We start from the raw sequence: 72,089 nt of genomic DNA on the forward strand, positions 1-72,089 counted from the left end.
AAATTCACCAATGAGAGGAGTAGGCAAGCATGGTGGCAGGATGTTCCAGGGTTGGAAGGGCACTACAAGGACCACCCAAAAAACACTGACCTATAGCTATCTGCCCACATCAGTTGATCCCTAAAAGTAGCTCTCACCTAGTGAGAGTCAAGGTACACATGGCTATAATCAGGAAGAACCCCAAGTCAAGATCTGGGAATCTTCTCCTGGGCAAAATTAGGGGAAAACCCAGTTCTATTACCTACTAAGCTATATATGATCACCAGGTTTCCTCATGTACAAAATGGGAAGAATGCTTGCACCACCTGCCTCCTGGGGTTGTTCTGGAGGAAATACTTTGTAAATCTTAAAGCACTATGAAAACTTGAAGCTTTTGAGACTAAATCAAGAATTAGGAAGATCAATATGGTGCTTTAAAAAAACCCCAAATATAACATGATATATTCCAAAGCAAAACAAAGAAAATTTCTTGATTACATGATATTTTGAATAGTCAAGCCACCATTTCCATTCACCACTGTTACAGGTAGTCTAGGGTTTATTGTTAAAGGAAACATTCTCAGTCTCTTTCCATGGCAATGAGCTGTGCGTTGGGGAGGGCTCTGTTCCCAAGGCTACCCGTCCTAACACCAGGACTTTGGGGATGGGCTGCTGAAAGAGAAAAAGCTCTCCTCCTCCCTGCCCCAAAAGCAAAATTTGATTTATACTACAAAGGACAAGGCAGGACTCCCTTCTGAACACATGTAAAAGAGACCTTGAAAAGAGACCTTGACCACTTACAATAGGCTACCCTCCCCATGATTCATAGAATTGCTTTGAGTTTTCAAATTGTTTTCTTTTTTGAATTAAATTTTATTTTATTTTGTGCAATTATTAACCACTTGTTTTTTTGACTCCCCATCTCATTAGCTCCTATTAGAAAAAACAAAAACAAACAAAATGCTTAACAAATAAGCATAGTCAAAACAAACTCCTATATTGATCACATCTAAAAATGTGTCTCATTCTGATTAGTCCATCACCTGTGTAGGAATGCTGGGCTTTTCGATCCTCTACTGAGGAAGTTGGGACAAAGGTAGTGGGTGCAAGGGAAAGGAGTCAAGAGGCCTTGTTTTTAGTTCTCACCTTATCTGTGTGATGTTGTTCAAGTCACCTTGGTGGTCTGTGCCTCCACTAACCCATCTGTCAAGTGGGTTTAATATCACCTGGCCTCATTACCTCCCAGAGTGGAAGGGACAATCCACCCTGAGCATAGATCAACTGAACATAGACTGAAATCCGGAAGGCTTACATGTCATCCAGTCTAATCACCTCATTCTACAGAGAAGGAAACTGAGGGAGAATGACTTGCCCAAGGTCCCACACAATGGGTTTAAATCCCAGTTCTGCATGCTAATAAAGCTCTGGAGTCATATAAGTAGAACTGAACTCTTTGGATTCCAGCCTCACTACTTTGCTCAGGCTGTTTGATTGATTGTTCCCTCCACCTGGAGTGCCCTCCTTCCTCATTTTATTGGATGCCTAGTCTTCCTTCCAAGCCCAACTTAAAAGTCGCCTCCTCCAAGAAGTCCTTTCCTGACCTCCTGACTGGTAACAACCTTGCTTCTCATCGCTCACAATGCTTTGTGATGTTGGATAATAGTGTGCTACTCCTCATTTCCTAAACTTGTCCTCTGCTAACCGACCCTCTGAGTCTTTATTTACATTGTGTCCTCCTCCTAAAATCTTGCACCATCTTCCTCTGTAAAAATCCCACCAGTTAAATACCATCAAGCTCCCTGAATTATTTCCTGATCCTCCTTCCTCTCCCCCATCTAGGGCTAGTCTCAGAGCATCTTATCTCTCTCTGATGGCACTTGGAACAACATGTATTGTACCATAACTATTTGTACTTATGTCCAAGTGCTTGAAAGGCAGTGGGAAGTAGAGGAAATCAGCTTGCCACCGAAATGGTAAAAACAACAAAAAAAAACACAATCCCCCCAAAACAACCCTGGACCCCAAGAATTATACAATGGAAGAGCACAAGATTTGAATCACTACTCTGCCACTTTGTGTGACCTTGGGCTAGTTCCTTGCCCTCTCTGGGTTTCAGTTGCCTCCTCTATAAAATGAAGGGGTACTTCCTGGCACAATGGAAAGAGTTCTGGGCTTGGAGTTAGAGGATTCTCTACCTCTCTAACTGGGTTCAAATCCCAGCTCTCCTACTTGTGAGCTGTATGATCACAGGCAAGTCTCTCTGGGCCTCAGTTTCCTCATCTGTAAAATAAAAATGTTGGACTAGATAATCTCTAAATTCCCTTCCAGCTCCAAACCTAGGATCCCATGATCCCTCCCCTGACCCATACTGCCCAAATTCCTAGAGTCCAGAAAAAAAACCCACAGACTCCCTGCAGTACTCCAGCTGTGTATATATTGATAGAGGCATGCAGAGAGATAAGTCATTTATCAAACACTTAGTAAGCAGCTTCTCTGAAGACCTCATTGTGCCCAACATAGGACCTGCTCTCAAGGAATTTTCAGTCTAGTAGGGGGATAAGACACAAACACAGATAACTAACTCCAATGCACACTATTACCCAACAAATGCATTACGACATCTCAAAGCAATGTGAGTGATGGGGGGGGGGGTGGTTATTACCAGTCAGGAGGTCAGAGAAGGACTTCTTGGAGGGGGTGGCTAGGCATTCAATAAGATGAGGAAGGAAGGCGTTCCAGGTGGAGGGAGCAGTCAATCAATCAGCAGCCCAAGCAGTGTTGTTGTTCAATTGTTTCAGTGGGGTCCAACTCTTCATAACCCCATTTGGGGTTTTCTTGGCAAAGATACTGGAGTTGGTTCGCCATTTCCTTCTCCAACTCATTTTACAGATGAGGAACCTGAGGCAAACAGGGTTAAGTGACTTGCCTAGGGTCATACAGCTAGTAAGTGTCTGAGGCCAGATTTGAACTAATGAAGAAGAGTCTTCCTGATTCCAAATCCAGCTGAACAAAGTAGTAAGACCAGAATCCAAATCATTCAGAAGAAATGGGGTGTTTGGGGGTGTGAGGGGGGAGGTTAATTTTAAATGTTATTCCTAGGCTATGATTCAGTTGAATGAAATTACAGATTCCAAGTGCTGAGAAGCTCTTGGAGATCACCCCAATTCTCCTTTTACAGATGAGGGTACTGAACTCCCAAGAGGGAAGATGACATGCCCAAAGTCACACAGGAAGTTGGTGATAGGGCTGGGGCTAGAACTCAGTCCAGTGTTCTTTCCACTTTACCCAATCCATACCTGGCCTGGAGATTTTATATAGATTTTACATGCACACACACACACTATCCCTACACATGTGTGCCTCTGTGTGAATACACACATACACACAAGTATGAATGTTATGTAAATTATATGTGTGCCTACATGAGGCATATAAATATAGATTTACATGCAATGCACATGCATCCTTGATACAAACATGTGTATATATTATGAATATATGTGTATGTTACATCTCCAACAAAGATCATAGAATCATAGATTATTAGAGTTGGACTCTTACAGGTTGTCAAGTTTTACTAATTTTACAGATGAAAACAGATAAGCCTGTTGATATCTGTCTTGGACCAGCAGGTATCTGCAATTACTATGTGCCAGATGCCGTGCTAAGAGCCAAGAGTACAAAGAAAGTTCATTGTGAGACCCACACTGAAAAACCTTGTAAAAAGACAAGCACTGGCCTGGGAACCAGGGGGCCTGGATTCTTCTAGCCTTGGCCCTGCCACGAATTCACTGTGTGACTAGGAACAAATCAGTTCCGTTCCCTGGCTCTCATTTTCCTGGGTCGTAAAATGAAGAGTGGGAACAGGTGATTTCAAAGGCCTTTTCCCCTTCCGACATCACAGTTTTAAATTCAACAAACATGGCCCATGCTCCTACACTGCTTCCTGCTTAAATAGACACAAATCCTTGCTGAGCCATTTCAAAGGTACCCCTTTCCTCAGCCGGTAACTCCCACCCACCCCCATCTTCTCTTCTATATACACATGCACACACAATGCACCTCTCCACTCAGGATCTCTTCCCACTGATAAATGTGCTCGTTGGGGGTAATCAATAGGGACCCAGGTCCCAGTCACCAGAGACTGAGCATCTCCTAGCCATTTATCGTGGGGGGCGTCAGAGTAAATGGGACCTGGGGCTTCGGGCACAGCCGGCCTTAAGTTCCACGGAATAATGACGGCGGCCTGAGTTTTTCCTGCCGTAATTTATGCCCTGCGCTCCCGCTCCAGTCACTCAATACCAGTGAGTCTGCAGAGGTAGAGATAGTCCTTAATGAGAAGAGGTCTTGCCTTTATCTCTTTTATATTTCAACCATTATCTCCCCCCAGTCTATAGCCACGCGGTTACCTCTGACAATCATGCTCAGAGGCAACAAATGCTGATGAGTTTTCTATGCAGTCCTCACAATAAGTCTATCAAAACAACCTCGAAAAATTATGAACCCCGTGACAGACAAATACAACCGGCTTCGGCGTGAATTTAGAGCCCCCCGACGCTCGGCTCCTTTTAATTCTTCAGGCTGCCCTTATCTCTGCTGTTCCTCTTCTGGCGAGAAGATAACAGTAATTCTTCTCTATGCTAGGGTGTGTGTGTGTTTTTTTCACCCACTGAGTGAGATGTTTTCCGTGTCTTTCTGCTTGCTAAAGATAAAGGGTTAAAGACCAACTTGTGTTGGGTGCTTTGTCTGCTGGGGTGGGGGGGAGGAGGAAGGGGAGAAGAAAGGGGGGTGGTGGGGAAGAGAGGGGAAAAAAAGTAATCAGCATTCAAGAGATTGCTATCGGAGGAACAGCGCAGAGAACAGTAATTTTGCCGGCTTCGGCGAGGGCTCTCTCCACCCTCCCCCCCCCCTTTTTTTATGAATGCGCATAATGCCTAGAGTGTTGGGGCCAGATAAAAGAATTAGCGGCGGCACAGGGGGACCGAGGCACTGAGTACAGGGGAGAATTAGAATGTCTATCTTTGTCTCTCCCAGCTCATCCAGCCAGCCGGGGCTCCAGGCTCGTAAACAATTTAATCTTTTTGCTACAGTTAAAATACAAAGACAGCAAGCCTCCTTCTTCCAAATGGAAAAGGGAGGAGGAGAAGGATTGGGGAGGGGGGAGGGAGTTGGAAAGAGAGGGAGGAGGCGGAAAAGGGCTGACACCACAAACTTTTCCCAGGTTAACCCCTGGCTCGAAGCTGAAATCTTCATACAAACACTCTGTGCCCCTGCTCTGCCTGCCCTCCTTCTTCCCCTTGTTCCCTAGGCACCGTATCCAAATCCTTTCACTAGGATATATTAATCCATTTTCCTTTCTTCTGCCCTGCCTCACCTTTGCTCGAGTCACCCCACCCCCTCCCAGGATTGCTGGTGTTGGCAGCTCACCCCTTTCCCTCTTCTGCCCTGTGCCTCACTATAGAAGAGGGCCCCCTCGGAGCAGTCAACCCTTCTCCATTTCTTCTCTTCTTCACTGCCCTACATTTACTAATAGCTGGAGAGAGAAAAGTTGCCCCTGAGCGGTCCTGTTCCTTCCGGTCCTACAATTATCACAAGGAACCAGAGCTGAAGAGCAATCCAAAGTCTAGAAGGAGGGGTGAGCAGCAAGGGGCAGCCTCGGAGAGAGACAGACCCAAAGACGGAATGGTGGAATCGTGCTCTGGAATCATTCCACAGGTATACAACAGATCTCTGATTAGACTACAAACTCCTTGAGGGCAGGAGCCACTTTTCTTTCCTCTGTGTTTCCTCCTCAGTGCCAAGTATGGAAATCTGTAGAGTGGGGACCCACTCTGATCTGTCGACAAACTGCCAGAGACCCAATAAGGGAGATTCAGAAACAGACACAAGGAACCATCAACTCCCACATACATGTAACCCTTGGCCTAGATTGAAAGTTCTGGGTTTGTTTAGACCTGGTTCAATCATGGGAACTTCTAACCATATACATCACTTTCTTTGGCTCATGCCCCCAACCTAGGGTTTCCCTTCAGAATACCTTCCTTGAGAGTACTAGAAAATACTTTGTCCAAATCTTTAGAGAAAAGGTAAAAGGCTCCTTAGCTCCCATGCAAGCAGAAAGACTAATATTACACAGAATAACAGACCAGAAAATACCAAGGATTCACACTCAGGGCCAAAAATAGTTCAAGGAACTCTCCTTCCCTCTCCAGTGGGCTGCCATCTTCTCCAGAGGAGTGTCCTAGGATTGAGCTACCCCCATAAGGGGAAACCACTTAGGGGTTCCCCTTTGGTAAATCCCAGACTTATAGCACTACCCTGTGGCTAAGGGCCCTCCTAAAGGGAGAAAGCACTGCCCATTCTGAATAATGCATAGTTTTAGTGAAGGGTAAAGTCTGGTTTTCCTGGTCCCCATCGCTGCTCTGTTCTTAGCTGATCTTCAGATGTGATCCTTGCTTAGTTAGTCTTAAAATTTCTTATTGTCTAGGAACCCCTCTCTCCAGGAGGTCTAGCCCAGAAAACCTCCCTTCTGTACCCAGGAGGCTTAGTCTGAGCTACTCAACCACTTCTCTAGCCAACGCCAGTTCTGGGGCTCCCAGCTCCCTTCTCTCCAAGAGGTCATGTGACTTCCTGGAAGTGCCACCTAGATGCACAGGCATTTGCCTCCAGTGAGCTGAGCCTGAATCTCTCCTATCTGCATCTCTCTGCTCTCTGTCTGCTCTGTTTAAAGGCCAAATCCAAGGGTGTGTCTCAGGTGTAGGACTAGCCATAACTCCATCAATCATTCTCAAATGCCAGGACTCAATCAATCATCCTTAATGTGCTGTCAATGGGCCAATGAGTACCCAGGGCAAGGGTACTCATTCACACCCCATTAAGGAGACATCGTCAATGCCAGAACAAAGTCTCAAATGCTTGTCAATGGGGATGTTTATAACTAGTGTAGGGAGGCATCCTGGGTGCCAGAACAAAGGCTTCATCTTTTAACCTTGTTAACCTTAACCAGGCTCTTCCTGGTGGGGATCTCTAAGATAGGCAGAAGGCTGTCTTCCTGAGGATGAGAAAGAAAGCAGAAAAGCAGAGATATTTCCAAAAGACAGAGGGTAGGGGTAAGAGGAAGGAGAACTAAATAGGATAATAGGATTTTTTTAAATCCCGAAGGGCCTTAAGAGATCATCTACTTTAACTCCCCAAATTTAACAAATGAGGAAACTGGGGTTCAGAAAAGATAAGTGACTTGTTCAGGGTTGCCCAGGGTCCCGAATCTCAGTCCAATCTCCTTTCCACTGAAGATGGAGGGTGAATAAGAAGACCAGACTGGGATCAGTTCACAGCTAGTGCTTAGTTAGTCTTGACTAGGTGGGCATTCCACCCTTCTAGCAACTCTTGCATCACCACACACACCAATTTCCCCAAATGGCTTTACCATTTCCACTCAGGAGTTGTCCCAGTTGAACTGGTGTGTGATATTTGTAAAGCACTAAAAACAGCGTCTGGCCCAGAGTAGGCAGTATATATTAGCTATTATTTATTATTAGCTATTATTATTGTCAAGTGCTCCTGACCCCAAACCCTGTACAGCCACTGCTCTGAATCTCTCTTAAAGGTAGGGAGCTCAGGAGAGCAGAGAGGAATTGAGAAGGGGGTGGGGGAGAGCGTGAGCTGGGGAGTCAGAAGAATGGAACGGAGAGCATTGGGATGCTTACATCTATCTCCTCCACAGAGGGGGATGAGACTCTCAGTTAATGAAGGGAACCTGAAGCAAGGGGGCTTTGGAAAAAGAAAGCTCTGAATCTGAAAAGAGTGACTATCTCTCAGGACAGACAACAGTTATTGTGGCCCATGTTGATCATTCCTCTGTCTGGCTGACTATAGTACTTAGTATTTTAATTATACTGCAGATTTGGATAACTAAAAATATTTGGTCTCCTGTCTAACTACATACTGACATATGCTGAATTAAGAGCTAGCACTTACATAGCATTTAAAAGCTTGTAAAGCATTTTACAGATACTGCCTTGTATCAACCTCACAACAAACCTGGAAGGGAGGTGCTATTATCATTCCCATTTTACAGATGAGGGAACTGAGACAGGGTCACATAAATAGTAAGGGTCTGAGGCACAATTGTGAACTCAATTCTTTCTGATTCCAAGACCAGCACTTTACTGTACCATCTAGCTACCTAGTGGATTGGGTGCTGGATTGGATTCAAACCCTACCCGTGACATTTCCTAGCTGGGTCACCAGATGCAGGTTTTTTAACCTCTCTGACTTATCTACTAAGTTATACATGGATTGTGATCTGCACAACCCACCATAGGTCCCCAAATATTCCATATGTGTCTGTTTTGTCTTTTTCCCAGGTAAGATCATAGATTTAGAGCTGGAATCTGAACTCTTCATTTCACAGATGAGGAAACTCCGCAACAGAGAGGTTAAGTGATGTTGGGAGGTACAGTGGTAAGAAAATTAAATGTGGAATCAGAAGATCTGACTTCACTTCTTAGCTTTGCTGCTGTCCGAGTGACCTTGGGTAAGCCAATTCCCATTTCTGAGTTTATTTCTTCATTAATAAAATGAAGAGATTCAGCAAGATGGTTGCTGAAGTTCTTCCAGCTCATAATCCTACAGGACTGTAAGCTCCTTGAGAAAAGAAATGAAACGTTATACTTTCTTTGTATTCTTAAAAAGAGTTGATCTCAGCTGGGTCGTCACTGCCATTCAGGACTACCCTTATTCATTTCTTTTTGACTTCCTGTATTTCATTGCCAAAACAGCTGGTCCAAACTTTTCCTGCTTTCCTCAAGCTCCAATCTACTACCCCCTTAAACAGATGACCTGACCTCCTAATTTACAGAAATCAAATTCATCCAACGTGAACTCTCAACTCCCTTCCTTTGTAGCTAAAAAGTTTTCTGGGTGTTCATTAGCTCTCTTTTCCTCCCCTTCTATCTTTGAGGAAGATGTATCCCTTCTTCATCCTAAGGCTGCCTTTTCTATTTGTGTTCTTAATTTTATCCTTTCCCACTTCCTTCAGGATTTTACTGCATCAGTTATCCATCCCACCCCCCTTGAATCTTCAGTCTTTCCCTTCCCACTGCCTCCTTCCCATTTCCCTAAAAATATTCTCAAATCTCCTGTCCTAAAGCATCCTTCTCTCAACGGGCATCTATACAGTGCAGTGAATATATTGCTGGGCTTGGAGTCAGGAAGATCTCAGGTCAAATCTGGACTTGGAAATTTACTCATTTTTGGGACCCTGGCAAGCCACTTTAATCTTTCTGCCTCAGTTTCCTCATCTGCAAAATGGAGATAAATAGCACCTACCACCTTCTGGGGTTATTGTGAGGACCCAATGAGATAACATATGTAAAGTATTTTGTAAACTCCAAAGCCCTATATAAATGCTAGCTATTACTATGATTATTATATCTTCAAACTATTACAACTCTTTCTTTTCTTCCTTTTACCATCAGACTTCTGGAAAGAGTAGGCTGACTTTACTTTCCCATCAACTCACTCCTTAATCTTTTATAGCCTGACTTCTACTTCCATTAGTCTATTGAAATTGTATTTTCAAAGGTCACCAGTGACCTCTTAATTCTCAAATCCAGTGGCCTTTTCTCAGTCAAGGGAAGGGTCACGGCATTGTGTCAATGGATCCACAGGGTAAAGGGGGAGTCATTAGGATGGAGATTCTACCCACCTATGCCCCATTCCCCACCCCAAAGAGGACTTAGCTTCTGGTTACCATAGTCTCTGAAAGATGGCTTTGATAAATGACCCACATCATGTTGGAAGAAGTCAGACTCAGAAGATAGATTCCTCTTTCCACCCCACCCATCTTCCAACCCAAGTTTCCTCCTCGTTGCTAGACAGCCATGAAACCAGCAACACGTATCTTAGAAAGGCAAGTTGGTAGAGCAAACAGGGCTCTGAACTTATAGCCAGAGAATTGGGTTGAAGCCTTGGGCCAACATTTGTTGGCTATATGTTCCTAGGAAAGTCATTCACCTCTCTGAACCTCAATTTCTCCATCTCTGAAATAGAATCAAGAATAATAAAACCATACCTATGGCAAAACTTACTGTGAGGAGAATACTTTGTAAACTTTAAAGTGCTACAGAAATGTGAGTTATTATCTCTTGTCTGAGTGAGATCAGTCTTCATTCTAGATAACTGGGGAAACAGAACTGTAAGGGATCTGAGGGAAAGAGAGGGACAGAGGAGGAAGGGAAGAGAGAGAAAGAGAGAGAGGGAGGGAAGGGAGAGAGGAAGAGTGGAAGGAGAGATGGAGGGAGGAGTTAGAAAAATAAAGAGAAGGAAAGGAGAGAGGGAATGAGGAAGAGAGAGAGACAGAGAGAAGAGAGAGAGAAAGACAGAGACAGAGGAGAGAGAGACATGGAGAGAGGGAAGAAGGGAGAGAGGGAAGGAGAGACAGAAAGAGAGAGAGAGGGAAGGAGGGGAGAGAGGAAGAGTGGAGGGAGAGATGGAGTAAGGAGACAGAAAAATAAAGAGAAGGAGGAGAGAGAGGAAATGAGGGGGAGAGAGAGAGAGAGAGAAGAGTGAGACAGGAGAGAGACACACAGAGAGAGGGAGAAAGAAGGGAGAGAGGGAAGGAGAGACAGAAACAGAGATAGCAAAAGACAGATAAAGACAGACACATTAAGAGGATCACACAATCACAGAATATCATACTTGATATCAATATCCAAAGCAATCTTGGAGATAATCTAGTCCAACTACCTCCTTTTGTAGATGGGAAAACTTGAGGTCCCAGGGGAAGCAATTTGCCCAAGGTCACAAAGCAAATTAATGGCAAAGTCAGGAATAGAACCCAGGTCTCCTAATTCTCAGTGCAGGGGCAGGAGCTTTATTCTTGGTTGTTTAAAAATACATTACTAATTCGTCATTATTGAACAAAGGGTGGGTTGCTGTTGTGTTTTGGTGGGGTTTTTTTTTAGGTTTAAATCTATGATTTCCTTAGGACTTCACCTGCAATAACCTGTAATCTGGCAGAGTCCCTCTCAAGAGTTTTAGAGTTTCCAAGGGCATCAAGATCATGGAATTATAGATTGAGGACTTCAAGGGACCTCAAGGTTGCCTAATCCAACGCCTAATTTTTATGGATGGGGAAACTGAAGCCCAAGGAGGCCAATCGACTTGCTCAAGGACACACAGAGATTAAGTAGCAGAGCCAGAATTCAAACCTAGGTCTTCTGACTTCAAATTTCAAACTCTTCCAACAAGTTTCCTGGGGCACTGAGATGCACCTTACTCAAGGTCACATCAGGTTTTTTTCTTACAACAAGGCCAGTATTCTAACCACTGTGCTATACTGCCTCTCCATGGGAAATATATAGCCACCAAACTTCCTGTGTCGCCTCTGGCATAAGAGGCTATATGTTTAATCTTTTTTGTGCCCACTACCCATCTCAGCAGCAGTGACAGATTCCCAAGGATGTACTTACCCTTTGCCCAGAGTCCTCTCCTCTGCAGATTCTCTTTCTCTTGTCACTATCCCTTCCTATATCCTCACTTCTGGGCTTTCTCTGGGCCAGCTGCATCCTCTCCTTGGCCAACACAACTGCAGTTAGAAGCACATGCCCATGAAGGTAGTGAGTTGCACATGTTCAGTCAGATGACAGAAAGATAGCATCTGCTGGTAGGCTAGAGGTGTATGGGGATGACAGATTTTGGGGAGACTCAAAAAGTAAAGTCCCAGTTAATGGAAACCTCTGAGAACATAGCAGCGATGTCATTTAGGTCTCCAAATACAAGATCTGAGTGGTATTCTTGGGTTTTCCCCTTTCCTACACTCAGAATAGCCCTTCTTCTGGCCTGACCAGGCTTGTGTACAGTGGTGGTTGGAGGCTGTCTCTCCTGTATTTAAAGAGATTTTACTGCCTTCCAGTTGCCTAATTCAATGACCAACACATTTTCTTCTTTATGCCAAACCTAATTCCTTTTTGCTTTAGTTTAAATCCATTTCCAGGAGTGTCAGAGTTTAAAGTCTTTGGGGGTTGGAGACAGGGAAGGATTTCTGTTGTTATTTGCATTCTGATATGCTGGAAATGGACTTTCTTTCCAAACCTAGATCTCTAAGGTTCCAGACATCATCATAGCATCTCAGCCGCTTAGTGGGACGGAGGGATGGACTTGTAGTCAAAGGGTTGGAGCCCTGGGTTCTGCCAACCTTGTGAGCTGGGGCAAGTCGCTCCAAGGACCTCAGTTTCTTCATTTGTACAAAGAGAGTCAGACTAGAATAATCTCTAAGGTGCCTTCCAGCTCCAGCGTTCTGTGATCTGTGAAAAAACTAGACTTCCTACATCTCAGAAAAAAATCCAGGACAGACTTGAATTTCAAGAAAAGAAAATGCAGAAAGGCTTTTCAAAAGGAATATCCTTTGTTAGGTCTGGTGCCCTGATTTTTGGTTCAGAAAATGCAATGAAAGTCTATACAACTCATGCAATAGCCAGGCTTATACTGAGACAAGGTCAGGAGCAGAGAGACAGGGCTCTCATCTTGCCATATTCTTGGAATGTTTGGGACAGTCACTGATGGTGTTGGATGTGTGTGTGTGTGTGTGTGTGTGTGTGTGTGTGTGTGTGGAAGGGTGGTTGGAAAGGCATGGATCCCCTGCTTCTCCAAACACACACAGGAGACTATGAAAAGGAGTGGTGAGTTTGGGTCTAGGGAAGCATATGAAGTTGGGATGGAAGGCGAGGTTAAGAGCCCAGTTGATACATACTCATCCAAAGACTCGCCCCCTCCCCGCCCCCCACTCCCTAACCTTTCATTTGTCTTTCCACTACCCTCCGTCCCACATCCATCCCTATTTACACGACACCCCTCCCCGCTTCACAACGCTGTCCACAGCCAATTCCCCAATCCGCCCTGTCTCTGCATACACACCCGCCCTGAACCCTAGCCCCCCATCTTCTGACACCAACAACGTTCTCCACAAAGGAGAGCGCCCGGGCGCGCACCTGCACCCGCACAGACAGACCCACACGGGAGCGCGCGCGCGCGCACACACACACACACACGCTCGCACACACGCTCGCACGCGCGCCTCCGGTCTCCAAGCCTGGACCGCGCGCAGCTCCCTGAAGCTGAGAGCTAGGCGGCGGCGGCGGCGGCGCCGGGAGCGCGGAGAAGGGAAGGCTGGAGGCCGGGAGCGAGCTCGTGAGCCCGGTTAAACCGAGAGAAAGGGCTCTCCCCTCCGATGTTAAGTGCAGAGCGGGCCTTTAAACAGCAATTAAGGCGGCAGAAGAAGATGGCCAAACAGCGTGTTTATCCTCTCTCCCCCGCTTTGCGATAAGAAAAGGAAGAAAAGGGAGAGGGGAGGGTGTTAAAATAAGGGGGGGGGCACCCCATCACAGCAATTAGGAGAACTAGCTGGGGGGAAGGAAGGGGAAAAAAACCCACCAACTGTATTAAATGGATGTTTCTGCACAAAACCCCTAGGCTGACAACATCGCTGGCCTTGTAAGGGGGAAGTGACTGCAAGGCGTTGTTTACATAGCTGAAATCAGGGGGAATTATGCTGTCATACTGACAACTGTAGGGGAAGGACAATTTTAAAATTACACCGTTCAACACCTTTAATGATTTGTAACAGAAGAGGTGTGGCTACTCCTATTAAATGTGTTGCCAAATCAATAAAAGGGATAATTGGAGTTGTTAGAGCAAATTACAGCCGCGACGGTTCTGTTGCAATACAATGTTCCCTTGTAAACTGCTATTACGGGCCCGCAGTATTTCTCTCTCATTGGGCTGCTTTGTAATGAGTTGGCATTTTGCTCCATAATAGTTCCACTTTCTTTTATAGAGCTTTCACTTTTACTTTTTCTCCTTTGTGCAGCCTGTAATTTCCTCTCCCTCCCTCCCGCCCGCCCTCCGCAGCCTCTCGGCCTCCTTGCCTGTTTGCAAAGGTGGCCTCGCCCGCCTGTCAACAGCCCCGAGGTGATAAACTATATTATTTCACATTATTTACAGGCCTTTTCAATTGGAAGTTGCTTGGATGGCTTGGGTTGCATTGGGTTGGGGGGTGAGGGACGCTGTGAGGGACTATGTAGGAGGGGATGGAGATGGGAAACAGCACAGAAGGAGGGATCTCAAAATGCCACAAAGGCCAAAAAGCAAAAGGAGGGATAGGAGAAGACTTTCCTGCTTCCTCAATTCCCCACCCACCCACCCACCCACTGGAAGACAAGGTTCTGACCTTCTCAAATGTTAGGGCCTGCCCCTTTCAGTATCTGCGCTCTAGATTTGTCAAGAAACCTCAATCACTGTAGTCAGATGGCTTGGATAGCAAGGGAAGATGTTGCTGTGGATTTCTAAGCCCCTAAGAGATCTGGGCCTTGTCCTCACCTTCAGAAGCCCAGGTTAGTCAATTGTGCTCCTTCATAAATATCAGAAACTGAGGGACATATTGATCACTGCATTCAATGCTGGGGAGGTTGAGGGCTTCCACAGGCTGAATTATCAGATTCAAAACAATTGGGTAGAAGGAGAAACTGCATCCCAGTAAAGCACAACCCTTTGGCTTAAAGAGGCTGACAGTCTTGTATGTATATCCCTCCACAGATTCCTCTCTTTGTTACCCCACCTTGCATATGCCCCCAGTGCCAGGGCCCTGGGGGGAGAAACACTCCCACACAATCTGGGTGAGATTATGTGAAGTGTTATTAAGGCAACACCAAGCACAAAGAATACACAGAGACATAAAAGATCAACTCTGAGGCCTGGTAGGAGCCATTTTTGACCCTGGGTAAGAGATGCATGCATATTCTCAAATTCTTCCTTCCTTTAGTGCCTTCGTGGCTTCCATGCCTCCATGAGGATTGTATAAAGGATGCTAGGAATATGAATTTCATCCCTGTGTGGGTTGGAGGAAAGGGAAAGTGGAAGGAAAATCATCCCCAGGTACAACTCTCCAGGATCTAGAAAGGACTTTAGAGGCCATATATTCCAACCCTCTCATTTTAAAAATTAGGAAACTGAGGCTCAGACAGGTTTACGATAAATCCCAGCTCAATGAAAATCTCAGCACAGCCAAACCATGATCAGTAAGGCTCATTTGTGTGTGGATGGGAGTGGGTGGAGAAGGTTGGAGGTGGAGAGGTCAATCTGAACTATTAAAAGCCTGAATAATAGAATGTTTTAAAAAATGATTTGCTATTTTGTTGGTTTAAAATACATAGTCACTAAAACTTATCATTGCTTGCAGAGGGTCTACAAACAGATAGGGAGAGAGACTGGACTGCTGATTTCACCGGTATGGGGAACTTCCAGATGAGGAAACTCCCTCTACTAATGCAGGTCAGCACTTTTTCTACAACTAATAGTCTCAGAGAATTGTCTAGAGAACTGAGAGCTTAAGAGACTGGCCCAAGGTCATACAGCCAGTATATGTCAGAGGAAGGACTTGAACCCTAGATAAAAAATATATAATATTCACTTATATTCACAAGATAAATTTATATATCAATAACCTTCTTCAGAAGACTAAACAAGCCTGTCTTTTAGAACCTTATTTATAATGTCTTGCAAACTCTCTTCTTAAACTCTTCAAGGGTCTACTTTAGCCCAGCTCCAGCCCATGTTATCCAGCCTTCTGAATTAATAAGGCCAGATTAATGGCAATCCACCATGTAACAAAGATTTCCTAGTCTCAGTCAATAGCCTACTTCTTTTAAGCAATATTCAGCACAATCAAATTTCAGGATGACCAAAAGAAAAAAAGAAACAACAACAAAAATACAGTTAATTGGTTGGTGGTCAGTAGAAGTCCACCTCAATGGGAGCTGACCAGCTTACACTTTTGTATGTGTGTGTGTGTTTGTGCGTGTATGTATATGTGTATGTGTATGTATGTATGTATGTATACACACACGCACACTCATATATATATTATATATATGTATATAAAATGTCATTCCAGTAGTTTCTGTTGCAAAGAAATTTTCAATGATTACAACAAGAATTATAAGCTGAAAACCAGTTCATTCCAAGAGATCCTGAATCCCACAAAATCCCTTCTTCTCACTACCAGAGGATTATTGTCATGAGATTTTCTACTTAAAGATAGTATTCCATTTTTTAAGGAGAAGCAAAGCAGCCTTGAAAACCCACAAAAGTCAGGCACAAGGTCTACCTGGAAACATATCTCTAGACTGGCCATACTTAAGTTTGTTCAGGTGTATGACATGACAAATAAAGAAACTGCCTTTTCAGAGGAGGAGACTTCAAGAAGAACCACAAAGCTGAGCAAACACCCTTTCATCCTCTAATTGTACTATATCAAACCATTTTCATGGGATAAAGAGATTTTCATGGGTAGCAAAGGGTTACTGCCTCAGGCTGAATAGTGATGCCTCAAGCGAAATAAAAGGGGAGTCATAGGAAAGCACTAGCATGGAAGAAAAAAGAGAGTCAGAAGAGAGAAGCAGAAAAACATAACTTGTCAAGTTGGGTAAAGGGTGACAGAAGGCATAGGGGACTTGCCTCCCCCCAGTTATAGCCTTTCCTTCAGGCTCCAATTTAAACTACACTTGGTAACCAGAGTGGGCTGTGCAGAAGCACACAATGAATGAGCTCCCAGCACCAGTGGTGAGGGACCAAACACAGAATCAGGCATTTAAGGGATTAGCAGTAAGTAGCCAGTCCAACTTCTCTCCAGGAATGAAGGATTCTCCCACCCACCCAGGCCTCTGAAACTTGTTGAACAGACAACAGCCCCAAGACATTAGGGGAAAGAAGGAAGATAAATGAGGGGAGGAATGGGCTACATTTCAGAGAATGGGAACAGAAAGTTTCAAGAGATTACTTAAAATAACACTTAACTTCTCTCTCCCAAGATAAATGTGAATCCTTCAGGGTGCAGCTCATGAAACACCTCCTCTGGGAAGGCTTACTGGACCACTCTGACCCCAGTGATCTCTTTCCTCTCTGGATTATTTACTATCTTGTATCCCTAAAGAGGGATTTCCCCCAATATTGCTTCATATCATAATTTATAAAAGATATATTTGTGTATATCTTTTCTCCCGAACTAGACTATAAGCTCCTTGAGGGCAAGGACCACTTCTTATCCTTTTTTTGGATACCCCATACTGCTGAGCATAGGCTTTTGTACATACTGAGTGCCCAATCAGCGACCAAGTTCTACATATGTCTTCAGTTTGGTGAATGATTTTTAAAATAAAATAAATGTTCAGAAAAGGAAGTGGACCTATCACCTACAGAAAAACAAATGGACCATCTGAGTGGTGTTCCTGGTACCAACAAAATGTCAAAAAGAAAACTTCTAACACATTGGTTGCAGTCTCACATATGACTTAGGGCAATCTATTTGGTATACAGTGGAAGGAGTGCTGAATCTGGGTGCAGAATCCTAGCTCTGCCATTTAATACCTGTATAATCTTGGATCAAATAACTTTATCTCTCTAGCCTCAGTTTCCTTATCCATAAAAGGAGGAGGTTGGACTAGATGACCTTTAAGTTTCCCTTGAATTCCAAATCTGTGCTCCTATGATTTGGGGCACCATAGAGAAATAAAAAAGATTGTGAAAATGGAGGTGGGTTGCATATACACCATGAAGGGACACATCGATGAGATCAGAGATCCACCAAAGTGAGTTTGAAGTGGGCTTCAGGGTTGCTATGTTTATCTTTAAATAAAGAGTTCTATTTTTTATAGTCATGGTGGGGTTGTTGTGTTGCTGCTGAGGCTGCTAGTGTTATTGTTTTAATGGTTAATGTTTAGAAGACTATAACTAGCTCTACCTCAGTAAATAACACCTATAACTGAAGCCTGGCTGTTTAGACCATAATTGAGGCTTGGTGGCATCCCACTCTAATTGCAGGCAACATATCCCCTTGGTTCCTGGACACTGATGGATTCCAAAAGAAAAAACAGCTGATACAAAGTCCCCAAGGTGGGTTGGGAAGTGGATGGGTGACTAAGTGGCCTGGGAGAATCCCTGCTCACACTGGATCTCATGAGGTCAATCCTCTCCATGTGTCTGAACTGAGCAAGAGGGGAATTCTCAGGACACTTCAACCACTGGACTGGGATCCTAGATGCTTGGGTTCTGGCTCTCAGCTCCACTGCCAAGATACTGTGTGACTTGCCACCTTTATGCTTTCAGTATTTCCTTTCATTAAACAGGGTGGGGGTGCGGGGAGTAGGGAACAGCTTCTCCTCACTAATGAGGACATAGAAGCCATCCAAACTTTGCCCTTTGGGCCTACCTGCCCTTTTCCTTAGGGGACACTGTGAGTGGAATGTCCAGCTTCTTTCTCTCAAAGGAGCTCTAGACCACTTCAAGGGTATCTCCTTTCCCCCACCTCTTCTAGCCTCAATTATAAAACTCAACCACCGTGATGGTACTTTATAGGTTTAGGTTTGCAAGCTCAGCATGTCATAGTTTGTGGCCACATCTACACAGGAAAAAGAAAAAAAAAACAGGCTACTCTGGAACTCATTGTACGGTAGACACAGAGTTCACACAAGTGCCGAGCCAGGATCACCACATTTCCTGACATTTTTTACAAAGGTTTCTCAGGCCAGATAGGACCTCACTTCAGGGAGAGAATTCCATTGCTTAACAGGGATGAGAAAATGTTCTTATTTTTAATAAAAGGCAAATGAGTCAAAGACATCTGGATCAAGTACCACAAAATTCAACTGGGGGCAAAGCAGCAAGAAAGATAACTTCAAATCAACATTTTAATATTAATTCAATTAGGGAGGACAGACAGAGACTTTGGAACTTGGGACCCAAGGCCCAATGGCAGTAGAGACTCTGGCATCTTGCAAGGCCACTTCTGAGGAGACATCAGGGCAGGGCTAGCAGGGAAAGAGCTCACCTGTGGTGAGATAGAAGAAGAGAAATATATCATCTGCTAGTTTCCTATTTTAATGACTTCTCCTCATTAATTATTCTTACTCTTGTTAGGTGGTAGGCTCTACCATTTAGACCTGCTGAAAGAGGACAAACACTATATTAAATGCTTCCCAGATTTCAGGACCCAGGACAGAGCCCAGTCGCTGCTCTCTGTTTATGGTTCTGGAGCTAGATGTGTCTCTCCCCTAATTTCTTTTCTGGAGGTTGCATTTTTGAGTGTGAGCAAGGCATTCAGCATGCCTGCACATGGCGTCAGATGTGCTCTTTGCATCAGAGCTCAAGGAAATGACTGTGTCTGGGTGTGAAAAAGCACACATACCTTCAGCAGTCGGTGTGCAAGAGAGATAGGTGTGTGAATGGTTCCAAGTGTGAAGGTGGATGTGAGAGCATATCAGGAGCACCAGAGCCAGCACTAAGTGTGCAAAAGGCATCCTGGGAGAGTAACAGCCTGAATGAGTGTCAACATGGGAGTGTGTCAGCATGTGAGCTCAGGGGAAAAAAAAGCTAGCCTCTCCTTTCCTACCTAATCAAACTGCCTGCCATTGACAGAGGTGAATTGGGGGTGGATAGATCTGCCTCACCATTATCTCTGCTCTCTTGGCACCTTCTCCTCCCTCCCTCCCTCCCGCCCTCCCTTCCCTTTCTCTCCCTCCTGCCCTCCCTCCCAGCTTTGCTCCCGCCTATAAAAAATCAGCAAATAAAAAGTTACATTAACCCCACCCTGACCTCTCCGACATAATACACTGAGGGCTGATGGGCTGCCTTTGGAACCTCGCTGAAAACCTGTCACTCTCCAGCATCCCGAGCACAGCCTGGGGAGCATTTACCGGATAATTAATATATTAAATGCATGAAAAATAGTTACACAGGCTTCCCCTCCCTGCCCGGCAATCTCTGCAGGGAAAAGGGGAGGGGGGATGCAAAAAAGACAGATACAGCCTGTATGCCATCAATATGAAAGCATCCCCCAAATAGCCACCATAAAAACTGTTCATAATTTTATAGCTTCATTCCTGTTGGAGCACCATAAAGGCGAGCCATATTTTTTACACTCAGGATGCCTCATAAAAAAAAGGAGAGAGAGAATGAATGAGAGCTTGGCAGTGGACTCCTCGACTCTCACCTGAGGGTGAGTGAGGGGAATGGACCCCCTGCATTTGTCCTCTCTGACCCCCCCACTCTCATACTTCTCATAGCCTCTGAATTCTGATGAGCCCATCAGAATAATTATTAATTGGACATCTTTATCGCTTTTTATTTGGTTCTTTTATGCTGACTCCCTATTTGCCTTTAATGGGGATAGCTGGATGGGAGGAGGGCAAGGATAGAGCACAGACACCCCTTCCCCCAATTATCCTTCACCTTTCTGCAAAGAGACAAGGTTGAAGGGGAGGGGAGAGAAGGGAAGAAGAGTGAGACTTGGGAGTTGGAGGAGCCAATTGGATCTCTTTGAGGCCATATTCAGTCGAGGGAAGGGAATGGTGCACTTGGCAGGCAGACTCCTTGGGGTATTTAATGTCATGTACCTCAGAAAAGGAATGGAGGCAGCGGAGAGAGGAAGAGAATGGGAGGACGACTAGCTGGAGATGGATGGACAAAGCCTTTGACCTCTTGACCCTGATGGTGGGATACAGATAGATCTCTCAGAAACAGTGGTCAGTTGTAGTAACTGGAGCCTGAGACTTCCTTCCCTGGGGAAGGTGGGGGGGGAGGGGTTGAAAGAGCATCTGAATTCAGACCCAGACAGTAACCTGGCTTTGCCAAATATTTGGGGTGAAGGAGGGACCAAGGGGAAGGCCAAATCTTCCCCCAACAGCCATGGTGAGATCAAGGAAGGGCAGATAAATTGACCACCCAACCTTCCTCTTGAAATGCCCAGGTCTCTGATTCCCTTTGGGGCCACCTGCTGCCTCCCAACCCCACTGCCTCATGAGAGATATAGACAAATAACCTGGATGGGGTAGAGGTGGTCATCTCCTAAGGAAAAAGGAGTCCCTCCACAATGAGATAAGGGCATTAGGGTTGCACAACAGGGAGAAAGTCTCCCATGTAGGCCATATATGCCTCCAAAGGATGTGTAGCTAAGGAAAGATGTGGCCTCTGTATGGAAAAGGGGGATATTAACCTCTTGTGTGCCTCTAATACCCTCTTCCTGCAGAGGAAGCATCACATACAATATAAGCAAATAGGAGAAGACGCAAATGCATGAGGGAGACAGATACACATAGATTCATGACAGAAGTAGATGCACACTGACATACACTCAACATGGGCACATAGCCTAAGGCTCAGGTTAAATGGCCCCCAGTTCAGTGTCCCTATAGACACACACACACACACACACACACACACACACACCTATCTCACACAAGTCTAGGGGCTTCCAGGGAATGGAAGGGACAGAGAGAAATCCTGGAACTTGGACTAATGACAAATTTAGGGTCCCCATGGGGAAGATTGGGAACCAAAGCTCCTTTTCACCTAAGACAGAATTAAGGAACCTAGTTGTTCCCCTAAACTGTGGCATCCTCTGTATTCCAGCTCCCTGGTTGAATGGAATCTGGTTGTAGTGCTGAAACCAGATCTTACAAGGTCATCTAGTCACCTCAACTCTTCTCTTGTCCATATATAAACTCCATACAGACAAAGGAAGTCTGAGGAAATCCTGTTTCATAGGTTCTATGGTCATATAGAGGGCAATCAGACTTAAAGCCTCAAGTGAACAGTCCAGGCTGGCTCCAAGCCCTTCCAACCTCATCCTCACATATTTTCTACTTAGGTAACATTGTGTATCTTAATCATTTGTATATATGTAGCAAAGCTGAATCAGTTATCCTGTCAGCCCTCCAAGACGGGGTCTTCCGAGGAGCAGGGGCCATCTCCTTCACCGGGATCTGAGCACAAATAGGGTATGGACCTGAGAGGTCAAAGGGTTGGAAATGCCTACCCCTAAACTCATAAATGCCCTGGGCACACATATGATAAGGAACTTCCTGAGGGTAGGAACCTAGTCTTCCCAATGGACATAAGGGTGAGTAAATTTTCTTCCATCAGACTGAGAACTTTCTCAAGGTAGGGATTTTATTTCCTTTTCACTTGCCTATAAGATTAAGAGTTGAATCATACTTGCCCCTTTAAAAATGCCCTTCTTCCAATACCACAATATTTTGGCATTTTGGGGTGGTAGGTGTAGTAGACATTTTTATCTATGGATCTTCCTGTAAAAAAAATCCAAACCAAAAATACCTAAACAGTTCTCCCTTTACTCCCCACTCCTCCCCCCAGCCTCTCTCTCACACACACACAGACACATACGCACACAGTCAGTCAGAGTCTGGGTAAAATGTCCAGGGTAGGACTCAGAAATATACCAATGCCATCAGTATAGCTGGCTCTGTGTGTGTTCCAAATGAAGGCTGGAGGAAAATCTGAGTCTGCTGCTCCCATTTCTTCCTATTCCCCTGCCTCTCCCTTCCCTACCATGTTCTTTACTCTTCACTATGAAGGCATATGCTAGTCAAGTATCAAGACCAGAAAGAAATCAGTCTTTCAATGAGGAAGAGGTTGGACAACAATGGAAATTACCCATGTGCCCCCTCCCTCAAATCTTGGTTATGAGGTTCAGGATATTGTGACTGGAATACCATGCCTGAAGTCAGCAGGTTGGACAAGCTGCAAAACCATTTGAAGTCCCTTTCCTTTCAATTGTAATATTTGGAATTCTCACTAGGAGGTGAGGGAGGTGGACGTGGGAGAAAGAGGGCAAGAAAAGACACTTCATAAGCTGGGGAATTCCTCAATCACACCTTTTCTTTCTTTATTAAAAAAAATAGGTCCTTCCATCTGGGAATAGCTTGGCATATTTAAAGGAGAGGCCAGATAGATATTAATATCTAGAGATTCTTGCTTTCTCTTTCTATTTTATGAAACCATCTCTTAAGCTCCTTCCTAGACCAAGATGGGAACTAAAAAAGGAGTAGAAATCTTCCTCCCCCTCAACCCCCACTCCCCCCAAAAAGAGAAAGCATCAACTAATTTGAAAAATATTTAAGAAACTCCAGGTCGTTGTCCGCTTGCCTCGCCTCTCCTCTGCCCCATAATTACACTGCACTGGCTGATATTTTCATGGAACATTAAACCAGGAGTCAGGTGATGGGTTCCTTCCCGTCTACGCCTATCCGTTACCCGCCAGGCCCCCGCGGACCTTGACATTATTAATAGTCCTATTCATTAAGTATTACTCTTGTAGAATGAGTAGCATAATATTGGCCTGGAGATAGGAACAGGCAGAAGGAATAAGTCAAATTAATTTTCCGGAGCAAACGCCCCGGTTCTGTAAATGACATTCTGTACTGTTAGCATTTTAAATGCGGCACGAATGGCAGGAGACACAATTTGAAAGCAAAATACTAGAAGACATGGCTGAGGGTGGAACGTGGCAGCGGGAAAATCCAAGAGCGTCAGCGACTTGGGAGCGGGAGGTGGAGGGAGGCTCTGGTAGGGGAGATAGAGGGAGGAGTGAGGTCAGCATGAGGCAATGATCTATGGGGGCACTGGGAGGCAGGACCCCACTCAGCCCCCTCCCCATCACTTGGCCTACAAGAGAACTGTACAAGATGGGGGTACTATGCAAGTGAGGATGGGGGAGGCATTTTGCCTCATGACCTTCTTCTCTCCCTGGAATTAGAGCAGCAGCAAAGTGTAGTAGAAAGGACTCTAATGGGGGAATCAGGAGACTTGGGGGCTTAAAGTCTTGACCCTGATACTAACTCCCTAGATGACTTGGGCCAACTACTTTCCTTCTCTTGGCCTCAGTTTCTTCTTCTGTAAAATGAGGGGGTTGAACTATGTGACCTCTTAGAGTCTTCCAGCATTAAGATTCTATGATATGTGATCCCAAGTCATTGGAGGAGAGAAAACAGGTAAGAGGCATTTTCCCACATATCACATACACTTCATTATTATAGGCAAACATTCTTTTTTAAAAAATCATGTGTTTTTAATTTTACTTAACTGTATACATGCTTCCCCTAGATGAATGTAAGCTCCTTGAGGCAAGGGACTACTTTTATTTTTGTGCGCACAATAAGCGTTCACATTTCACCTAATGAAATAAATTTCATTATTGTGCACACAGTAGGTATACAATAAGTGCAACTTTATTGTTTATTCTACTTACGAAAGCTACACCCATTATAAATGAAAACTAGTAATATTCATAATTAGAAAATACCAATAATAATAATTACTCCTTCAAAGGCCAATGCGTCATTTATGCCATGGAAAGAGCACAGCAGGATGGTGTAGAGAACAACCACAAAAATGATAATAACTAGTATTTATATAGCACTTTGAGGTTTACAAAATGTTTTACATATGTTCTCCCATTCAATCATTAGGACAGCCCTTTCAGGTAGGTGTGATCGTCATCCCCATTTTATAGAATGGACTTCTTGTGTCCTGGGAAGTAGGTAGCCATGAGGTCCTGGCAGAAAGTCTGAAAAAAAAATCGATGATAGCTCACATTTGCACAGGACTTTAAGGTTTTAAAAGGAGGCTTTGCTTTACCTGTATTGTTTTGTTTGCCCCTCACAAACACCCCTGGAGGTAGGTATGATTATCATCCTTATTTTACAGATAAGGAAATTGGAAGAGATTAAATGACTTTTCTGGGGTCACATTACTAGTCAGTATTTGAGACAGAATTTGAATCCAGGTCTTTCTGACTCCAAAGCCAGTGCTCTATCCATATGTCTTCTCATCTGGTACTGGGACATATATGTAGTAATTATTTAATAAATCACTGGAAGACTTTTAAAATATGATTTTTACCTATTTTTCCCACATAAACCCTCCCCAAATAATACAAACAGCGTTGTACATTACACAAGCAGCATTATACAACGTGCATTAAACCCCTCCTCTCAGATGAGTGCAACTTTGGAACTCGCCCATCCCTGATAGGGACGAGGGAATAATGAACTAGATCGGACACCATTTACTCATTCATTTGATGTACATTTATTAAATACCCATTTTGTACATTGCAATGTTTTAGGAGATAGAAGAGATTAAAAGATGAAATGAGACACATTTCTTGCCCTAAAGGAGCTTTCAATCTAGTGAAGTGAGGGATAAGATATATGCATATGACTACAATGCCAGTTGTATTATAGGACTGTTGCTGTTATGCCGTCATTTCAGCTGAGTCTGACTCTGTTACCTCACTTGGGATTTTCTTGACAAAAATACAGGAGTGATTTGCCATCTCCTTTTCCAGCTCATTTTACAAATGAGGAAACTGAGACAAACAGGGTTAAGTGACTTGCTCAGGGTCACACAGCTAGTAAGTATCTGAGGTTGGATTTGAACTCAGGTTTTCCTGATTTCAGGTTGGGAGCTCTATCCACTGTGTCACCTAGCTGCCCATTATAGTACCATAGGAGAGGACAATTTATGAGTGTGAGAGATTTAAGGAGAGAGCCATTCCCAGAAGATTCAGGGAAGGCTTTAAAAGGGAAAAGCAGTTGTAACTCTCTCAAGAGGATTAATAACACAAATCCAGGGCATAAAATCAGCAAAACAAGCATTTTCTGTTACTTGTACACTCAAGGCACTACTCACCCCAGGTATCCTATCTATCCCTTTCTAGAAGTCCTGGGAAGTAAGAGCTGGCAAGGGTGTAGATGTCCCCAAGAGTTCCCAAATAGATCCCAGGAAACCACAGGGTAAAAAGCCCCTTTTGTTTGAAGCTGATCAGAACAGCTTGGTACAGTGGACAGAAAGCTGGCTTTGGAATGAGAGAACCTGAGTTCGAATCTTTGTGACCTTGGGCACATCACTTCCTCTCCTCTGGATAGACATTTCCGCCTCTGTAAAATGAAGGCATTTGACTAGATGGCTTCTCAGGTCCCTTCCAACTCTAATTCTATGATACTGTGAATAAATTCAGCCATTTTTAGGTGGTATGTTCAATATCCATATGGGGACAATGGGAGCTATTTGGCCCTCATCTTGGCATTCTTTGACTTCTGGATGCCTATCAGCAACAACAACAACAAACAGTAGCAACAACAACCACTACTACTACTATCACCACGACCACCACCACTACTACTACTAGTACTACTACTACTACTACTAGTACTTTATATTTACATAGGACTGTACATGAATTAGCTCATTTTATCCTCAGAACTCTGTAGGGTAGAAAGGACATATCTCCCACATTACCTGTGAGGAAGATGAGGGTCAGAGTAGCTGTGACTCCTTAAAGTCACACAGCTGGTAAGTGACAAAAATGGAACTTGAATCCAGATCTCATGACTTCAGGTCCAGTGTTCTCTTCCAATATCACCACACTGCATCCCTATGAGCTCCTTGCCTCCCCTAACCCTCACTTCCCACTCCCCAAGGTATCCATTAAGGACCTGTCTCCATCATCACCTCCCAGAAAATGAGGTGGGGGTTCCAATATCCATGGCAGGGTGGACATTCGGGTTTCATTATTTGGGGGAAGGAGGAGAGGAAGTCCCCTCCTGTTAACTCAGAAAGAGTCCCAACTTTCCCCCAAGAACAGAATAAATACACTTAGCTCCGATGTCTCCGTTTTTTCCCCAATTTAGTATTGTTTAATATGCATTTAATCAGGCCATTCGGTATTACAGCGTCTATGTAGCGTGACTCCCCCCGCAGGCACAGGGGGGAGGGCGTTATAGGCCATTAGGCTAAAGTAATATGTATGAGGAGTCACTTTTCCCCAGGGTGCAGTAACTATTTTTGCTCCCCAGTCATCCCCATTAAATCATTAAACCTCATGACTATACTTCCTGAACTCTACCATGATCTTTAAGAAGCCCAACATTAAAGGGCAGCTGTCACCCTCCACCGCCCAGGCCTCGATGCCTTATATATTCACAGCATTAAGCCTTTTGGCAGTCTATACATCATCGGTGCGGGGAGCTGGAGCGCGTGCACAGGCAGCCGGGCACAGCTGATGGGGGTCGAATTCCACCCACCCCCACTTCCCTTCCTCTTACATGGGAAATTGGGGAGGGGAGGACTAGATGAGTTATCTTGGCTGAGGAAAGGGAAATGGGATTTGGGGTGCAGGGAGTTGGAGGTTAATGAAAGCAGGGGTCGTGCAGTTGCCTGGAGGATTCTGCCAAGCTGGCTCTAGTAAGGGACCAAGGGGGGCAGGGAGCAGGTTTGATGCTCTATTCCCATTTCCTAGTGTAGTAATGGGCCACATACACCTCCCAGACTATTTAGTAAAAGCCCAGGGATTGCATCCCCCCACAAACCCCTCCCCTCTGCTACTACTGAGCCCAAACAGGAAGTGCTCCTTGGGACCATTGTGGTATGGTAAAAGGCACACTGGGTGCAAATCCTTGCTTGGGAAGGTGTGATCTTAGGGAGGTCATTTAACTTCTCTGGACCTCAGTTTTCCCAGCTATGAAATGAGTGAAGAGGTACACTTGATGAGCTTTAAATTCCCTTCCAGCTCTGAATCTATAACACCACCAATTTAAGTACTGGCCCACTGGCACGGACCTGACAGGTCTGACCTTGGGCAAGTCACAACTGTGAGCCTCGGTTTCTGCATCTGTAAGATGGAGATAGTAATATTTATACTACTAATTTCACCAGGTTGTTATGAGGATCAGATAAGATAATGCATAAAAAGTGTTAAATGTATGTGTTTTCAAAGAGTGGGAGGGGGGACCTGTCCATGGTGCTGCAATCCTTAGCTTCAGAAGCTGTCTGAAAACCCAAGGATACATAAACTCTCTCCTAACTCCACCTTCTCCATCCTACAGAGGATTTTCTGAGCTTATAAGGTACATGGGAGCATAGGTCTAGAACTAGAGGGGACCTTGAAGACCACCTGGTCCAACCCTCTCATTTTATCAATGAGATACAGAGGTCTGGAGAGTAACTAGAGACTTGCTCAAGGTCACACAGGTAGTAAGTAGCAGGGCTGGAATCTAGACACACTAGTCTTCTGACTCCAAATTCAGTACTCTTTCTACTGCACCGGTAAATTCATTTCAAAGTGAAATATTTTCCCATTGCCCTCCATATAAAATGACAACAGTGACATTCATGGGGCATTACCGTATTTGTTGGTCAGTCGTTTCAGTCCTTTCTGGCTCTTCATGACCCAAAGGACCTCTGTCCATTTTCTTGGCAAAGATATTGGAGTGGTTTGCCATTTCTTTCTCCAGCTCATTTTACAGATGAGCAAAGTGAGGCACACAGGAGTCGCACAGCTAGTAAATGTCTGAGGCAGATTTGAACTAACTAAGATGAACCTTCCTGACTACAGGCCCAGCTCTCTATCCACTGCTCCCATATTATTGTATATTATTTGCGTATTGTTACTAAGGGATTTTTCTTCCCATTCCTCCCAGGAATCACTGTCCTTCAGGAAACTAATGAATCCTATCAGTGGGTGAAATTCACTTCAATTCAACTAACATTTATTAAGCACTGTTTTAGACCCTGGAGATATTGGAGGCAGAGGCAAAGTGGAGAGTAGACCTATGATTTCTTCAGTATAATATATTAGCCATAGAGAAATTTCCTTTAACAATGCAGCTCATAAACTGTTCTGCAATGCATAGCCCTAAAAAGTTGCCTGGGGCACTCAGAGATTAAGTGACTTGTCCAAAGTTATACAGCCAGTATATGCCAGACTTGAACCCAGGCCTTCCTGACCTTGAAGCCATTCCTCTATCTATTGTGCCATCCTGTCTCTCAGGCAGTAGGGATAAAAGATGAAAGAACGATACTCCTCTCCCTCAAGGAACTTACAATCTACTAGGAAGGATAACTGTATGCAAATAAACATGATAGAAGTTATATGAGGAAGGAGAAAGAGAACATACTTAATCCCCCCACCCACCCACCCATGAAATTGCTGGAGTTGGGGAGGAAAAATGACTCTAAAATCTCTTTCCCCCTGTACCACCCAAAACATGAAACAAGCCCCTGGCTCAGACCCTGAGCAATTCTGCACAGTATCATTTCCTTTTCCCCAGCACCCCCAATAGTGAAGATCTCCTCACTCCCTACCTCCACCCCATCGATTGCCTGTCAGAGGGGTTGGGCAGGGAAGGGTTAAGCAGCTTGGAGCCCCTGCCAGGGTCCCCCTCACAGGCTCAGGGAACAATGGAGCCATCAGTCTATATTTGGCCTTTGCCCCCACACTGTTTATGACTTATTCCTCTCCTCTGACGCCTGCTGGGATGCAGCCCTCAATCTCCCCCCCTTGCCCAGAGCTAAGCTGTCGTTCTCCCTCCACATCCTCTATTTGCTCCCCTCCTTCCACAGATCTACCATATTTCTTTATTCTTTCTCTCCTTTTTCCTTGGTTTCTCAATCCCCTATACCCTTCTCTTCCCCCACCCCCCCCCCTCCTTTCTCCTCTCCTTTTCCATCTCTATCTCTTTCTTCTGGCCCCACCAAAAAACACACCTAGTAGGCCAAATTGGCCTGAGGTATCTATGTTTGCCATCTCTGTTTGCCATGTCTCCATCACTGGCTCACCAGTAAACCTGCTTATATCCCACTCACTCTTATACATACATGTTCACAGAATTGGGGGTAAGAAAGAGAAAGTAGAACAGGGGAGGATGCCACAGCAGTGCATGATGGGAGTTCTCACCAGCCTAGAAAGGAAAAGAACAGAGATCCATAATAAAGTGGCAGTGAATTTGCAGAACAAGAAAAAGGGCTATACTGGTGACTTGCAGCTTCTGTTGGGTCTTGTTCAGGGATGTGGAAAAGTCTTATCCTCCAGACAGAGGAAGGTACCCTTACCTTGAACTCTTTAAGTTCAAGTTAATTAAGACCCCTCCATAAAGAAGCAGATGAGGAGTACTATCCACACCCACCTGAGCCACCACTGGGCCCCCTCAGCTGCATGGTCCTCTCCCCTCACCCACCCTCAGACTCATGCCCTCCATAATGGCTGCTCAGGGTAGCAGATTGTACCCTATGTACAAAACATCCCACAAAGGGTTAAGTCTGGCAGCCTAGTCCCTCTCCCCTAAATTCTCTACAAGGCTGAAAAGCAACCTGATACTAGGGCTTTGGGCTAGAATGAGAGCTTCTCTTGGGGGAGAGGTTATACTCCTAGCCCCCACCCCACAGCAGTCTCATGACTGTGGGCTCAGTAATGAATGATTCCATGATGGGACCCAGCAATAGGACAGGTACAGGGGAGACAAATCATAGCTGCCAGCCGGTAATCTTCCCTTGGGAAAGTCACCTCCACCCCCCTCATCCATCACCCGGGCACGGTGCTGCCACCAGCAATCCCCCCACACACACACCCTAGGCAGGGTTAGAAAAGGAGGATCATGTGCTAGCTAGTGTGTGTGATCATATGTGGACAAGCTTCATTGTACCCACACAAACATGTGTTGTTTTATATGTGCTCTTTTCTTTAGGCACATAGGCAGAATGTCAATGACCTGGTGAACACAATGCTCCCTTTGCCCCCAATCAATATTTCATCTGGTCCATGCCCCTGATTCGGCAAGTCCCCAGTGTAGCCCCCTTTCCTGTGCTACAGTAACTGCTGCTTGAATATAGATCTCCGTTCCTTTTCTCTCTGGGCTGGTAAAAACTTCCCACCATGCACTGGTGTGGCATCCTTCCCTTTCTTGCCCTCAATTCAGTGGCCATGTGTATATGGGGAAGAGTAGGACATAATCTTCTATTAGAACCCAAAAAATTTGATCAAAGGAAAAGGAAATTTTAGAATCACAAAAATACCTCAGATTACCCTCACTTCCAAATGTCACAGTACAGTCTAGCACACCTTCTACCTCTCCTTTCAATTAGTTTCCATGGAGGATGTGTGAACACTAGCCCATGTCTACCCTGGATGCTTTTCCAGGGCCCTGGGTACAGCTCTGAACTCCCTGACCCTGTGCCTGGATACTTAATGACCCTTGTGCCAACCCTGGGACATAGGCAGTAGAAGTACTTGTAACTAGATGAAGAAACGAAGGCTCTGAAAGATGAAATGCTTTGTCCATGGTTATATATCCAGTGAGTATTTGAGGCAAGATTCAAACCCAAGTCTCCTGACTCTGAGTTCAGCATTCCATACACAATGAGTTCAGCCAGGTGAGTTTACAGGATAATAATGTTAACAATAGCTGTATTTATATAATATTTTATGGTTTGCAAAGTGCTTTACAAATATTATCTCATTTTACCCTCTCAACAACTCAGGGAAGTAGAGTCACACATGAAAATTGTTCACATCATTTTACTCACTGGGTCATTCAGTGAACTTGAATGTGCTGATTATATGGGTACCATTCCCCCTAACCCTTGAATCCCCAAGCTGCTACACTAATTTTATCCTTCAGGGAACATAATTTGTGCATGGTCCAGCTGAATCTGTACAAGAATGAGCCAGGCTAGAAACAGTTTCAAATGTATGTGCTTTTAGAAACCCTGCTGTACACACACAAACACACATACCTATCTATATTTTATATGTATATGTAATATTCTATATTTATATATGATATAGATAGATTTCTCTGTGTAGGTATCTATATATACTAACAGTGAATATATTATTATTTATTCAAAAGATTCCACCACAGGATTCCTTTAAATCATAGAGTTTGTCTGATGCATTGAAATGCTTAACTTAAGGAACCTGGCCTAAGGACTGGGGCAGGGGGGGGGGGGCGGGGAGGGGCAGTGCAGAGAATGTTAAGTGCTGGCCAGGGAGGGAGTGAGGTACTGTCCATCAAAGGTCAGAAATTATGAAAAGAACAGCAGTTTACATTTATGTAGTTCTTTACACATAAATTTTCTCGTTTCAGAAGATCTCCGGGAAGTGATAGTAAATCACTGGGAAAACAAGATTCCATTTACAAAAATTATTATTATTGGCTGCAACATATTATCAACAAAGAACTGGACTGGAGAATGAGCATAAAGGGTGTCATCTGCAAGATGTACTATTGGAAAAGGAGGTGGGTTGGTCATGTAATAAAATCAAGTGATGATGGATGGACAACCCTCATGCTTCACTGGTAGTCACAAAATGTCAAGAGAATTAAAAGAAGATCACCCTTCCTGAGTATATAGGGATCCCCTGTGGTGAATTTACAGGATAATAATGTTAACAATAGCTTGTATTTATATACTATTTTATGGTTTGCAAAGTGCTTTACAAATATTATCTCATTTTACCCTCTCAACAACTCTGGGAAGTAGATCCAATTATTATCCCAATTTTTCAGATGAAGAAACTGAGACACAGAGAGATTAACTTACCCAGGGTTTCACAGCTGGTAAATATCTGAGGCTAGATTTGAACCTAGAACTTCTTGATTACAAATCCAACACTCTACCCACTGAACTACCTATCAGAGGGATGTAGAAGAAGAAGAGTGAGGAAGGAAAAACAGGTGTGGATAGTTTGCAACTTGCACTATAGCAGGGGATGCCCTCATTGAAAAGGTTCATCAATCAGTAAGTATTAATTAAGCGCTTCCTATGTGCTATGTTCAGTTTTGGAGATACAAAAAGAGAAAAAAACAAAACTTCTATCTTTGAGGAATTTGCATCCCAAATAATTGTAAAAAAGAAAATAGGAAGTATTTTATTGTTATATTATTCCACTTCCAGGATGAAAGCTCCTTGGAGGTCAGGAATGGTTTCATTTTTGTCTGTAACTCTAGCACCAAGTGCAGTACCATATACATGGTAGATAGCCAGTGGGATCAATTATCATCTCTATGTAGACGACTCCCCAATCTATAAATCCAGAGGATTCTCTTCCAAATCACAGTCCTACTTTATCAATACCTCTATAATGTTCTAAATTAGAGTGGCAGGGGGCCAAGCCAAGATGGCAGCCAGAAAGCAGGGACCTGCTTAAGCTCCCCCCCAGGTCCCTCCAAACATCAAAAAATGGCTCTGAACAAATTCTAGAGCTGCAGAACCCACAAAATAACAAAGGGAAGCAGGGCTCCAGCCCAGGACAGCCTGGATGGTCACTGGGAAGGGTCTATCGCATGGAGCTGGAAGTGGAGCAGAGCACAGCCCAGCCTGGGCTGCACCAGGACCAACCAGACTTGGAGCCACGCAGAACAGGTGTAATTCCCTGAATCAGTGAGCTGTAGAAGTTACCAGACTGCTTAACCCACAAATGCCAAAGACAACAGAGAAGGTTAGTGGGAAAAGCTGCTGGGACAGAGTGAAAAGAGGTCCTGGTAGGCCACTGCCCTGGGGGCGGCAGAGGTGGTGCATCTCTGAGGCTGCTTCCAGAGCTACCGCTGCAGTTGCCTCTGGCCCCAGGCCCACCTGGTGGGAGGAATTAAGCAGAAGATTAGAGTGGGAGTGCAAAATCTGCTTTGCCCAGCCTGAATCTGGGCCACGATCCTGGTTGGCGGTTCTTGGGGGAGAAGGAGTGCTGGTGTGGCAAAGCTTGCCATATAGAAGTAGCTCTGAAAATAGCAGCACAGCCCCTTAAGCTTGGAACAAAGTACTCTCTACTCTACAAGCAGTCTTACCCTGACAAAAACCTCAAGGGTCAAGGAGTTGATGAAAACTGTCTCAGATTCAGACTCAGACTTTGGAATCTTTCTTTGGTGACAAAGAAGATCAAAATATACAGCCAGGAGAAGTCAACAAAGTCAAAGAGCCTACATCAAAAGCCTCCAAGAAAAATATGAATTGGTCTCAGGCCATGGAAGAGCTCAAAAAGGATTTGGAAAAGCAAGTAAGAGAAATAGAGGAAAAATTGGGAAGAGAAATGAGAGTGATGCGAGAAAACCATGAAAAACAAGTCAACGACTTGCTAAAGGAGACCCAAAAAATACTGAAGAAAATAACACCTTAAAAAATAGACTAATCCAAATGGCAAAAGAGCTCCAAAAAGTCAATGTGGAGAAGAATGCCTTGAAAGTCAGAATTAGCCAAATGGAAAAGGAGGTCCAAAAGACCACTGAAGAAAATACTACCTTAAAAATTAGATTGGAGCAAGTAGAAGCTAGTGACTTTATGAGCTATCAAGATATTATAAAACAGAACCAAAGGAATGAAAAAATGGAAGACAATGTGAAATATCTCACTGGAAAAACCACTGACCTGGAGAATAGATCCAGGAGAGATAATTTAAAAATTATTGGACTACCTGAAAGCCATGATCAAAAAAAGAGCCTAGACATCATCTTTCAAGAAATTATCAAGGAGAACTGCTCTGATGTTCTAGAGCCAGAGAGTAAAATAGAAATTGAAAGAATCCACCGATCACCTCCTGAAAAAGATCCCCCCAAAAAACTCCTAGGAATATTGTCACCAAATTCCAGAGCTCCCAGATCAAGGAGAAAATATCACAAGCAGCCAGAAAGAAACAATTTGAGTATTGTGGAAACACAATCAGGATAACACACGATCTAGCAGCTTCTACATTAAGGGATCAAAGGACTTGGAATATGATATTCTGGAGGTCAATGGAGCTAGGACTAAAACCAAGAATCACTTACCCAGCAAAACTGAGTATCATGCTCCAAGGCAAAATATGGATTTTCAATAAAATAGAGGACTTTCAAGCTTTCTCAGTGAAAAGACCAGAACGGAATAGAAAATCTGACTTTCAAACACAAGAATCAAGGGAAGCATGAAAAGGTAAACATGAAAGAGAAATCATAAGGGACTTACTAAAGTTGAACTGTTTTGTTTACATTCCTACATGGAAAGATGATGTGTATGATTCATGAGACCTCAGTATTAGGGTAGCTGAGGGGAATACACATATACATATACATATACATATACATATACATATACATATATATGTAGACAGAGGGCACAGGGTGAGTTGAATATGAAGGGATGATATCTAAAAAAAATCAAATTAAGGGATGAGAGAGGAATATATTGAGAGAGGGAGAAAAGAGGAGATGGAATGGGGTAAATTATCTTGCATGAAAGTGGCAAGAAAAAGCAGTTCTGTTGGAAGGGAAGAGGGGGCAGGTGAGGGGGAATGAGTGAATCTTGCTCTCATCAGAATTGACTTGAGGAGAGAATAACATACACACTCAATTGGGTATCATACCCCACCAGAAAGGAGGAGGAAGGAGATAAAAAAGGGGGGATGATAGAAGAGAGGGCAGATAGGGGGAGGAGGTAATCAAAGGCAAACAGTTTCAAAAAGGGACAGGGTCAAGGGAGAAAACTGAATAAAGGGGGACAGGATAGGAAGGAGCAAAATATAGTTAGTTTTTCACAACATGAGTATTGTGGAAGGGTTTTGCATAATGATACATGTGTGGCCTATGTTGAATTGCTTGCCTTCTTAGGGAGGGTGGGTGGAGAGGGAAGAGGGGAGAAAATTTGGAACTCAAAGTTTTAAAAGCAGATGTTCAAAAAAAAAAAAGGTGTTTTTGCATGCAACTGGGAAATAAGATATACAGGCAATGGGGCATAGAAATCTATCTTGCCCTACAAGAAAGTAAGGGAAAATAGGATGGTGGGGAGTGAGGTGACAGAAAGGAGGGCTGACTGGAGAATGGGGCAATCAGAATATATGCCATCTTGGAGTGGGGGGGAAGGTAGAAATGGGGAGAAAATTTGTAATTCAAAATCTTGGGGAAATCAATGCTGAAAACTAGAAATACCAAATTAAAAAAAATGTGGATTCTGTAAAAAATGTTCCAAATTAAACATATCCAAAATGGAACTTATTTTCCCCTCCCAAAACCCATCCCTCTTCCTAATGTCCCAATTTCTATTGATGGCATCACCATCCTTCTGGTCACCCAAGTTCACATCCTTAGATTCATTCTGGATTATCCCCTTCCCTTCCACCATAACTAATCAGTTGCCAAGTCTTGTCAATCCTTCCTATCTTATATTCAGCCTCTTCTCTTCATTCAGCCTTCTTAGGTATTTGTCACTTGACTATCACAATAGTATTCTAAATGGTCTCTTTGACTAATTTCTAATTTCTCCCTTCTCCAATATAACATGGTTGCTAGATTGATATTACTAGCCCATATGGCTGCTAGATATTACTAAAGCATATGTTTGATCATATCACCTCTACTCAAAACATGCCCCATCCTTTAAAAAAAGCCTCACTAGACTGACCATCCCCTCAAGTTGTCCTCCTATATCTCTTCTCCCCTTCATAGCCAAACTCCTAGGGAGAAAAGTGTTTAAACTCATGCTGCAACTTCCTCTCTACTTCTTTACTTTTCAATTCCTTGCGATCTGACTTCTGATATCTTCACTCAGTTAAAACCATTATCTCCAAAGTTACCAATGGTCTTGTAATTGCTAAATTCAACAGCCTTTTCTCATCCTTCATCTTTCTTGACCTCCCTAGAGCATTTGACATTGTTGACTAATCTCTCCTCCAGGATGCTCTCTCTGCTCTGGGTTTCCATGACACTGCACTCTCCTGAATCTCTTCCTACCTGTCTGGTTACTCCTTCAGTGAATCATTATCCATACTTGCTGTTGTTCAGTCATGCCTGACTTTTTGTGACCCCATTTGTGGTTGTCTTGGCAAAGATACTGGAGCAGTTTGCCATTTTCTTCTCTAGCTCATTTTTTTACAGATGAGGAAACTGAGGCAAACAACATTAAGTGACTTGCCCAGGGTCATAAAGCTAGTAAGCATCTGAGGCCAGATTTGAACTGGAGTCAGGTCTTCCTGACTCCAGGCTCAGCTCTCTATCCACTACACCACCTAGCTGCCCTCATTATCTATAACCCACTCCCTAAATGTGGTTACACCCAAAGGTCTGTTCTGGACCCTCTGCCTTTCTTTCTCTTCTTTCTTTCTTTCGGTGATCTTAGCAGCTCTCAAGTGTTCCATGATCAATTATCTCTATGCAGATGAGTCACAGATCTCTGTGCCCATCCCTACACTTAGCACAGTGCTGCGCAAATAGCAGGGGCTTGATAAATGCTTGTTTCCTTCCTTCCTTCCTTTTCCTTATACATGATAGTCTATCATCAGACATTTGCACAAGTGGTCCTCCAGGTCTGGAATGTGATCTCTTTTCCACTTCAGCCCAATAGAATTCTTGACTTCCTTCAAAGCACAGATTAGGGACAGTATCTTCCCTGAGAACTTCTCTAATTTCCATTGTTAGCTCTCTCAGTCTCTTGAAATTATTATGTATTACTTTGTATGCACTTTATATTTACCTACTAATTTACATGTGTGTAGGGCATGTTCAGGAAAGACTAATACCTCCAGTGTAAGGGCTGCTGAGCCCTTTTCAGGGCTGCTCATCCACTTTTGGTATCAACCTGATTCACCTGTGGCTCCAAGAAGCTGTAGCATGCTCAGTGGCCATACCCAGTAAAACCACATTGGCAGACAGTCTAAGCCAGGTTGAGAGTAGTCAACAGGCCTCAAATCCTTTGGTGAGGTCTAGAAGAGCATCTGTTCCAAGCAAGTGAAAACTTCCCCCAACAGAACAGGTGAATGAGAACAATTTGTTCCAACAACCATGAAGGTTTATAATGGTAACGTAAATTTGAAGATCTTCCCATCCATTAATAGGCCCATGTGACTTGCTTAAGTCACACAGAAGCCTAAGTTACACAAAGCCTATGGAACAGGAAGGGTGGAGCAGGAAGGGTAGAGCAGGACAGAGGAAGTTGGTCAGAGCAGTTAGAGCCAAGGGAGAGAGAGGAAACAGGCAAGCAGCTAGCTGTGAGTTCTTGTTCATGGGAAGGCCCTAGCAGGGGGAAGGCTCGGGGATGGTGGTGCCCCCTGCATTGTTATTGTGTATGGATTTCTTTATCACTGTGATGGATTCAGTTTTCTGGTGTTGGGATTTGGCTTTCTGGTGTTTGAATAAATGTTTTGATTCTGTCTTCCATATAGAGAGTCTGTTATATTTTGCAATTCAGAACTACACCAGCATATTCATAGCTGCCATCAGTGCTGTGAATATCACGTTGGCAATACAAGGTTTCAGAAGCAGGCTGTGTAGAGTCTTTAGAGCTTAATTGGATATCAAAGATGCCAAGGTCATCCACTGCATTCAAAGCCGTCACCAGTGTCTTGACTTTATCTGGCCACTAGACTCTGATGATTCTGGAAGAGAGAATGAGGCCAACAACTTTACACAACTCTGCCTCACTTAAATTCAATTTATGTGCAAATCGAAAGACATCGCCCATACCATTTTATCATTTTTGCCTACCTCAAAGTCCTGGTGACAGGCAAATGATGAAGCAGCAGGTGTGGATACATTGAGAGCTGTATTCACAATCCTGCACACAGACAGCCTGAGCCTTAGGGTAGTCTTCTCACTGGACTGAAGCAGCAGTGGGATTCAGTAGTCCCCTGGGTGTCTGAGCAGCCATTTTGAAGGACTGTACTGATCACCTCTTGGCATGAGGAAGGGGGTAGAAAAGGTGTCCTAAAAATTGTCTACTTTATCCAACTCTGGCCTGCTTACTGTGGCAGGCAGGGATCCCACCCAGCAGTCAAAACACAAAAAAAAATACAAAAACTTTTGCAAAGATGATTCCACTCACTATCAATACATGAAATGTGCACACGCTTATGGACAACATGAAATCCAGTAGACTTGAGAGATGAACAGCTCTTGTTGTGAAAGAACTCAGCAGGTATCTCATCTAAATAGCAGCCCTGAGTGAAACAAGGCTGGCAAATGAAGGCCAGCTTACTGAAGTCAGAGCTGGATACACATGTTTCTGGAGTGGCTGCAGTGAAGGGGAGCACTGCAAAGTTGGTGTTTTTATAGTCAAAATTTATCTAGTCAACAAGCTTGTACGCCTACAAAAAGGAGTGAATGACAGGCTCATGACAATGCTATTGCTACTAGCAGGAAAGTGCCATGCCACCATCATCAGTGCATATGTTCTCATCATAATAAACTCTGATGAGGTCAAAGAAAAATTTTATGAAGATCTGGAGACCCTCATCATCAATGTTCTGAAAGAGGACAAGCTTATAATTCTGGGTGACTTTAATCCAAGAGTAATCACAGTCTAACAGACATGGCAGGGAGATCTTGGGAGGAATGGAGCAACAGCAATGGTCACTTGCTATTGAAGATTTGTGTATCTCATGACCTTCTCATCACCAACACTGTCTTCCATTTACCTAAACTCAATAGGACTACCTGGATGCACCCTCACAGCAAACATTGGCATTTAATAGATTGTGTTAGTGTAAAGAGAAGAGACAGACAGGATGTGAAAATTATAATAGCTATGTGTAGTGCAAAGTGCTGTATTAACCAGAGACATCCTCTCCAAGCTAAATAATTGAATTCAACAAAAGTGGCAGCCTACAAGCAAGATGACTACCAGAAGACTTAATGACAACAAATTAGAGCTCTTCTTTGAATGATAATAGTTCATTGCTAACATGGAGGGAAAACTGAGGTTACACATAGTTGGCAACAATGGAACAGAAAAGGTTCAGAGATTTGGTGTACAGCATCGTATTTATGCATCTGGGCTGGAACATGTGAAAACAACAAGATTGGCTTGATGAAAATGATGGAGAGATTCAGAAGATGCTAAACAAAAAAATGAGAACTCCACAGGGTTGACCAGGAGGATAATTTATCCATCTCTAAGAAGGCAGCATTTAACTCCATCAAAAGTAAAGTGCAAGAGAAGCTTAGAGAGATGCAGGATGCTTGGCTCAGTAAGAAGACAGACGAAATTCAGTTTTATTCTGATAATAACAATCCAAAGTGCTTTTATGATGCCCTGAAGGCTATTTGTGGGCCAAAGACCTATGGTGCATCTGGACTACTCAGTGCTGATGGAGCCACATTGATTAGTGATAAAGACATGATCCTGGAGAAATGGGCTGAACACTTCCATAGTGTTCTCAACAGAACATCATCAATCAATGCTTAAGCCATTGACTTCATGAATACTTTGAGTTGAAGTCAATCCTTCTCTACCTGAACTTTCAATTGAAGAAGAGGTTTTGAATGCCATTCGGCTCCTCTTGTGTCGCAAAGTGCCTGGTGCTGATTCTATTCTAGCCAAGGTTTGCAAGGAAGGAGGTCCACTACTCAAACAAAAGCTGACTGAAATTTTCTATGTTCTGTGGCAAGAGGAGGTTATCCCCCCCAGGAGTTCAAGGAGGTCTCCATTCTCTAAGGTAAAGTAAATAAATTGTCCTATGACAATCACAGGGATGGATATCTCTGTTAATCATTGTTGGCAATGAGATTGACACATGCGTTGTGAGAGCTAGCTCAGTGTTTGGGAGGCTCTGAAGGAAAGTATAAGAGAGAAGAGTATTAGACTGCCTAGCAAACTGAAGGTCTACAGGTGTTGACCTCATTGTTGTATGCCTGTGAAACCTGGACAGTATACCAGCGCCATGCCAGGAAACCAAATTGCTTCCATTTTAATTGTCTTAGGAAGATTCTATCTATCTATCTATCTATCTATCTATCTATCTATCTATCTATCTACCTATCTATCTATCTGGCACAGTAGATAGAATGCTCAACCTGTAGTCAAAAGGACCTGAGTTAAAATCTAGCCTCTGACACTTATCAGCTATATGTTTCTGGGCAGATCATCTAACTTCTGTCGGCTTCAGGTTCTTCATCTGTAAACTGAGGATAGTAATAGCATCTAGGATAAAGGAGGGGGGAAACGAGGTGATATTTGTAATGTACTTTACAAATGCTAAAGTACTATATAAATTCTTTCTATCTATTTATCTATTTTCTTTCTATCCATCAATCTAGTAACAGGTAGGCAGTGCAAACATTACTGCAATGACTTGTGATTTCATCAGTAACCAGTAGCCTGTACACTAGTGCAGATTTTAACTTCTATGACATAGCAAAAGGTCTTCAAGAGTTACTTGAAGATCAAAAAACAGTATCACCCTGGGGCCAGCCTACTGATGGGACTTTACAATATTAGCTAGGCTGGTGTTTGACAAATACACATATCAATCAATCATACAGTCCTTGGAAAGTTTTCCAGCTTAGTTGGAGCTATCTAAAATTATCGCCCTATTTTATACATAGGAAAAGATGTCCACAGTCATAGCTCTTTAAGTGGTAGGGTCAAGATTCAAACTCAGGCTTCTGGACTAGTGCTCTTTCTACTATACTTCAGGAACACATCAACTACAAAAATCGAGGCATGACTTCAGTGGAATTCAGTAAGAATGGAACCAAGTTTATCTAAGGAAAGGAAACCCAGGAAGGAAAGAGACTAGACAGACTCGGTTGTACCTGGCATTTCCTTCTTTTTTTGCTTTGTACTGGTCAGCACCCCCAAAACTTTTGGAGTAGCAGCCCTTTCTGTATCTCCCTACACACACCTATATCTCCAGGACTTTCTTATTAACTGAATCATAGATTTAGAAATGGAAGGGGTCTTAGTCCAACTCCTTCATTTTATAGATGAAGAAACTGAGGAGAGAGAGAGTGATTAAGTGACTTGTCTAATGTCAGACAGCTAGTAAATATCTGAGGCAGGATTTGAACCTGAATCTTCTTGACTCCAAGTTCAATGCCTTATTCATTACATTAGATTGTCTCATATTCTCTGTGCCTTAGCACCTCTGAGAAAGAAGTCAGGCATGCCATGGAGATCAAAGGAAAAGGACCCATATGTTCAAAAATAATTATAGCAGCTCTTTTTGTCATGGTAAAGAACTGGAAACTAAAGGGGTACCCATCAATTGGGGAATGCCTGAACAAGTTATTGTAGTTCAATGGAATGGGATACTATTGTGCTGTAAGAAATGATAAAGTGGATGGTTTCGGAGAAACCTGAGAAGACTTGTATGAACTGATGCAGAGTGAAGTGAACAGAACCAGGAGAATAATCTATACAGTAACAACACTGTAAAAACAAATGATTTTGAAAGACTTTAGAACTCTGGTCAATGCAATGATCAACCACAGTTCCAGAGGACTCATGATGAAGCATGGCACTCACCTTTTGACAGAGAGGTGATGGGCTCAGAGGGCAGATTGAGACATAATTTTTTTTGGACACAGCCAATCCAGGAATTTGTTTTGCTTGACTATGTCTATTTGTTTCAAGAGTTTTATTTTTCTCTCTTTCTTTTTTCAATGGAATAGGAGGTATGCAGAAAGAAAATAAATTTCTGTTAATTTTTTTAAATAAAATTTTAATAAAATGTTTTAAAAAGAAATATCAAGTTTTTCAAAAGTGCATCACTAACTCTTAAGTACAAAGGTAAAACCAATTGCTAAGTTAACAGAATTGCCAGAAATCTTATCCTAAAATACCCTAGTTGAGGCTAGAGGCCACTTTAAGCTTCTGAAATTTGATTAAAATAAACTCCTGTTGTTTTTTTTTTAATATTTCAAAACTGTCACTCTTCCTGGGCTATCCTACCTTAGACACTGCTACTCCACCCAACCACCATCCTCCCCTATGTACCATCAGTCTGCCAGCTTTGAAAGGTACCCCCCCATTCCCCCAGTTTCAGAATGAATCCATGGCTTGATTTCCTCCTATCATCACTATCACCACACACATATAATTACAGCCACATACAATATCCACCAATAGTAAGAGAAGAACAATTTCTTCACAATGGGGTTAGTCAAGAACATGCCATAAGAAGATTAGTTGAAGGAACTAGACTATTTGGCCTGCAAAAGAGAAAATTCTGGAAAGGTTTCCTGATGGTGGCATCTTAAGTAATTCTTTGAGAATGTGGAAAAGAGGTGAAAGAAGAGGGATGGAGTAGAGATATAAAAAGGAAAAGAGAAAGATAGATAGAGAGAAAGATAGATAGATAGATAGAAAAAAGAGGAAGAGGGAAAAGAGTTTAAAAGTACTGCAGAGGCCAGCTAGTCCAACTCAAACCTGAACAATAGTAGTTAGCATTTATATAGTTCTTTAAGGTTTGCAAAGCACTTTACATAAAATATGCTATTTCATTTGATCCTCACAACAACCTCAGGAGGTAGATGGTAGTATTAACTCCATTTTGCAGAAACTGAGATTGAGAGAGGTTATGTGACTTACCCAGGGTCACATGGCTAGTATCTGAAGTAGGATTTGAATTCAGCTCTTCCTGACTCCAAGTTCAACACTTTAGTCACTGTAGATCCTAGCTGCCGCAACAAGAAGAACCCCAATGACACAGCTGGCAGTCTTTCCTTGATGACCAGTTGTGAAAAGGGTCTCACCACCTCCTGAAGCAGCCCACCCCACCTTTGGACAGCTCTATTTGTTAGGAAGGTTTTCTTCACATCCAGTCTACATTGGCTTCTTGGTAACTTCTATCCCATTGCCTTTAGTTCTGCTCTCTGGGGTCAAACAGAATCAGTCTAAACTTTCTTCCAGGCAAAAGCCCTTCCAATACTTGAAGATCATCATCATGTTATTGCCTACCCCTGTCTTCCCTTTTCTAGGGTAATCATCCCCAATTTCTTCAAATTATCCTTTTATTAGGGCATGATTTTGAGTTTCTTTACCATCTTCGTTTCCTCCCTCTGAAAGCTTACCATCTTTTTTGGTGTTCTTCCAAAAATGTGGTCCCCAGAGCTAAAGCCAGCAGTCCACATGTGGTCTGAGTAGTCAGAGGCTAGCGGGGTGATCAGCACTTTCCAGTCTGCAATAGTACACTTCTCTTAATGAAACTTAAGAGTCCATTAACTTGTTGCTAATGCCTCATTTAGACTTTGCAGTACACTAAAAGCCCCAGCTCTTCTTCAGATGGATGGCTGGCTGACCATACTTCTCCCATCTTGTACTTGCAAAGCTGCCTTTTAAAACCCAAATGTCAAACTTTACATTAAATCTAATATTATTAGATTCCTTCTAGTTTGCCAAGATTCAACACCCCCCCCATCTTAAGTCTATCACATCTTCTACAAAGAGACAAGAAAAGGAGAACATAAGGCAAGAGAAGAGAGTTAAAATCTAGGGAAGAGAAAGGGGATGAAGAAAAGGGGAAGAACAAGAAGGAGAGAGGGGGAGATAAATAAAAGAGGGGAAGAGGAAAAGAGAAAGAAGAAAAAAGGAAGAGAGAAAAAAGAGGGAGAGGAGAGAGATAAAAGAGAATAGAGAGAAAGAGGAGATAGAAAGAATAAAGGAGGAGAGAGAAAGAGTGAGAAAGATAAGAGAGAAAGAGGAGGAAGGGAACAAGAGAAAGGAGATGAGGGGAGAGAGAATGAAAGGAGAAAAGAGGAGGGGAAGAGAGAAAGAATAGGAGGAGGGAGAGAAAGAAGAGGACGAGGGAGAGAGAGAAGAGGAGGGGATGAGAGAATAAAGGGAAAAGAGAGAAAGAAGAGGAGGAGGATAAAGAAAAAGGAGGGGAGGAAAAGAGAAAGAAGAAGAGAAAAGAAAAAGAGGATGAGGAAGGAAAAAGAAGAAGGGGGAGAGAAAGAAGAAGAGGGGAGAGAAAGGAAAGGAATGGGAAAGAAAGAAAAGAAGAAGGGGGAGAGGAGAGAGAAAAAAGAAATAGAGTAAAAAGAGGAGAAAAAGAGAGAGAGAGCAAGCAGTTTACAAAGATTCTGTTCAACTTCCCCCAACGCTTAATAGATTTCTAAATGGGCTTATTCACACCACCTATGAATTATTTTAAAGGACCTAATTATAAAACACCAAACTGACTAATTAGGTTTTCTGCACTTGCCTTGACACAGGTGCAAAGTCTCTCTGGATGGCAGCAGTGGTGAAGCCAGTCATAACCAGCCCTGAATCAATCAGTTGAGCCTCCCTGCCGGTCACACAATTATGCCTTTAATTGTGAGCACCCCGCTACCATACGAATCCCAGGCCGGAGATGCCTGCTGCCCGACCTCCTTGACCTGAGGCAGTGAGAACAAGATGGGGACCAGCCTTGCCTGAGTGGAGAGGTGTCATCCTTCACCTTTAGGATGTTGGGGACCCAGGCTGTGAGCAGGCAAAATTTGAGGGATCTTGCCCCCAGAGTTGGTTGCAGTTCTCCCAGGAGGCCAGCCTATTGGGCAGTGTCCAGAGGTTTAGGCCACTGATACTCCCTCCCTATAGCACTAGAAAAAGGGCATATAAAATAGGTCCTCTCCTAATTCCAGAGCTCTAAGTTCCATTGCCTTTTGGGAACTTTCAACTTCAACATAAGAACTAGAAATGAAGAGAAGTTTTCCCAATAAATAGAATGGGGTTAAAGGAATCAGGCACAAGGATTCTTAACCTGGGTGTCCATGAACCTTTTTTAGCTATTTTGAAAACTATTTCAATACGATTGGTTTCCTTATAGTACTATATATTTTATTTCATTCATTTTAAAACATGCTGAGAAGAGCAGTCCACGGGCTTCACTAGACACTGCCAAAGGGGTCCATGACACAAAAAAGGTTAAGAACCTATAAATTAGAAGAATGGAAGGGTTAGGGATATAAGCATCCAAGGTACAGGCACAGTTGCAAGATGAACTAATATATTTGGCAGAGAGGGGAATATACTGCTTCACTTGTAAGCAGAGATGTATACTCATCAAGCTGTGAAATAGAAAGGACCCCATCTCCCTCATCAGAAGAGGAACTCCCCAGGGATCGGTCTGAGGCTAGAGCTCTGCCACCTCCCCAGCACAGGAGTAGTGAATCAATGTGTTTGCTGATGGCGGTAATGAGGCTGATGGGTTGTAGGGGAGGGAGCCCCTGATGAAACAGAGCTGTCTCTTTCCTAACTCAAGTGACACTTGTCAAAAGAGAATTCTCCCCTCTCCATAATTTTTCCTTGCACTAAATGAGAAAGGGAAGGAGGGAGAGAGGGAAAACAAGAGAAAAAGCAGGGCTGGTAGCAATGATCAATAGATAGACAGACAGACAGATAGAGACAGAGATAGATATAATGTCATATGTAGTCATGATACATACAATAATAAACACAAATACATTTGAGAGTGATTTTAAGTTTATGAACACTAACAATAAGATTGTATCCACTTTAAAACAGATTTTATTCTTTGCTCCATAGTATGTACTGAAAGCATAAGAAGATAAAAGCACTCAGACAGGGTTTGGATATCACAGTGATCCCATGCGGTAGGTGTACACATGTAATTGTCCCATTTTGCAGAGGAGAAAGCTGGGGCCAGAGCGGTAAAGTAACTCACCCAAGGCCACACAGCTATTAAATGACAGGTAGGATTTGAACCCGAGTCTCCTGACTCCCCATCCTCTGCTAATTCCATTATACCAGCTGCTTGCCCAAACCCTAGCTCACCTGTAGATAGGGCTTAAGCTTTTCAAAATGCTTTTTCATCACCATAACTTTGTGAAACAGGTACCTTTTTTGTTTATCCTGTTGGGACCTGGAATTTCATGCAAGTGGGGACCTCTCTCCACAGATGCAGATCAGCGATTCTTTTCTAACTTACAGACTTAGCCAGTTGTCTGGAGGCACTGACGGGTTACATAAGTTATCTTCAGCATACCAGCTGGTATTTGTCAGAATTTGTCAATCTTCCTGGCTCCAAGGCTAGCCTTCTAATGACACTTCCATTCTCCGTCGCATAAGTACTAGATATGCAAGTATTCTTACCTCCATTTTACAGATGAGGAAATTGAGGCCTGAAGAGGTCAAATGATTTGCTCAGGATGAGGATGTGCCCTTACACCATTCCTATTCCCTCCCTGCATCCTCATAGGTCTGCCATCCCCATCCTTGCCCCCACCACACCCCCAGGGACTGCAACATGATGCATACCTGTTGTCTTGTGTTCTAATGGGTTATTGCTCTTCCTCACAGATCTCCCATCTCTGAGCCTTTGGCCTGGCTGTTTCTCCCACGCCTGGGATGCATTCCCTCCTCACCTCTGCCTTTCGGATCTCATGTATCTTTCAAAACTCAGCTCAAACAATACCTTCAATATCAATTCAAGTCTTTCCTTCTATTTGAAGTTTTTAGCTATTGGTGCCTTCCCAGCTCCCCCCACTTCCCCCATCCCCACCAAACAAAAATCACCTTTTATTTATTTACTATATATTTATAAACATTTATACATATTTGTTATCTCTATATCTTTATATTCATATTTTTATTTCCCCCTAGCATTTAACCTCCTTGAGGTCAGGGCCTGTTTTGTTTTTGCCTTTATATACTCAATGCTTGTGGATTGATTGAGTTGGAATAGGATGGAGGGGAAGGAAGGGGGTCCATAGATTTAGCGTTGAAAGAGTCTTAGATATCTAGGCCAATGGGTTGTTCTTTTTTTTGCAAGGCAATTGGGGTTCAGTGACTTGCCCAGGGTCACACAGCTAGTAAGTGTCAAGTGTCTGAGGCTGGATTTGAATTCAGGTACTCTTGACTCCAAGGCTGGTGCTCCATCCACTTTACCACCCAGTTGCCCATCTAGGAGTTCTTAGTGGTTTTTTGTGTCATGAACCTTTGGCAAATATAGGGAAGCCTAAGAATCCCTTCCCAGAATGATGTTTCTAAATGCATAAAATAAAATACCTAGGGATTACAAAGGAAAGCAATTATATTGAAATAGATAACAAAATATTTTTGAATGATCACAGCCACCCCTGAAATTTATCCTTGGGCCCCTTAGGAATCTGTGGACCTCAAGTTAAGAGCCCCTGCTGAAGGCCAGAGACTCATCAGTCAAAAAGCATTTATCAAATGCCTATTATGTGCCAGGCACTGTGCTAAGATCTGGGACACAAAGAAAGACAAAAGACAATCCCTCAAGGAGCCCACAATCTAATGGGGAAACAACACGTACACAAATACGTAAAACCAAGCTACGTACATGAAATTATCAACAGAGGGAAGGAATTAGAATTATGAAGGACTGAGGAAGACTTCTTGTAGAAGTCAGTATTGAGCCTTGAAGGAAGCCAGGAGGTGGAGAGGAAGGAGAATGTTCTAGGCATGAGGGAGAGCCAGAGAAAATGCATGAAGCCAAGAGATGGAAGGGCTTTGTTTGTAGAGTGACAAGAAGGTGTTTCAACAATTTGGCTAGCAGCTGCTGTGGGGGTGAAAGACCAACACAAGCCCAGCAACAAGAATGCTGCCAGCACAGATTCTTTTGATCTGCTTTACTAAGGAAAGCAACGTTAAGGGGTTAACAATCTTACTTTAATCCAACATATACATATATCATTCACTTAGTTCAGGGAGAAAAGCCAGCGCCCTGAACTTCAGAGCAAATACAAATTACAAAGATACATTGTAAACAGACCAAATACAATTCATAGTTACCAAGAGGGCATCAACATCTGGGTTCACAAGCCAGAGGGCTCTTAACTACAGCTGTCCAGAGTCTCCACATCAACCCTCCTCCAAGAGTGAGAACCCCAAAAGTCGAATGCCAAGCTCTCCTCAATTATATCCTGTTCAGAGCCCTTCTGACCTCACCCAGGCTGAGTGTGGGAAAGTTCCCCATCCCCAGTATCACATCATATACAAATCAATGACTCCCAATTGTCTCAGTGCTGGGAAATACTCCAAGACAAAAAGATGGGGTAGTTGGTGGTTTGTGGAAGTAGGAAGACCTTTAATTTATGAGTATAGGTGATAAATTTCTTAATCCCACTTTATCTGCCCCATTCAAACAAAGGCCAGAATCATTAAAGGCACTTAAGAGAAGAACAGCAAAAAGTCCCACCTTAATTACTATTATAGCAATAAGTCCCACCTTAAGTAGTATTACTGAAGGCCAGTGTCTGAAGAATAGATGGAGCAGGGTAGGGGTGGGGGAAGGCAGAATAAGGTAAAATGTAAAAAGACTGGAAAGGTAGGGGAGGGGCTAAGTTATGAAAGGCTTTGAAGACCAACCTGAGAATTTGTAATTGAATCCTAGAGGTGATAAGAAGCTACTGGAGTTTATTGAGTAGAGGGTGGACTGGTAGGATCTGCACTTTAGAAAAATCACTTTAGTGCCCAATGGAGGATAGATTGGGGAGAGACATGAGGCAGGCAAACCCACCAGCAGACTGTTGCAATAGTCCAGGCATGAGGCAATAAGCACCTGCACCAAGGTGTTGGCAGTATCAGAGGATAGAAGGGGGAGTATCTGAGAAACACGGCAAAATTAAAATCATCAGGCTTTGGCAACTAAATGTGTATAAGGGATGAGAGAAAGTGAAGAGTCAAGGATGACACCTTGGTTGGCAACCTGGGAGACTGGGAGGGTGGTATTATCCTCAACAGTAATGGGTAAATTTGGAAAGAAGGAAGGTTTAGGGGAAACGATAATTAATTCAGTTTTGGGTATGTTGCATTTAAAGATGTCTAGTGGACATTTAGTTGGAGATGTCTGAAAGGCAGTTGGAGATGTGAGGCTATAGATCAGCAGAGAGGTTAGAGTTGGATAAGTAGATCTATGTAACTGATCTAAGGTCAGGAAGACAGTAAGTAGAAGAGTTGAGAGCTACACTTAAGGTCCTCTGACTCCAAATATAGCATTCTCTGCATCACACCACACTGAAGAGGCTGATAAAGTTTAGTCCTTGGTGGAAAAAAGAGAACAATGCAAATTGGTATTAAGGTAACTCTGTTGTGCATCAGCACAGTCTCTGATTATTAAAGACTGATTAAAAGGCAAAAGCAATGACTGGATGGATGACTGGATCCTTAAAAATGGAGAACCTTCAGAAAGTTTGCCAGGGTAGAGTTCGGGTGGGGGGGTGTTCGAGGGGAAGACAACAGAACAGTCAGGACAACAGAAAAGAAAGGAAAGCTGTTTCCTGCCTTCATGGAATTCTAGTTTACTAAAGGAGACACTCTATGCTCAAGAAATTGATTAAGGAGAAATGCAGGCTTGGGTGTGGTGTATCTATTGAATTCAGGAAATGCCTTCCTAGAAGAGGTGAAATGTGGAGGAGGGAAAGGAAGTTTTTTAAGAGAGGGGAGGCAGGTGTTTTGAAGTAGGATGGAACAGTCTGCGTAAAAGCACCAAAATAAGTGACATATAATTTCAATGTATTTTATCAGTTTTTTAACTTAATTTTTATATTCAAATGCATTAATTATTAAAGGGAAATCCAATTTTCATGTGATGTCGCACAGAGAAAAATATACAGAGTTTGACAAAGAGATTTGTGGGATTGTAGATTTAGGCTTGGGAGGGATCTTAGAGGCCATCTAGTCCAACTCTCTCATTTTGCAAATGAGGAAACTGAGGTCTAGGACAGATTAAGTGACTTGCTGAGGTCACAAGGTAGTATGTAGGAAGCCAGGATTTGAACCCAGGTCCTCTGATACCAAATGCAGCTCTCTTGTCCCATAGTCCGTTGGTGATAGTGCTTTATCCATTCAATTGAAAACCCTTTTTAAGCTTGAGACCTAGGCCAAATGGCCTTCCCAGTGTCTCCACCATACTTCTACCCTCCCCAGTTGGCCTGTAGTGTTACTGTCACACTAGCCCTAGGATGAGACTGAGGCAGGAACTGAATAAATTCTAGAATAACCCATGGAACCACTAACTTTTAGCCTCAGTAGAAACCTTGAAGCCTTGAAGAACTTATCATATAACTCTCTCATTTGGTAGATGAGAAAATTGAGACCAAGAGAGGGGTAAAAAGGCTTTTTCAGTCACTCAGCTCGTTAGTGATAGAGCTGGGAATACAGCTGAGTTTTCCTGTCTCTTTCTATTTATATTGCATTAGAATTTATTCTTCTAGTAGAGCAATGGTTTCATTATCTTTTTTTCTCTTGAGGACTTTATAGGCTATAGAGGTCCTTAACCCAATTCCCAATTGCACTGACAGATCCACCAGAAGACAGCTTGCTACATCTCCCAGCTCAGAATTCTAAGGGTTGCCCAGAGGCTGTGAGGTCTTCTCTAAAGTGCAAGCCCCCATTTTAATATGTTCTCCCTGATATCAGTCCCCAGCAATTGGTGCCCCAGTATCATTTGACCAATTAACTTCAATCAGCTTTTACAAAGAATATATTTAATGAGACACTATGGTAAGAATAGAAATACAAGAACTTCCCCTTCCCTCCCCTTCCCTCCCCTTCCCCAATTCAGATCACATTCTCCCCTTTACCACTTCAGTCCCTGAGGAAAGCGGATTCAAAGAAAGTGGTTGCTACAAAGTAGTCTCCCCAGCAAGTCATTTCCTGATGTGGCATAGCTGAAGTTACAGAAACCAGAATCTTGGCTGCAGGCTCCAGTTCACTGCTGGGCTGACTGGCATAGGTCAATCCTCAAGGCAGTGTTGGCACCTCACCCCACTCAGCTACTGGCCAATCTGGTATGAACTTTGATCTTCCTTCTGGTCTCTTCCATACATTTTTAAAAAGTGCTTCAATATATACTTTCATTTAAACTTTCTTTATTATTCTTGGGTTTGGGTTTTCTTTGGTTTTGTTTTGTTTTTTATCTGTGTTATCTTTTACGACATGGCTAATGTGGAAATATTTTGCATGACTGCACATGTATAATTTATATCAAATTGCTTGCCTTCTCAAGGAGAGAAGAGGGAAGGGAAGAAAGGAGAAGAAAGAACTCAAATTTTTTTAAAATGTTAAAATTTTGTATTTACATGTAATTGAGAAAAAATAAAAACTAAACATAAAAGGGGCTGTAATAACCCTCTTTTCATTCTTTTCTTTTCCTTTTTTTATTGACAACTCCATCTCTGCTCCCCTCCCACCTTCCTCTCCACCCAAATTGAAAAAAAGAAACAAAACTCTTGTAATAAATGCACATAATTACATATATAACCTACATCAACTTGCTTACTGTTATAGGGAGGGGGGGAGGGAGAAAAATTTGGAACTCAAAATTTTTTTAATGAATGTTTAAAATCATCTTTACATGTAATTGGAAAAAATAAAATACCATTCAAAAACAAATATGCGTAATCAAGCAAAAAACAACTTCCCACATTGTCTGTATACAAAAAATGTACAAAATAATACAAAAGGTATGTTGTTCTACAACTTGAGTCGATTATCTCTCTATCAGAAGATGGGGAACATTCTTCACCATCAGCCCTCTGGAATCATGGCTATTGTATTGATTAGAGATCTTAAATCTTCAGAGTTGCTTTTCTTTACAATACTGTTGCCAGTACATAAATCTCTCTCCTCATTCTGATCACTTTACTCTGCATCAATTTATACAAGTCTTTGCATGTTTCTCTGACACCATTACCTTCATCATTTCTTATGGAATAATAGTATTCCATCACATAATTTGTTCATGTATTTTCCAGTTGATGGGCAACCATCCCCTTAGTTTCTTTGCCACTACAAAAGGAGCTACTATAAACATTTTTGCACATATGAGTCCTTTTCCTCTTTCTTTGATCCACCAAAACATTTTTTTAAAAAGGAAGAGAACATATAGAAGAGAAGAGAAGGAGGCTCAGAGGGAAACACAGACAAGGAAGACAGTTTTGAAAGGAACATGATGAATTTATCACATTCTCTTTTAAAAGGGCAAGTTGTAAAAAACGGAGATTTGCAATTTCATATGCAATCCTCTTTCTGCTCTACTTTGTATATGGAAAGGTTTCATCCCCTATGGGAAGCCTTTCCTGGTCCCCCAGTTGTTAGTGCTTTCTACTTCCTCAAATTAGGCTGCATTTCTTTATCTGTGAACATGTTCATTTTCCCCTTGTAGAATGTCAGCTCTCTGAGGATAAGCACTGTTTTTCATTTTGTCTTTGTTTCCTCAGTATCTAGCATAAGTATTTGTACATAGTAGGTCATCCCATAACATACCAGCTGAGGTCTGCAGAAAAGAGTTGAGAGAGAGAGAGAGAGAGAGAGAGAGAGAGAGAGAGAGAGAGAGGGAGAGGGAGGGAGGGAGAGAGGGAGGGGGGAGGGATGAAGGAAGGAAGGAAGGAAGGAAGGAAGGAAGGAAGGAAGGAAGGAAGGAAGGAAGGAAGGAAAGAAGGAAGGAGGGAGGGAAGGAGAGAAGGAAAGAAGGAAGGCAGGAAGGCAGGAAGGAAAACAGGAAAGAAAAATAAAATTTCAGGAAAAAAAAATTTTAAGGTGAGGGAAGGGAAAATGTTCCAGAGGAAGAATGGCACCAAGACCAGTAGGGATCACATAATACACCAGTTGAGGTCTGTAGAAAGAAAAAAAGATAATTTTTAGGGGGAAAAAATTTTTTAAGGCAAGGAAAGGGAAGCTGTTCCAGAGGACATGCGGAAAACAATGCCAAGACCAATGAGAGTCCTGTGACACACTCTTGCTGAATGAAGTCACACTGAAATTCAGCACTGAGACAAATACAGAATAGACAAAGATGAGGTTTGGCAAGACAGGTGGTGACTGATTCCTTTGGCTGAATCCACAGTGGTCAGGGAGGATCACCCATGTCTGGAGAACTTTAGCGCAGCATTAGCTCCAGGACACATCCCTGCCAAAAACGCCACAGTCTAACATAGAGAGCCATGGAGAGCTTGGAGAGACGGGGTCATATACTCCCTCACTGCTTCAGTTCACTCCCAGCCACCCACCGCATTTGAGTTTGCATTGGGATTTCCTCTGGCTCCAAGTTCCTTTACCTCACCACCCTCTCTCCTCAGCTCCCCCATAATCTGTTCGGGGTTTTCACATCTGGAAGTAAATCTATTCCTAGGGTTTGTGGTTGTTGTTTGTCCTTTGTTCTAAAAGAGAACCATGACATCAGGAAGGTGATACCATGACTTGCAAGTGAATTAGATTTAAATGAGAGAGGGGTGTACAAAATCACCAGCCTCACTTTCTCCTCTGTACCCATCTGGGTCCTGTGGTGAGATACAGATCAGGACCACTGATGTCCCCAATCCCTAAGGTTTAGAAAGACAGGATGGCCAGGTTGGCCCCTTTCACAATGACAGCCAATCAAGGCAGGCATTCTGAAAGTAAGGGATTTTCCTCAGATTTTCAGGAACTTTTCTTGCTTTTTTTTTTTTACTTCCAGCAAAGCACCATAAGCCTCCTAAAGGAGGTTACACAAAGATCACTGTGACCCATCCCCAAATCCCACCTTCCTTCCCCTCCCCTCATGCCTGAGCCAATGAACCACAGCCACTAATGGACCCTAAAAACCAGGAGGGCCCAGACTTGTATGTCCATGCATAGGCCCTTAGACACACAAACCTCTCTCTTCCTTCTCCTGATTTTTTTCTTTGACCTTAACAATTGACCTTAACAATAACTAAAGTAAAGCACATGAGCACATGCAAACAGCCCAATAACTGACAGCTTGGGCGGTGGGGGGGGGGGGGGGAAGCGGGCATGGGGAAAAGAAGGCAGTGTGGTGCAGTGGTTAGATTTGGAATCAAAAGAACACCAGTTCCATTCCTGGTTCTGCCACACATTAAATGCATGACAACCTTGGACCAGCCACCTCTGTAGGTCTCAAGCTATTCCTTTATAAAATGAGGGTGGTGGACTGGATGGTCTGGCAGCTCTAGAGCTGAGTTCGTAACCTTCAAGGACTTAAGTCTCCTATGTCAGGAACTCAAACCATCATATGTTATAGGGCCTTCAGGGCCCTTCCCAACCTGGTCCGTTCCTACTTTTCTAGTCTCCTTACATTTCACTCCTCTCTGCCTTCTCTACAAACCAGTGGGCCGCCTTGCTGATTCCCTCACACAGTACTTCATCTCCCAACTCTGAGACATTTCACTGGCCACCCATCATGGAGGCCTGGAATGCGCTCTTTCTTTGTCTCTATCCTGGCTTCCTTCAAGATGGTTCAAATGCCATCTTCTGCAAGAGGCTTTTATTGCCATCACTCCCACCTACCCCCTTCCCCCTTCCCCATGCTGGTGCCTTTCCTCTGGGGTTACCTCCATTTACATGGCATATATCTTGTATATACACAATTGTTTGTGTGCCATTTCTCCCCATTAGAATCTGAGCTCCTTGAGAATTGGGGCTGTCTTTTCCCTTTCTTCATATCCTAAGCGCTTAAGCAGTTGCTGGCATATAGTAGGTGCTTAATACTTCCATATTGATTGATTGGAGCTAGGAGTCTTATAGGTCCTTGTTGGACCTTTTTAACAATTTTAAATAGTTTTAGCATTTTAATAGTTGAGGAAACTGAGGTCCATTGAGGTTAAATAACCAACTTAAAGTTATCCAGGTAATAATCGACAGAACTGAGATTTGAACCCACATTCTAGTGTAGAGGAACAGTTCTCTTCATTTCTCTCCCAGGCTGGCAGCTCCCAAGCCTCAGCCACTGGGGTTAACTAAATGATCCTTTAATACACAAAGAAAGCCCAAAGAGCTTAACTTCCACCCAGCCACAGAGGGCCGAGCAGCCCAGCTAATGCCGGCCCTGAATCCTGTTCTCTATTATTGCGTCTGAAAATCTTTTAAAATTTCACACAATTTCCTGCACAGCAGTGTACGTCGTAATGCTGGGAACCAAGACGGCTCAGTAATTGGGACTGTTGTGGGGCAGAGTCCAAAGCAATTAATCCAGCCTCCTTCCTTGTTTGCGCCAGGATAAGTCTGACAGGGTGGAGAGTAATTGGAAAGGAGCGGCCTCTATCCCCTACTCTAAATTAATATTTTCCTGTCCTGATTTAATTCCGCCCGGGAACAGTGACACAGAGACACGCCGTGTCAAGCACTAAGTAATCTACTGCCAGCCACCTTAGGAGACAAAACTTTTTTTTCCCTTTCCTTTCTTTTTGATGTTGGGGGGAAGGTTCTCAGGGTTTAGAGCTGGAAGGGACCTTAAAGAACCTCTTTCAAATCCTGTAATTTTCCAGAGGAGGAAACTGAGGCCCCAAGAAGTACCTAACACACTGCAGAGTATATAATAGGTCCTCCTAAAGGCTTGTGGAGCAGATAAAAATGTGATCATGAGATTTTCCAGACCCGCTCCCTCTCCCTCCTTAACTCTCTGGCATAGGATTAGAACTAGAAGATCCCTTAGAGCCCATTTCATCCAACCCCCTCATTTTATATGTAACACCACCTCTGGGGCTCCTTCCCCAACTTCCACTGGAATGGGAACTGGGTCCCCAGAGAGTGACTGATACAGAAAGGCTATGGGCTTCTAGTGGTGTCACTCAGGAGCCCCTAGTAGTGGGCTTCCCATTAACAGTATTTGGCTAGACTTCAACTGGCTTTTAGAAAAGATATTGATCAAGATGGTACGGTAAAAAAGTTGGTATCATACATTTCCCCCAAAGCCTGGGGCACACTCTAACATATATACATATATGTGTGTGTGTGTGTACATATATACACACATACATACACATACATATATACACATACTTATCTACATATACATTTATACGTGTATATGTATGTGTACATATGTGTGTATATATATTTGTGTGTGTGTGTGTGTGTGTGTGTGTGTGTGTGTGTGTGTGTAGGGGCCATCTCCAGTCCTCTTGATCTATATCTTACCACTGGGCCCAGAAGGCTCCAGAGGAGAAAGTGAGGCTGGTGACTTTGCACAGCCCTCCCTCACTTAGATCCAATTCACTTGCAAGTCATGACATCACTTCTCTGATGTCACAGTCCTCTTCCAGAACAAAGAACAACAATAAATATATACGCCCAAAGGGAAAATGGAAGCAAATTTAAATTACAATGGTACTGATATACATCACTACCATTGTACTTTAAAAGTACAAAGACAAAGGTGGCAAAGGAGTTAGCAGAAACACTTTCTTGTGTCCACAGATGGCATTCTTCTCTAGCACCAGCTGTTCTTGAAGAGGCTTCCTCTTTGGCCTGCCTATCTTTCCTTATCAGACTAGGTCCATGTTTGTCCCAGTTGGATGTATTATCTTCTACTAGTCCAGTTTCTCTAAAAACATGGTCAATAGAAGGCAAAGGGGAGAGAGAAAGTATCTTCCACCCCTAGTGACTCCCTCTCAGGAACTCGTCTCAAACTAGAATCCTCCCAGGGAGGCTTTTTCTACTGGTTCTGAGCTCACTTATAGACTGACTGTCACTTTTATACATAAGCCCAGAGGTATCACTTGATCTCGACCAAACACAAGATGTTCCCTATGTGACATCATCTGCCTTTCATCCAATGACCAAAACCCTATAGTCTTCTCAATTTGACTAAGGACTTGGTCCCACTTAGTTTACACCTTTAATTGATTGGTTCAATCAGTGTGTCTGGGTTTTTTGTGATTACATCAGTGGGGGTGGGGGGGAAGGGAAAATAATCCCCTACATCCAAATGAAAATATCTGGGGCCCAATGAATTTAAATGACTTACCTAAGGTCACATAGGTAGTAATGGCAGAGGTGGGCTTTGAACCCAGGTTCATCTGACTCCAACTTCATTGCTCTTTCTACCATGTTACATAAACTGCCTCTACAGAGGCAGGTTCGGAGAAGATGGAGGCTGGTTGGACTAAGCCTCCGTTCAACATGAAGATTCTATGATTCCTTTTAACTCCTTATCCCCAATACCACTCTATATCCACTAATTGTGTCATAGGATTTTAGAGCTAAATGAGAACACAGAGATAATCTAACCCAACTCCTTTATTTTGCAGATCAGGAAACTGAGGCCCAAAGCATGAAAGTAACTTGCCCATAGCTTTCTCTATAGTAACTAGTAGAGCTGAGATTCAAACCCAGGTCCTCTGATTTCGGATTGAGGTAAGGGAGGTGGGGTGGAGCACATCTTTTTACTATACCACATCATAGCACTCTGACTCTCATTCAGTAGCCATAGATCAGCCTGCGTAATTTATGCGCATGTGTGCGCACGCACACACACACATACAAACACACACACACACACACAACTTCTCTAAAATAAAATTTTTAAAAATAGCAGACAAATGAGCCAAGGCTAACACAGGCCAAGAAACAACATTTCTTGTCAAGTCTCAGGGACACTATGAAAATACAAAACTGAAGGGAAGCGAGAAAGAGGGAGAAAAATCCAACATTAAATCAAATCAGTAGGAGAGTAATAGCTAAACTCTTTCTTACTTGTAACACTCAATTCATGCAGTCAATATGGTTGGGAATGAATGAGTAGACATACTCTGAGCACAAATCTAAATTCAATATACATATCTTTATCCAAATCCCTACCAATCAAACCTACCAATAAGGGCAAGGCTGCTTCTAACCCAGCAGCCTCTCATGCCCAGGCATTGAAGGAGTGAGAAAAATGCCAAACTTGTCAAAGACCTGGGTTCAGATTCAGGTTGTCATTTGGTACCAGTATGACATTGGGAAAGTCATTCCCTTTACCCTGGGTCTCAGTTTCCTTCTCTGTTAAATCTGCATCATATGCTTTCTAAGGTTGTACAAGCTGATTTTTAATCACATTACATTTGGCATTTACATATAACATTTAAGATACCTTCCAGCTCCAAATACCTAATATCTAGGAATGGACATGGAATGGAGGTGGGACAGCCTTTAGAATCATAGAATCTTGGGGTTGGATGGAACCTAGGAGATTATCTAGCCCAACCAACCCTTCCATCACCTGGACCCTCCCAACCCACTTGCTGGGAGACTGTAGAGTCATCTCAGTAATGATGCCATTGCCCCTAGTCTTACAGAGACTTTATAGTCTTTTTAAAGATCATAAGGGCCAGCTGGGTGGTGAAGCGGACAGAGCACCAGGCCTGGAGTCAGGATGCCAATTCGAATTCAGTCCCAGACATTTACTAGCTATGTGACCCTGGACAAGTCACTTAACTCTGGTTGCCTCAGTTTCCTCCTCTGTAAAATGAGCCAGAGAAGGAAATGGCAAACTACTCCAGTATGTTTGACAAGAAAACCCCAAATGGGGTCATAGAGAGTCAGACATGACTGAAACCTTTGAACAACAACAAAAGATCGTAAGAGATCATGTTGATTATAAAAATCGGAATTAGAAGGGACCTAAAAAGTCATCTATTCCAGGGATTCTTGAATTGTTTTGTGTCCTGGTTCCCTTTGGCAGTCTGGTGAAGCCTACAGACCCCTTCTTAGAATCATATTGTTTTTTCAATTCATATTTAAAGGATAGGATGAATGTCAGTTAGAGGTTAATGAAAATAAAGATGTGATTTTTAGCCATCCAATTTTAAAGATTCCCTGAAATCTACCCACAGATCCCTTGGAGGTGGAGACCCCTTCAGATCTAGCCCAATCCCCTCATTTTGCAGAAGAGGAGACTAAGTTCTAAAAGGATAAATGACAACATAACAGAATCAGAACCCATGTCCCTTGACCACACATCCAGTTCTCTCTCCAGCATAAAAAAGGACAAATTCCAGATGTGCTATAAGAACCATACAAAGGAGCACACATCACCTATGTGGAGGATTGACTAGTTGTGAAGTCATCACAGAGTTCCTATTCATCCCCATCTCTCTCAACCTTCTCTTCTTGGTCTCTTTCCCCACATGGGGATCCCCTCTTACTGTCTCCCTCACCCTAATCGCATCCCCTAGTCTCATCAATTCTACTCCTCTGCAGCCCCTCGGTACTAAGGGATTTGGGGTGTCACCTCTCAGATTGCCTTTCTGATTCCAGAAGTGTCACAAGATGGAGGCCTGGGGAAGAGAGCTTGGCATCCTCCAAGTTGGCTTAAGATCTGACCTCTCCAACCTTGAGGTTCTGTGGTTCTAGAGACAGATAGCTTGAGAACTCCTCAAAGGCAGGGACTGTCCTATGTGTTTCCCACCACATAGTGCAATACCTGACACGTAATAGGTGTTTAATAAATGCTTATTAACTGAATGACATAAACAAAAATAGTTCACAGTTATAGCAAGTTTTAATGTTTCCAGAATCAATTCCTCAAAACAAGATAAGGAAACTGAGAATAAGATAAATTAAATGATTTGCTCAAGGTTTCAAGTCATAGATTTAGAACTGGATGGCCCTTAGAGGGCATCAAGGGAAAACTCCCTTGTTCTATAGTTGAGGGAACACACTCAGACACAGAGAGGTTAAGTGATTAGCCTGGGGTCATATAACTGTTGCGTGTCTGAAGCAAGATTTGAACCCAAGTCTTCCTGACCCCCAGATCCAGGGCTCTATCCACTATTTTACCACAACACGCTAAAGCCAGAATTCTAACCCCGGGTTTAACAAGAGCCGTAACTAGGAATTTTGTGAGCAGGGCAGGCAATGTGTCCCTGGGCCAAATAATGTGAAAGATGCCTGCAAGTGTTGCTAGGGATGCTACTAAAAGTGGTAGTTCAGTCGCATCCTATTCTTCATGTCCTCATTTGGGTTTTTTTTGGAGGGGGGAAGGCAGGGCTAAGTGACGTGCCCCAGGTCACACAGCTAGTGTGTCAAGTGTCTGAGGCCGGATTTGAACTCAGGTCCTCCTGTCTCCAGGGCCAGTGCTCTGCTCACTGAGCTACCTAGCTGCCCCAGCATTTGGAGTTTTCTTGGCAAAGATACTGGAGTGGTTTGTCATTTCCTTCTCTGGCTCATTTTACAGATAAAGAACCGAGACAAACAGGGTTGAGTGACTTACCCAGGGTCACACAGGTAGGAAGTGTCTGAGGCCAGATTTGAACTCAGGAAGATGAAGCCTGGTACTCTTGCACCACCTATCTGTATAAGCACAGGAAGTAAACTTGAGGTACAGTCACTATGCTTCATCTGCTGTCTACTATTCTAAATTATTTTGTTAACTAGATACTAAGCATAGTTGTTTCTAAGCTGCTAGCTGCTAAATGGAATGGGACAAGGGGTCTCTAGTGGAGCACCCCAGGGATCTGTGCTTGGCTCTCTGCTAGTGGGTATCTTTATCAGTGACTCTAATAAAGGCATAGTTCACATGCTCATCAAATTCAGGGATGACACAAAGCTGGCGAGGATTGCTAACCCATTGGGTGACAGAGTCAGGGTCTGACAATCAGCTAAATCTAACAAGATGAAACTGAATAGAGATACAATTGGGGACATGAAATCAGCTTCATATGTATGGCATGCTGCTAGAGGGCAGTTGTTCAGAAAAAGATCTGGGGGTTTTAATGAGCCACAAGTTCAATATGTGTCAACAGTGTGATGTGGCAGCTAAGAAAGCAAATGCCATCCTGGGCAAAAAGGGCATCGCAGGACATAACTTTCAGGAATGGGGAGCTGATGGCCCCATCAGACCTCACCTGGAGTTTTATGTTCAATTCTAAGCACCACAGTTTGAGAAGCATATTCCCTGGCTTCATTTAAGTCTCAGGTAGTATCCCATCTTTTGCAAGAAACCTTTCCCAACTGCTATTAGTTCTTAATTATTAATTATTTCTTGTTTTTCCTGTACATAACTTGTTTGTATATACTTGTTTGCACGTTGTCTCTATCCATTAGATTATGAATTCCTTGAGAGCGGGAGACTGTCTTTTGCCATTCTTTGTATCCCCAAAACTTAGCCCAGGGCTTGACACATAATAGGGGCTTAATAAATATTTGTTGACTAAGTTACAGATGAGTTGCCAATCTATATTAGTAGAAAGTGTTTTCATTTTAGGAGTTCCTTAATTGAAGAAATAACAGATCTAGACCCATCCCTTCCAAATATAAATGGGCTATATCTTAAATAATATGAGGGATAAAAAAAACTTATGAGGCAGCTAGGTGAGACAGAGGATAGAGCTCTGAGGTCAGGAAGATTCATCTTTCTGAATTCTAATCTAGCCTCAGACACTTTACTAGCTATGTGACCCTGGCTAAGTCACTTAACCCTATTTGCCTCAGTTTCCTCACCTGTTAAAAATGAGCTGGAGAAGGAAATGGCAAACCACTCTAGTATCTTTGCCAAGAAAACCCCAAATGGGGTCACAAAGAGTCATATATGACTGAAAACAACTGAACAACAAAACAAAATTTATATAAGAAACGGTCCTTGCATTAATAGAGCTTACAATCTAGTAGACTTTCATCTGGTTAAAAAAAAAATCAACAATCCATGCCTCCTGTACATGGCAGGGGCCATAGTAGATAGAGTAATAAACTTGGAATCAAAAAGACTTGAGTTCAGATCCTGCCTCAGGCACTTTCTACCCATGTGACTCTTTATCAAGCCATTTCACTTTTGTCTGCCCTCAATTTCAATCTGTAAAATGGAATGATAATAGCACTTACTCCACAGAGCTGCTATGAGGATCGCATGAGATAATAGATGTAAAGAGCTTTGCAAACCTTGAAAAACTCTGTGAGTACTTGCTATTGTTAAATATCAGCTATTAATAGAATTAAATGATTAATTATTGTTCATAATATTAATATCAGACAACCCAAGAGCTGCCATGGTATCCATGGAATAAAAAACAACCTAGAGCAAGGCTTCCAGAACATGGGGGAAAAGTAGACAAGAGCCCCACCAGATGAGAAGATGCAAATAGATTGTGACCTGTGCTGTTGGACCGAATATCTACTTTAGCGGGATCAGAATCCATCAGAGTTAGAGCTGAGATTTACAGAACCTCACCTCAGGTAATCCTCTGCAAGGTAACATGATTTGCTAATCAGGCTGTGAGTATCAGGGCAAAAAGCTTAAACCCAGGCCCTTTTGGCTTAATAATACCAATAACTAGCATTTATAAAATGCTTTAAGTTTTGTGAAGAGCTATACAATTTTATTTCATTTGATCCTCACAACAATTCTGGGAGGTGGGTGCTGTTTTACAGTTTCATCCCTATTTTACAGTTGAGGAATTTGAGGCAAACAGGTCATAAATCATTTATGACTTGCCCATGTTCATATGGTTAGTGTAAGAAGGCAGATTTGAACTCCGGTCTTCTTGACTCTGGGCCCAGCAATCTACCCACAATGCCATCTAGCTACCTAGTCACCTCATCCCTTACTAAGTCACCTGCCTTAGGAAGACTAGCACTCTTTCTACTGTGCCATGTTCCCCCAATGTTCCCCTTTGCAAAGTGGGAGTAACCACTTTGCATGAGTGTGTGTGGGGAGATGTTGAAGGCAAAAGAAGAAAATAGATTTGAAAGTTCTTTGAGTAAAAAGGAAAGAGACACAGTCCGACATAACAGACTGGATGAAGAGGTGACCTCCTAGTCAAGAAGACTTGGATTGGAGGTCTGCCTTAGGTGCATAATGTCTGTGTGGCCCTGGGGAAATCATTTGACCTCTCAGTAGACCAGGCAACTTTCAAAGCTCATGGACCATAGATGTAGACCTAGAAAGACCCTCAGAGGCTATCAAATCATCTCCCTCATTTAATCGATGAAGAAAGCAAGGTACATAGAGGTCAACTGAGTTGTCCAGAGTCACTCAGCTTCTAAGCTGCTGAGGTAGGATTTGAACCCAGGTCTTCTTGACCCTGTCTAGTGCCCTATTTACTATGCCATCTTGTGTGTGTACGTATGTACGCATGCACATACATGCATGCCATGCCATATATACACACATATATACACATACATGTGTGTATATATGCCAGTATATATCTATATTTACATACATATACATGTGTTGCAGAAGAGTGCTCCTAGATACTGTTAGAGAACTCATCAAGAGTTCCCTTTACCAATGAAATACCAGACAATGCAAAAAAAAAAAGTGAAAAGCAGAGTATATGAAAGATACAGGTATGTCCTGTTTTAAGAAAAAAGTAGGAATCTGATTATTTTTAGTTGACCTGTAAGTCGAAAGACCTGGGTTCTAGTCCCTAGTTGCTGAAATACCTGAGCCTGAATGTCCTCATCTGTAACATGGAGACAGCAATAGCTCTCCTCCCTGCCTCAGTGCTGCTCCGATGACCCAATAAGAGAAAGCATTCAGAAGTGCTCGTGAACATGGGCACTCCACAAACGTGCTGGCGGCCCTCCTCGACCTCTCCTGACATCTCAAGGATACCAGAGGAGCACTCAATCTGTCAGCATGTCATCCCCTGCCCTGCCCGCATGACCAGCTTCCTTCTCTTCCAGTCATTTATTTCCCTGATGACATCCTTTTCCCAAGTTCTTGTTTGTTATTCATTGCAGCCCACAGCTTTCCTTTGGCCTCTGTGTGAAACTCACCTTTATTCTTCAGACACTATTGTGTTCCAAGTGTCTAAGTCATATTGGTATTAGAAAGGCAAATCTTTGTTTCCAGGAGAAATCTGGAGTCATTAAAGAGACTGCAAATTCCTGAATGTAAGTATAAGCATAAGGGATAAGAACAGCAGCTCATTTTTTTATAGTTCTTTGCAGTTTACAAAGTACTTTCCTTCTAACAATCAATCAACAAACAGGTATTTATGAAGTGCCTACTATGCGCCAGACACTGTGCTAATTGCTGAGAACATGAAGAAAAACAGTTGTGTTTCCCCATTTTACAGATGAGTAAAGTGAGCTTTAGGGAAGCTAAGTGACTCTCCCAAAGTCACACAGCCTAGTAAGGGGCGGAGTGGGAGCTAGAACCCAAATCTTTTGATGCTAAGTTCACTGTGATTTCCATTCCATTAATCCAGAAAAACAAAAAATATGGTTGGGGCTAGAGTAAGAGAGGATGATGACTCATATTACATCCTTTAAATAGCTGCTTCTGTGGAGCACTTAACTGTCTCCTCCATTCTGATATAATCTCCTTGAGGGCAGGGACCTTTATAGCCATCTGAAGGCAAAGATTCTTTTTTCTTTTTCTTTCTTTCTCTGTCTCTTTTTTCCTTTTTTCTTTTTTTTTGTATCACCAGAGCCTAATGATTGTTAGATCATTGAAAGAAAGACTAATTCCAAGGCAGGGGTGGGGCATAGACAGAAGAATACTGGAAGGATAGATGATTCTATCATATAGAACTTCTTCCCACTCTCTCCAGCTCTCAATCAATAAACATTTATTAAGTGTGTACCATGTGCCAAGCGATGTGTTAAACTCTCATCCTATAGATGATTTAGCAAATAAGTCCAAGGGCTTTATCATTGGAAAATAGAAATCAAGTTACTTGTCCAGGATCATATAGCTAGAGTCAGGGGTGGGATTTGGACCCATATCTTCACCTGACTTCAGGCTCAGCACTCTATCCACTACTCCACAGTGCCTCAGAAGGAACAGAAAAGGCAGAGAAATTTAAACCCCAAAAGTTTGAGGTCTTTGGACCTCGAATGGCAGAGTCATTGGAAATTAAGTCAGAGCTCCTCTGGGATGAATGCAGAGACTGGTGGGAAAAGAGGATTCAAGGTACAACTACATACAAAGTGGATTTGTACCATCCCTACTATCAATTTCCCCACTTCTCAACTGGCCAAGCTGGGGCACTAGCTCCCTGCATCCTCCCTTAGAAAATCTTCCCAATAATTTGAGCTATCCCGAAGCTGAATGGACTGTCTCAAGCGGTAGTGGGTTCCCCACCCTTGGAGGTCTTCCAAGTAAAGGCTGGAATGACCCCCTTGTCAGGTATGTTATGTCGGGGTTTCCTTTGTGGTATGAGTTGGACCAGCTGGCCCTTCCAACCCAGATTGTGTGACATATTCTAAGGGGAGACCCATTAGCCTTGAGTCACTAAGAGCAGAGACACCTGGCCCTTCCCCTGGTTAGCATGGCTGAAACATTTACTAATTACTGCAAGTTTTTGGGTAGCTTACGCGCTCAACAGAAACTTAAGAGAGAAAAGGACATATGTATAACTGCCAGTCGTGCCAAACCACATGAATCCTTACTCCTCTTTGTGCCTTGATCTCCCCTCCATGAAAAATACCCATGGTTGGATATGCAAAGCAAACACTGGGATAGGAACCAGATGACCCGAATTTGAATCCCAGCTCCACTACTTAAAGCTCTTGTGACCTTGGACAAGTAATGTCACCTCTCTGGTCCTCAGTTTCCTCATCTGTACAGTTGGACTCATTGACCTCTAAGTTCCTTCCAGTTCTAAATCTATGATCCTATGATAATTCACTGAATCTCTCTGGGTTTTGGTTCCTTCTTCTGTAAAATGAGGAGACTGGAACAAATGGCCTCCAAGGTCCCTCCTAGTCTTTAATCTATAGATGTTTATGGTTGTTGACTAAGCTCAAGGTTTCAGGGGCAAGAAGACTAGGAGGGGAATAGCAAGGAGTAAGGTTAGGGGAGAGACCTTCTGCCTCCAGATCAAGAGAGGCCGAAGTAAAAGGACCCCAAGAAAGAAATCAAACTGTGGAGAGGGGAAAGAAAAGAACAGACTGACTCAGAGTCTAAGCCAGCTGGGTCTAGGCTTGGGGCCATTCAATGGGGACCTTTCCAAGATGAGCGGAGCAGGGGTGGGGGAACAAAAAATCATCTCGAAGGGTAGGAGCTAGTGTTTGAGGACTGCAGGTGAGGAAGCGGAGGACTAAGAGAGAAGGGGAGAAAAAATAAAAATAGAAAGGGGGTGGGGAATAAAAAGCCCTCCAGCTCTGGAATTCAAGCATCCCCTGCCTCCCGGCAGCCGCCCCGGTCCTCTTCGATTTTGATGTACAGTTTGAAACAAATCAATAGTGGTATAATAATACTCAGCACGCTGTGTAATTTTTATATCATTAGTTTTCATTTTCCGCTCCCCATGCATCAAAAAACTTACAACGGGCTCGTAAAGTTTATTTAGTATTCCATGAATTCCTAATCAGTTTCATTTCATAATGATTCAGGAGCCGCGGCTGCCTGGGCCCCCGTGTCAAAAAATCGATAAAACCAACACACTTTTCCTGATGGTGGCTGCAAAAGAATCTATTGTAGGGGAATTATGATTTATGCCCTGGCCTACACCCTGAGCAGCAGCCTCCAACCAGCTGGCTCGCGGGCTGAGATCTTCGCCAATAATGATTTATGCATCTCCTTGCAGCCCCACCCAGCCTCCCCCTTCCCCAGGGGCCTGGACACTGTGGGTGTGCAGAGGGGCCCCAAGCACCCGGTTCCACATGGCAGGTCCTCCCTCTTGACCTGTCAACCATAGAGCTTCTGCCACAGATAGTTGGGGGGGGGGGCAGGGAAGGAATGAAGCAATACCCTGGACTTGGAGGTGGAAGGGATTTTAGGGCTCATCCACTCTAACCGCCTCCGTTTACAAGTAAGGAGATCAAGGCCCAGGGAGGGGGAATGATTTGCCTAGGGTCTTGTGGGCAGGAAGTGAACCAAATGGACATTCATAACTAAGATTTCTGACCCCAAACTCACTGATCCTCTCCACTGCCAGCAGGGCAAGACTGAAGGGTAGGAATTGGGGGTGAAGTGGACAATGATCCACCTGGGGATCTAGCTGTAGCCTCTTCCTTCAGGGCACTCCCTGGAAGGACACTCACTCACCTGAGTGTGGAAGGAGAAGGGAATGATCAGAAAGGTCCAGAGGGACTCCTTCTAATCTTGGGAGAACTGGCCCATTTCCATGGATGGGGCTAGGGAAGGAACTCCCTCGGGGTTCACAGACACAGACACCCCTAGCCCTATAGATACCTTTCTAACCCATGATAAAAACGCTCTGTACTGAAACCCACCCCACCCTCCTCCCACTGCTGTCCCAGTCTTTGAGCATCTCTAGCTGTCCAAATTAAAATAGAAGGATTTTCTCTCCTCTTCCTCTACCTCTCCTCTAAATTAAATCAAGGTTAAGATACAGACCTTCCCCCAAAAACCCAAAAATTCCCAGGATGAAATGTCTACCTTTGGGTCTCTGATTCCTGGAGACAGCAAAAAGAGAAGGAAGCAGTATAAAGTAGCTGCCATCACTTGTTACTATTGCTGCCTGGCCTCCTGTCTCCCCACCCCTACCCCCACCCTTCTCTGCTCCTTAAAGGGATTTGATTTACTGGCACTATGGGAAAGATAGCCTCCCTCTGGCCCACCCAGAGAGTATCCCCATCCCCAGGGCTCTGCTTGGGGGTGATTAATAGAACCAGGAGACATGTTAATGGGCTGGGCATTAAGTCCAACAATTGGTTTAATTAACAGCAACTAAACCCAGCTCAGATAGAGAGATCTCTCAATAGGACAACTGACTACTATAGGAAGGACCTGAAGGACAACCCCCCACCCCCACCCCAGAATACCTAGGCTTACCTAAAGCGCCTAGCAATTGGAGCAGAGCCAATGGCCAAGGGGTCCTCATGGGTAAGCTCTACCCCCCGGAGGCTCTCTGACCTGAATTCTTTAGCTTCCAAACCAGTATCTCAAATGCCTAAGAAACTGAGAGGGGGAGTAGCAGGTCTTAATATCAACGGGACCCCAAAGGGCAGAAACTGGAATTTTGGGATAGAGGGGGAAGGGATCCAAATGAGGCAGCAACATTTCTTTCATTCTAAAAGTACCCAGTTTTTAGGAATAGATTCCACAATTCAGGAAATCTGTCCCTCTAACGACAACACTACCTGTTCCTGAGTGTGCTCTACTAGGGTCTTGTGGGCAGGAAGTGAACCAAATGGACATTCATAACTAATATTTCTGACCCCAAACTCACTGATCCTGTATGGCACAGGCCTCCAATGTCTCAGCCTGGGACACAGCTACCCAAACCAGGGGCCTTCTCCAATGTCCTCCCATTCCATCCTCTTGCTTCCCTCTGCTCTAGGATCAGCTTAATAGGTTGAGGATATCTTCAGTGTCCATGGTAAGAACCTGGCCACTATCAATCTAATGCCCTCGACAGGTCTTCTCTTACCCCCTACCCCAAAGGGCAAACAGCCTGAAGTCTGCCCCTGTCATTCCCACTCTCCCCCCCCCACACAGGTTCTATTGTTCTTTGGAACTTATGTGGAAGAAAGACGGTGGTGGAAAGTCTGCTTCTACGTCTCCAAGGACCGTGGGAGAGGGGGCAAAAAAAATAAGGAAAACAAAGCTTCTCCTTGCTTAGGACTAAGGAGCAGAAACCTGGGTGTTTTGCTCAAGCAACCCAGACGAGTCCCTGATTGTCCAAGTAAGGCCTCTATTACTGCTGATGAATGGGGGTCAGGGACTAGGAATCTCTGCTAGGGGGGAGGGAAGCAATGGGGGAGATGGGAGGAAGAGGTGTCCCTCCCCAGAGTCCCCTCCTCTCCTCCACTCTGATCCACTTCCAAAAGGGCAGTGATCAAAAGCCACGGCTATCACTACCACCTCCACCCCCAAAGGAAGACAAAAAAAGGCTGCTGCTTTGCTAGACTGCCTTTTTTCCCTTCCCCTGCAAGGTGAATGTAAGTCACATGGGGTCAGATACACTTCCCCAAAACACAAGAACCTAAACCTTGTCCTTCAGGAAATAAAAGAAAACATCTTATTTCAACCAGGCTTCCTCTTTGTTCTGATTTAATTTTTTTTCCTTCTTGGTCCAGTTAGTGATAAGAAAAAGAAGGGAGAGAGAGAGAGAGAGAGAGAGAGAGAGAGAGAGAGAGAGAGAGAAAGAGAGAGAGAGAGAGATAGAAAAAATAGACAAGTAGAGATGAGCTATTTTAGCCCTTTCACCCTACTGGGGAGATTCAAATATCTGGAGAAATTACCCCCTTTTCCTAATCTTGCTTCCCAAGGCCAGAACTCTCTCTGCAGGCTACATCTCCACCCTGAATATTGCAGTCTTCCTCACCCTTTTCTTCCCTCCTCAGCCCTGTTTCCCCCATACACAATGCTATGAGCTTTTTCATTATCCCTGGGGGCTGTGTGACCATCATTGTGAGGAGCAGCAATAGAAGGGGAAGTCACCAGCCTGGGCCCCCATCTCCCAACTGGGCAACCATCAGCTGGTGCTTGGAGTTAAATGCCCCAGATCCTTTGGCAGATGGATGGGAAGCCAGAGAGCAGACATACGTCACCACCCCTACTGAATACACACACACACACACACACACACACACACACACACACTACTTAACCTACAGAAACGAGATATGGCATCTAGGTCATTGTAAAATATGGATGTGTCCATTGAAAATGGGCTGCTGGGTTCTTTTTCTCTGCTCTCTTTCCCTCTACCCACTCCTAGCTGCTGCGACTTTGAGAGTCTGGACCAGTCCTCAAGAGACCAGAGCATCCTTCAAGCATTTATGTAGCATTTTAAGGTTTGCAAAGCATTTTACAGATGTGAGCTCTTTAAGGGACCAGACCATGTTTTTGACTTTCTTTGCACCCCCAAAACTTAGCACAGTGCCTGGCACGTAGGTAAGCACTTATTACGCCTTTATCTATCTATTTCACTCGATCCTCACAACAACCCTGTAGGGTGGATGACATTATTATCCCCATTTTACAGGTGAAGAAACTGACTTGCCATACAGCTAGATTGAGACAGAATTCAAACTCAGGTTCTCCTGACTACAAGTCTCTCACTCTATTACCTAACAGCCTGGAAACCCTGTTGCTCTTGTCCCCACCCCCTGGAAAGCACACAAAGTTCCCCCCACCTACACCATTCACCAGATCTGAGGTGAACCATCATTCTTTCCTCCTGGAGAAGACAGAGTTGCTCCCATGGCTGCCAAGTGACCTTCCAATGACAATGGCAGGCTGGCATATCACCATCATTATTTTGAGAGCTGCTCATCCACATTTGTATGCACATGTCCCCCAACTCTCATCTGTGGCTCCAAGAAGCTGTAGAATGCACAGCAGCCACACCCCAGTAAAACCATCTCAGCAGATGGACTAAACCAGGTTGAAGGTAACTGACAGGCCTCAAATCCATTGGTGAAGGAAGGCGATGTCCACCCTAAGCATTTGAATACCTCCCCTGGTAGAATGGGCAGATGAGAACAATTTGTTCCAAAAGCCATGAAGGAGGTCGAAGCAGGCACTGTGGAGCGCTTACAGTTTGGTCAGGCATGGAAGACACTCAGGTCATCCACTGCATCCTGGGCGATCTCCAGTAGTCTTGACTTTTGTCTTGCCAGCGGACTTCTAGGACTCTGAAAGAGACAGTGAGGTTGACGACTGCGCAACTCTGCCTCACTTAAATCCAATTCTCAAGCAAGTTAAGATATCACCCATCACATCATGATATCATTGGACTTCAAAAATGAAGGATGAACAACATTTGGGAGAGGCCAAGGGAGGGAGCATTTCAGTGACACATCCGGATTGTCCAGAGAAAACCTTCAGGTCATCTCTAGTTTGTCTATAGCAGATTCCCAGCCTCAGGTGACCAATTCACCTCCATCAAGAGTACCAGCATCCTTTCAATTTCACAGTCTCAGAATCAACCTCAACGATTCGTCCTCATATTTTGTCCCTCTCTCTGATACAATCAGTTTCTAAGTCTTGTCAGTTCAACCTCCACTAACATCCTGCATATCCACTTCCTTTTCTCTTCCCAAAAGGGAACCAATTTAGTTCAGGTCCTCATCAGCTCTCACCTGGACTATTGTAACAGCATCCTAATAGGTGTCTGTATTTAGTCCCTCTCTCCATCCATCCTCTAGACACAGACTCAAATTAATTTTCCTAAAGCTTAGGTCTGATGTTACTCACCTTCTCTAGAAGCTTCAGTGGTTCCCTATTGCCATTAGGATAAAACACAAAATATTTGGCCATTTAAAGTCCTCTAAAATCTGGCTCTAACCTATTTTCCTAGCTCGATTTAACATAACTCCTTCCGAGACAGTAAGGCAGTGTGGTACAGTGGAGAAAATGATGTGTTTAGAATCAAAGAACCTGAGTTCAAATTCCTGTCCTGCCACTAGCTATGGGACCTGATTAACCTTTCTAGGCCTCAGTTTCTTCATATTTAAAATGAAGTTGGACTAGATTACTTCCAAGGTCATTTCTACAACTATTTTTCTAGCCAACCTGATGTCATGCCATCTCTAGTCTGCTTTTTGCACAGGTTGTCCCTGATTCTTGGAATGTTCTCCTTCCTCAGTTTCACTTCTTGGCCTCCTGATCTCCCTACAAGGCTCAGCTCTTCCTGGATTGCCTCCCTCACTTACTGCTCTTCTTCCACCCCCAAACTACTTAGAGTATGCAGTTAACCCCTAGTCAAAAAGACTCATCTCCCCAAGTTCAAATTTGGCCTCAGACACTTACTAGCTGTGTGACCCTGGGCAAGCCACTTAATCCTGTTTGCCTCAGTTTCCTCATCTGTAAAATGAGCTGGAGAAAGAAATAGCAAACCACTCCAGTAGCTTTACTAAGAAAATCCTAAAATGGGGTCAATGAGTCCGACATGAATGAACAACAAAATGGAAGAATGTAAGTTCCTTGAGGGAAGGGTCTATTCCATTCATTCATTCACTCATTTTGCCTTTGTATCTCTAGCACCTAGCATATGGTAGGTCCTAAAGAAATACGTCCTGAATTGAATTGTAGGGGAACATCAGGACTCATCTCCCCATTTAACAGAAAAGGAAATTATGACCTAGTTAAGTGTTATGAAAAGTCATGGAGCAAGAGTAGGATGGACCTAGACCTAAAATCAGCA

Source organism: Trichosurus vulpecula, chromosome 4 (assembly GCF_011100635.1).
Source record: "Trichosurus vulpecula isolate mTriVul1 chromosome 4, mTriVul1.pri, whole genome shotgun sequence".
Taxonomy (NCBI): Eukaryota; Metazoa; Chordata; class Mammalia; order Diprotodontia; family Phalangeridae; genus Trichosurus; species Trichosurus vulpecula.